General features: G+C 39.4%; 3 protein-coding genes across 3 annotated transcripts; 2 read left to right on the top strand and 1 right to left on the bottom strand.

Moving 5' to 3' along the window:
• Positions 1 to 26,943: 26,943 nt before the first annotated feature.
• On the top strand, positions 26,944 to 30,646 carry LOC104120703 (wax ester synthase/diacylglycerol acyltransferase 11-like). The gene is made up of 7 exons (XM_018766381.1): positions 26,944 to 27,186; positions 28,132 to 28,758; positions 28,878 to 28,944; positions 29,522 to 29,613; positions 29,770 to 29,967; positions 30,109 to 30,246; positions 30,401 to 30,646. Exons 1-7 carry the CDS (start codon positions 26,956 to 26,958, stop codon positions 30,563 to 30,565), a joined length of 1,518 nt encoding a protein of 505 aa, XP_018621897.1. The 5' UTR covers positions 26,944 to 26,955; the 3' UTR covers positions 30,566 to 30,646.
• Positions 30,647 to 30,772: 126 nt separating this feature from the next.
• On the bottom strand, positions 30,773 to 35,186 carry LOC104120705 (wax ester synthase/diacylglycerol acyltransferase 11-like). Its single transcript, XM_009632521.4, has 7 exons — positions 34,872 to 35,186; positions 32,510 to 33,103; positions 32,291 to 32,357; positions 31,827 to 31,936; positions 31,508 to 31,717; positions 31,235 to 31,372; positions 30,773 to 31,043 (listed from the first exon to the last, which is right to left on the bottom strand). Exons 1-7 carry the CDS (start codon positions 35,106 to 35,108, stop codon positions 30,882 to 30,884), a joined length of 1,518 nt encoding a protein of 505 aa, XP_009630816.1. The 5' UTR covers positions 35,109 to 35,186; the 3' UTR covers positions 30,773 to 30,881.
• Positions 35,187 to 53,058: 17,872 nt separating this feature from the next.
• LOC138906375 (uncharacterized) lies at positions 53,059 to 57,001 on the top strand. Its single transcript, XM_070195000.1, has 9 exons — positions 53,059 to 53,189; positions 53,339 to 53,397; positions 54,039 to 54,103; positions 54,283 to 54,447; positions 54,575 to 54,869; positions 55,020 to 55,308; positions 55,443 to 55,683; positions 55,921 to 56,107; positions 56,430 to 57,001. Exons 1-9 carry the CDS (start codon positions 53,059 to 53,061, stop codon positions 56,999 to 57,001), a joined length of 2,004 nt encoding a protein of 667 aa, XP_070051101.1.
• The last annotated feature ends 15,088 nt before the right edge of the window (positions 57,002 to 72,089 follow it).

Below are 72,089 nucleotides of genomic sequence, written 5' to 3'. Positions count from 1 at the left end.
ACGGCATACAACGCCATAATAGGTTGACCTTGGTACACGCCATGAGGGCTATCCCCTCCAGCTTGTACCAAGTTATCAAATTTCTAACCCCATGGGGAGTATTAAGCATACGAAGAAAACAATGCACATCTCGAGAATACTATCGCATCGCCTAGGATTATACATACACCCAACAAATGAAGGGTAAAGTAGAGAATATATAGCAATTAACATTATCGAGCTCGAGCTGTGATGAAAAGGCGGACGTCATCAGAGATCCTGAAACAATAGACGCCACGGGATCAACCATAGAAGACCTCGACCCCACCCAACTTGATGATAACGACCACATCAAGATAGCCTACATCGGCCGCAAGCTTCAAGAACCAGGTAAATTCCATCAATTCTTAACTGCTAACGCGGACTTGTTTTATTTTTCCCATGCAGACATGCCAGGTATCCCGAAGGAGGTCACCACACACAGATTGAACGTCGACCCGTTCCAGCCTCCGGAAAGGCAGGTTAGGCGGAAGTTCAATTCCGCAATAAATGATGTAGTCCGCGAGGAGGTCAAAAAATTGTTAGAAAAATGGCTCCATCAGGGAATCAAAATATCCCCAGTGGGTCGCCAATGTAGTCATGGTAAAAAAGAATAACGGAAAGTGGCAGATGTGCGTAGACTTTATGGATTTAAACAAAGCATGCCCTAAAGATTCATTCCCGCTACCTCACATAAACCAGCTCATTGACGCAACGGTCAGGCATAAACTGTTAAGCTTCTTAGATGCCTACTCGAGCTACAATTAGATCATTATGGAAGAGGAGGACCAGGAGAAGACCACCTTCATCACCTACCAAGGAACGTACTGCTATAGGGTGATGCCCTTCAGACTGAAAAATGCGGGGGTGATACCAGAACACTTAACCAGCAAAAAACAAGTTCAGAAGCTGACCGAATGCATCATCGTCTTGTCGAGATTCATTTCACGATCATCTGATAGATGTCACAAGTTTTTCGGCTTGCTCAAGAAGGATAACGGCCTCCTATGTACATCCGAGTGCATTCAAGCCCTGAAGGAGTTAAAAGCCTACCTATAATCGCCATCGTTGCTTGCCAAAACAGAACCAGGGGAACGTCTGCTCGTCTACCTCGCCGTATCCGAAGTAGCGGTGAGTGCAGTCCTAGTCCGAGAAAATAAAGGTACGCAATCTCATATCTATTACATTAGCAAAACCCTAGTCGAAGTCGAGACGAGGTATCCCCACCTCGAAAAACTAGCCTTGGCCTTGGTCAAAGCTTCACGAAAGCTTAGACCCTACTTCCAATGTGATCCGAAAACATCTTGCATAAGCCCGAGCTATCGGGAAGATTAGCTAAGTGGGCCATAGAATTGAGCGAGCATGATATCACATATCAACTGTGAAGGATGATAAAATCACAAGTCCTCGCCGACTTCAGCGCAAAAATAATGCTCGAAGTCGAAAAAGAAGCCGCCCACGCTTCTCCACAAACACAAGATCTATGGATTTTGTACACTGACATCGCTTCCAATGTGTCAGGGGCCGTATTGGGACTTGTACTCGAAGTCCCGACAGGCGAAGTGGTTCGCCAGTCCATAAAGTGCCCGAACATGACTAACAATGAGGCCGAGTATGAGGCCGTGATTGCAGGGTTAAGGCTAGCACTCAAGTATGGGGCGAGGTGAGTCATCCTACGTTGTGACTCTCAACTCATCGTCAACCAAGTCACAGGGACTTTCCAGATCAAAGAGCAAAGGTTACAAAAATATCAGGTCAAGATCTGCAAACAATTTCCTGAGTTCGACAAGTGCGAGTTCGACTAAATCCCTCGAGCACAAAACATCGAATCATACAGCCTCGCCAAATTAGCGGCAAGAACTAAAAGCATAACCGAAGAAGGAAACGTGGTCACCCTCCTCCACTCATCTATAGATCAAATCGAGGTAAGAACTTTAAATCTAACATGGGACTGGCGCAACCGTATTGTTACATACTTGCAGGACGACGTACTCCCAGATGATAAAAAGGAAACCAAGAAGCTCCGGATGCAAGTGGCCAGGTACATCATCATTCACAACCACCTATACAAAAGGACGTATGGCGACACCCTAACGAAATGCTTAGGCCCGAATCAGACGCGGCGTGTCCTAGAAGAAGTCCACGAAGGTCATTGCAGAGCTCACTCAGGCAATCGAGCTCTGGTCAGATGTCTCATATGGGCAGGTTACTACTGGCCTACCATGAAAAAAAAGGCCGTAGACTTCGTGAAAAAATGCGAACAATGCCAAAAATATGCCCCAATGATCCATCAAGCGTGCGAGCATCTCCACTCGGTCACCTCCCCTTGGCCTATCATCAAATGGGTAATGGACATCGTTGGCCCCATCCCTGCGGGGCGAGGTAACGTACAATTTCTTTTGGTTTTAACTGACTATTCTTCAAAATGGGTAGAAGCAGGAGCATTCTCCCAAATACGTGAACATGAAGTGATCGCCTTCATATGGAAAAATATTATGTGCCGCTTCAGCCTACCCAAAGAGATCAATTGCGACAACGGACCCCAATTTACTAGAAAAAAGGTCGCCGAATTTTTCGAGAAGTGTCATATCAAAAGAATATTCTCCACACCATACCACCCCGCGGGCAACAGGCAAGCGAAATTCTTCAATAAATCAATACTGAACATCATGAAGAAAAAGCTTGAGGACGCCAAGGGATTATGGCCGGAGCTATTACCAGAAATGCTTTGGGCGTATCGCACAACGCCAAAGACGACTATAAGAGAGACACCTTACTCTTTAGTCTTTGGGACTGATGCGGTAATAACAGTCGAAGAGCCCAGTTTGCGATACTCCCATGAGAGCGGGCCGAGGAACGATGAAAGTAGAAGGCAAGAGCTCGATGAAGTCGAAAAATGGAGAGATATGGCCTACATAAGGATGGTCGCCAAAAACAACAGGCAGAACGCTATTATAACAAAAACGCCAAGATCAGACCACTCAAAGTCAGGGACTACGTGCTCAAGAAAAAAACACAAGCAAATAAAGACCCGGGGGAAGGCAAACTAGGGACGAATTGGGACGGCCCATACAAAATCATAGCAGAAACAAATAAAGGGTCATTTCAACTAGAAACAATGGAAGGAAAACTACTGCTAAACAACTGGAACGCCGCCCACCTCAAGTATTTCAACTTTTTAAAAAAAGCATCCTTCAAGTCGCACTATTTTTCCCTCACTTGAGTTTTGTCCCAATTGGGTTTTTTCGAGGAGGTTTTTAACGAGGCGACAAGGGGGGCACTTCCAAGTCGAAATGCGAACGGAAAGAAACACCAAACGGTTAGTTCATTGCCCAACCTCTCAACACGTCTCCAGGTCACCCAATGAAGGGACTAGATAGACTAGGACTGGAATGCCAGCCCAAAAAACATGTAAATTTCTCCAAGAATAAGCAAAACACAAATGTATGAAGTTCGCCCATGTTCTCGCCAGAACAACATCGCCTCAATATCAACCCGTCCCCCGGCCACAATTAAATAAATCACATTTGACCTCGCTCGAATTAACTTATATTCGACCTCGTTCGAATTAAACTACAGTCAACCTCGTTCAAATTAAACTACATTCGACCTCGTTCGAATTAACTCGCATTTGACCTCGTTCGAATTAAACTACATTCGACCTCGCATTCGACTCATTAAAATTACATTAGACCTCGTTCAAATTAACTCACATTCGACCTCGTTCGAATTAACTTACATTCAACCTAGTTCGAATCGACTCACATTCGACCTTGCTCGAACCAACTCAATACAGGTTACGTTCGACCTCGTTCGAATTAACACATGCTAATCCACGACCACGACCAAAACTAAATTTTTATGATTAAAACGATATTTTTTACTCCAAATATATTCCTTACAAAAGCTAAAACAGATGCCAGCAAAAGTATGTACAAGAATTACAAGCAAAAAAATGTAAAACAACTATGTGCTACCTAACTCAACAGCACCATCTCCACCCATTTCTCTACCTTCGCCGCCGGGATACTCATCGTCATACCAGGCATCCTGCTCAATCCCTTCCACGTCTTCCTCAACATCACCATCTTGTGGTGTGGTGGGGTCATAGCCACAAGCAAACTGAGCTTCACGTGCCTTAGCACGTGCATTCGCTAAGTCGTCTTCCGAAACAGCCCTGTCCCCATCATATCCCTGAATATGTCCAGCTGGGCCTCGATGTGAATCCATTTCTCATACAGATGCAGAGGAACATCAGGAAAAGCAGTATGGGATGAGGACAGTTACGGCAATAACTGTGCCTTCTCGGCCTCGAGGGCAACAACTCGATCATTAAGGTCCGCAGTATTTTTTTCTAACTCTCCAATCCGCTCATCAAGCCGCTCCTCTCTGAACCTAGACGTCTCCATGGCGCAATCCCGTTCAAAACGAATAACACGTATCGAGTCCTCTAAAGTTGCAGCTCTACGCGCAGCTGATAACTGGGCCGACTCCACCCTCTCCAAATCCGCTACCTTCTCGGTGACCTCGCCATTTAAAACGGCCGCTCGAAGTTGACACTCCTCCAACTCGGCACGCAGCGAGACCACTTGGGACTGAAGGTCGGCGTACAGGGCCTCAACCACCCTACTCACCTCGAGCTCCTCCTCTTTGTCCTTCAACGCCCCCTCGAGCTCACTACATTTTTCGATGACCTTCACCAATTCATCATCCTTCTCCTTTAGCTCATTTCGGAGGGCCCAAAAGTTACTACTACCACCAAGTCGCCGGCAAAGCTCACGGTGCTTATCATGATATTCGCGATATTTTCGCTCCATCTTTTGGAAGATAGCCTTACGCCTATACTCTCGGCGGGAACTTTCAATCTCCAAGATCACGGTCTGAAAAGAAAGCTAGAGCGAGTAAGAACAAAGTCAAAATCAACATAAAAAAAACGAATAAGTAAACAAAATAACAAACATACCCTAAGAGCAAGGCCGGCTATGCTCTTCGACAAAGTGGAATCCTTCAGCTTCTCGAGGGTCTTACCCTCCACATCAGAACAGAGTGGACCAAGAGAAGGGACCACGTCCTTTGTCTCAACTAATAGGCCCCGGTCCAAAGGGATCGCAATGGTCCGCGTGTTCCTTTCCAACCTCACCTCAAGCAGGGTAAGTCCTTCCCCCATCATCCTAACTTCCTTGGCATCCATATCGGAACCCGTCTCATAATCCTCATCGGCAACACTTTTGTCCTTGTTGCCAACCCGAGAGGAAGGGCCCTCGGTCTGTAAAGAAATCGATGTCTCACCCCCTTGTAAGGCGTCGGGTATTCGCAGCGACGACCCTTCAAAACCCATTTCGGCCTCAAGGAGCAAAGTACATCCCCCGGGCCCCGACTGAAGCGGGATCGTGGACGGCTGCTCGGCACCTACTCTGAGATCTATAGTCGTCGTTTATCTGATGACGAAACTATCCATCACCGAACTTTCCACGCAACACTTCCTTCGCCGATACCGACAGATCGCCTCTTGCGGCGAGCAGATTATCATCAGTCAGTGACGATCCTTCCTCATCGTCCTCGTCAACTAGATGACGTAGAGGAAAAGTTGAGACACTCGTCACAGTAGTCGACGACCGAGCAGGTCTCACCGCAGCAATAGGAACAGAAATGGTCTTCCTCTTACAAAATGCCAGAGCAGGAACTTTTCGCCTCTTCGAAGACCCTCCTCCTACAAAAGTAATTAGAACGACAATTATCAAAGCCTTGACGAACACACGACCACAATGCCAGGACGGCATAAGTAAAATGTCACTATATGTACGGACAAACTCACTGGTCGCTGAAAACTTGGGCCCGAACTTCTGGAAAAAGGCCGGCCACCCATGAATCCCCACTGTGTGGGGAAAGATCTGGCTAACCCATTCATGAATATTTGCGATCGACGGAGGGGGCTCGATCTCAGCTGAAGGAACAAAAGAAAGAACGGTTAGACTACGACCAGAACGAGCAAAATGAGCAGTTAGTGAAAATACTTATGAGCGTAATTCGACGCCTCAAGAAATCCATTTGTGTTCGCCACCACGTCCTCCGTATTGACAAAGAAGTAATTAAACTAGAATCGGCGATTTGCTTTATCGTCCATCTTTACTACCAAACGTTTGCCTCCACGGTAACGAAGGTGCAACATCGTCCCTCTATAAAAACTCAGCGCGAAAAGGTGCATCAGGTGGCGAAGAGAGACCCCGCGGCCAACCAATTCTGCGTACTTTGTCAGCATGAGGATGAGCTTGTAGATATAAGGAGAAAGCTGAACCGGGCAGACGTCGTAGTAGCGGCAGAACTCCTCTGCCAATAGGAGAATGAGAAAAGAATAGCCCATGAAGAATGGATATGCATAGAATGCGCAATATCCAAGGCGATGAATCTGCACCACATCGTGTCTAGATCGATGTGGACTGAAATTTTGAACTTCGCCCTGAAATTAGCAAGGCAGTCGCGTCCATCTCAGACTCTACGGCCTCAGGGTCATTCTCGGATAGCTTTGAGAAGTCAGTTCTAGCCTTATCGCTATGGGGAATTATTTCCTCCACCGTAGGGAAGCTTTCATCTTCTACAGAAAGGGCAGCCACACCGTCCTGGGGAGCCATGTACACTGCCAAAGGAGCAGGATTAGGTATCCCCCCCCCCCAGAACTGGAAGGCACATTAATCATTTTTGTTTATGAATAAAGGGGGTGCAAACGCAGAAGAGTCGAGTAGCAGGAACCACCGAAATCAGTGAAGGAAGGAGTATGAAGTAAAATCAAGAAAGCATAGATTATGAGTAAGGAAGAAGAGGATATGAAGATCCAATTTTTAGAAAGAAAAGAGTGAACCTAAGAATTGAATATCCCCATTTATAAGAGTTAGGGCATCAATATCGAGAAAGCAAACCGCAGTTGCCCAGCTCAAAAATCGAAGCGGCAGAGGCACAGAAAACGATATAGGGTATCGGAAAAACGCGTAATAATGACGCATGATAACATGACGTCACGATGAAACGACGTGACCCTAGGTTGTGGATCACAAAAGGCCACGTTTTCATCCCGTCTGAAGCGTTACTACTCGATCTGCTCGCATAAAACTTCTCAAGCCTAACAGACAGAGTCCGCTCGTTGAGGTCGCATAGGGCCGACATCAATAAGCGGAGGGACTAACTGTATGGGTCAAAATCTGCTTTCATTAAGATTTGACACGAAGCGGTATCGTGGAAAGCGATATGGACGAGGTCGATTAGTAGAAAACAAGGCTTGTAGCCAAAGAGTCAATAACGGCCGAGGTCGACTATGAATGGAAGTACTAACGGCTAGTTTTCGTAGTAGAATATTCTCTTGAATATTCTATGATGTCCGTACTTTTAGGGTTGATTGGGGAATGTCCCATATAAATAGAAAAGGAGATAGGAAAGAAAGAAAAGAAAGACACAACCTTTGTAAGACCGGCACTCTCTCTGAATAAAAGACAACTATTACCTTTCTAAAGAGATTGGATGATCTATTATTCCACATGTTTTCTATAAGATCCGAAAAAAGTCCTAACATTCTAGTACTGGTCTTGCATTCATCATTGTCAAAAAGAAGAATCATCCACTTCATTCAATATTGGGTGAATCATTCTCCTTATTTACTTTAATGTCATTTATTGCTATTTATTACTTAATATTCCCCCATCATCAAGGATCTTGGAACATTGAACGCACACTACATTTATTCTTCTCTGAATATTGCTCTTGCGTTATCTGTGTCAATCAATCATAGATCTGAAGTTATTATCATCAACTAGATTTAGCTCTTCGTTTTATTAAATTAATTAGTTTAATCAAACATCTGTTTTTCTTGATAAAACAATATATATTAAACATCTAAGCTCCATGTAACAAGTGCAAATCCACGACTTTTGGTTATGTACGTACATTTCCTCGCTCATTTATACATATGTTCTTCTTCATGTTAAAATATATATATATATATATATATATATATATATATATATATATATATATATATATATATATATATTTCCTTATTTATTTTCCCACTACATTATTTTGAATATGGACTAACGAAGTTCAGCTCCTCTAGCTGACCACGGGAAACAACCTCCTATGCCCCAAACCAGTGCAATTAGATCCACTTCGCTAAAAAAGTTACCTGCATCGAATGTTTACATCAAACTATATCATGGTTAAGTAATTTAATGATATGAGAATGTAGAACAAGTATTCTTGATTAAGTGATAAAAATGTATGTCAAATAATAGCATATATCTAGCGGTTTAAATTAAATATTTGGTACGGGTAAATTTTTATCATATACTTATGTATCAGCATATTTGTTGGGACATCAAGGTGATAGGAGCATAATAAATAATTTATATAAATCATGTTTGAAAGCAAATCTTGAACAACAATAAATAGAATCGGTAGCTTATACTAGCCAATTTAATTTGGCAGTAACTAACTCCATTCTTTATGTGAGTCAATGACTTCAATTAGATCAAAATCCCCATAACATGAAGGCACCACTAGATGGTGTAGGTAAACTTGCTAAAATAATTGTATATATCTAGCAGTAAAAGATTTCCGTAGAGTTATAGTCCCATATATCATATTCCTTTTCTAATTTTGTCTTTAGAAAATATACTTGAATTTAAGAATATTAGATAACTTTGCTACTGCAGTAAACTCAATTCATTAATTATATAATATGATTAAATTCATTATTCAATTACACAGCAGAAGATATGTTTGTTACACAATATGGAAGCAAATGATTTCTAAAACCCAATGCATCCAGCTTGTTCGTCAAACCTTGAAAACCATCGTGTTACTGTTAGAACTAAATTTTCGAATTTCTCTTTTGTAATTTTCCCCTTTAAGTTCATAATTAAGCTTTTTTTTTTTCAATAAACCACCGACCCAGGCTTTCGTCTCTTGGGGTGATAGGGGGTTTGGCCTTACTCCTACCTTGTTTATTACGTAAAACAAAAAAAGTACAGAGGAGGAGGACATAATACTAAAACCACCCACAAAATAATACCTAACAAAGAAATAAAATTAGACCTAACCCAGTACATATGACAGATCCAAAGGAGTTCCACATGCTTATGATCTCATATGTGCTAAGTCCCAAAAAGATCTATACCATCTTGAAATAACGCCTAATACAATACATAGAAAGTCCTAACAATTTATCAAAGCCTCGCTTCCTACTTTCAAGAATAGTTCGAACCATAGCTATGTGGACGTGTGCTCTCAAAAATTATATATTTTCGAAAAAAGCCGTTTGAACTATTTAGGACCCGTTTTGTCATAGATTTTGCCAAAATAAATTTAGATTTTATTTGGCAAACTCATTTTTGACCATAAATTTTGCTTACATTTTGGCAAAATCCCAAATTCCAAAATCAGCTCAATACCTGGTTTTGGGCCAAAATATCACTATTATATTTTTTAAAAATTGCTCCAAACTTTTGTATTTTATAAAATAGCCCACCATTTATTATTTTGTAACAATGTTGCTTCGTCTTCTCGGTCACCTGATAGTATATCATGTAGTTCATTATAAAAATGATAATTTTGTATCAAATTTATTTATGTTCAGGACTATGGTTTGCGATAATATAATAAATGTTATTGATAATGGTACTGTTGGGTATTTGTGATAGTTTTTAGAACTTATGGGTATAAGTCATGTTTCATGTTTTTTCAAAATAAATTTGGAAAATATGTTTTGAAAACTAATGTCCAAACACATTTTCATCATCAAACCAAACTTCACCCAAATCAGATTTTTCAGAACAAATTTGGGAATCTATGGCCAAACGCTAGCTTAAACTTCCCGAAGGGTCAGGATCTACTCCAGTTATAAAAACTCCATTATTTATCAATACAGGTCTGGATTAGAGCCACGTGCCCATATAAAATTTTAAAGGCCTAGATCCCTTATTCTCTATTTCTCCTAAAACTCTTTCCTCTCTCATCAAACAACGTTGTAGCCTGGCTGCTCTTGCTTTCTTATTTTACAATGGCAACTTTCGTTTTTGTTCTTTTTGGGCTTTTCGAGATGTGTACAGTCAAAACCGATTCTCAGTCATAAAGAATGGGCGAGACAATGACGTTTCAGTCGAAAGGTATCCACATGACAAGCTCGGACGAATTCCGAAGTAGGGGCATCGAGCTTCGAGCTATAAGACCAATCAACGGCAAAACTCGATATCATTATCGAGCCCATATCCGAATCAGACTACGGGGCAACACCGATCGACACAGGCCCCGAATATCGATGCCCCAAGGCAGAACCGAGCTCGAACCAAAACTGAGGGTTAGATCTAACACCAAGCTCGAGCCAGTGCAAAGCTCGCAGACAAGAGCCGTTGCAACCGCACCGAAGGAGAGAATCTTGGCGAGAATCAAGGAAGAGACAAACCATCATGGGTCCTCCACTATATGTATTATTTTATTATGTTGTTATAGATAAAGCAGTGACCCTCTACTATAAAAAGACAGATAGACTATAATAGAGGCAGTTCCTCCAAGATGCATTAAGATTTCATTGTGCTTGTTTTTCTAACTCATTTCAGTCTTCCCGTCCGTCATTCCCATTTTATAGCAAAAATACCTATATTGTCATTTTGTATCAAAGGAATTTGCATACCCTTAGAACCATATCTAAATCTAACGTTATCCGATTTTTCGGGTAAACAGTTTGGCACACACCGTGGGGCTAAGGGTAACAGTGATTGTTTGATATAAATCTACAGTACAGTCCAGCTTACAACTTCAAATCAGCAATGGCTCTACCTATCGACCTCGAAGCCGGCCTTCGAGATGAAACCAATAACTTGGCGCCCGGGGCCGGAAGGCTACCTGACGACGGCAATGAGGCTCGAATCGAAGAACCCGAAATTCGAGCCGAAGTACCATTGGATATCAATTCACAAATAGCTCTAGAAGCGAATTAGCGTTCTCAACCGGAAAGAAGCATTCAGGGCGGTGCTCGACCCATAGCCCGAGACACCTACAGCACGGGGGAAATCGGGGTCAGCTTGCATATGATTTTCGAAATGTTACAAGCCTAACAGGCGGTGATAGCTCAGTTGTAGAGCCGAACTCATATGCAAAGCGGTCCGAACTCCAATCTGCTTCTTCGAGAAGTCACCCCCAGAACGGAGCCCGCCGTAGTAAAATCAAACGAGCAGGAATCGGGGACCGCTCCTGAAATTGCTAAATTGCTCGAGAAACTCACAAAACGAGTCGAAGCCAACAACAAAAAAGTGGAAACGTATAACGCTAAGGTCGATCAAATCCTGGGGGCTCCGCCAATAATAAAAGGGCTCGATTCGAAAAAATTCATACAAAAGTCTTTTCCCTCGAGCGCGATCCCAAAACCAATCCCCAAAAAATTCTGTATGCTCTAGATTCCCAAATATAGCGGTACGACCGATCCTAATGAACACGTCACCTCCTACACATGTGCCATCAAAGGCAACGATTTGGAGAATGATGAGATCGAATCTGTGTTGTTGAAAGAGTTCGGAGAGACCCTCGCAAAGGGAGCAATGATCTGGTATCACAACTTACCACCAAATTTCATTAATTCTTTTGCCATGTTAGCAGATTCGTTCGTTAAAGCACATGCTGGTGCCATAAAGGTTGCACCAAGGAAATCAAACCTCTTCAAAGTAAAACAAAGGGGTAACGAAATGCTAAGGGAATTTGTATCCCGATTTCAAATGGAACGTATGGACTTGCCACCGGTCACAGATGATTGGGCCGTACAAGCTTTCACCCAAGGACTGAACGGACTAAGTTCGAAAGCATCACGTCAGCTGAAACAAAATTTGATCGAGTACCCAGCAATAACTTGGGCAGATGTACACAACCGGTACCAATCAAAAATCAGGGTCGAAGATGATCAGTTGGGAGCTCCGTATGGGCCCGTACGTCAGAACCACAATAAATCAGAGGGAAATCAACAGAGAACAAAGGTCGAACAGAGACCGATACCAACCGTACGACACAGATCGGATGAACAACGGTTCGGCACGTGATACGGTTCAGAACAACCGAAGGACTGATCGGGGGAAAAGTTCTCGGGGACTTATGAGCAAGAGCGGCTTTGATAAATATGCTGATCCTATAGAAGTCTCTCGATTATTGGAGGATAACTTCAACATTGATACATCCGCCATCGTATCGGCCATCAGACGCATCAAAGACACCAGATGGCCTCGACCCATGCAGACCGATCCTGCCCAAAGGAATCCCAATCAAATGTGTGAATATCATGGCACCCATGGCCACAGAACGGAAGATTGCAGGCAATTGAGAGAGGAAGTGGCTTGCTTATTTAACAAAGGACACCTTCGAAAATTTCTGAGTGATAGGGCGAAGAACCATTTTAGGAACAAGGAACTCGGCAAGCAAAACGAGCCAGAAGAACCGCAACACGTCATTCACATGATCATCGGCGGCGTCGATGCCCCTCAGGGACCAATGCTTAAACACACTAAAACATCAATTGTGAGGGAAAAGCGATCTCGAACTCAAGATTATGGACCCATAGGGACTTTGTCCTTCAGTGATGAAGATACAGAGGGAATCATCCAACCCCATAACGATGCACTGGTAATATCCGTACTCATGAATAAAACTAAGATTAAGCGTGTGTTAATTGATCTAGGTAGCTCGGCCAATATCATCAGATCGAGGGTCGTAAAACAGCTCGGCCTGCAAGATCAGGTTGTAGCCGCAACTCTGGTTCTAAACGGATTCAATATGGCATGTGAAACCACTAAAGGCGAGATTACCCTACCGATAAACTTGGCCGGAACCATCCAGGAAACAAAGTTTTACGTGATTGAAGGTGATATGAGATATAACGCCCTTTTTGGAAGGCCGTGGATCCACAACATGAGAGCCGTTCCCTCGACCCTACACCAGGTCCTCAAATTCCCAACATCGGGAGGTGTCAAAATAGTGTACGGAGAACAACTGGCCGCAAAGGAAATGTTCTCCGTCGAAGAAGCAAAATCAATTTCCTCGTCTTCGCCGATAAAAGGATCAAGTTCAGAAGGAGACACAATCGGAGAGCAGAGCGCCAAATAGCAATCACAGAAATCGGCTTTGACCCAGCTAGGTAAGCAGAACATTGAAGAAGATGATGATGATCGATGGATCCCTCGGTCATTCGTAACCCCCGATGATTTCGATGCCACCAAATCAACAATTGAGGAACTGGAGCAAATCATACTGATCGAACACTGGCCCGAACGAAAGGTATACCCGGGAACGGGTTTGAGCCCCGAACTCAGGAAGAAACTAATTCAATTTCTTATCAATAACATCGACTGTTTTGCCTGGTCCCATCTAGATATAACAGGGATCCCGCCGGACATAACGACGCACCAGCTAAGCTTGAACCCTAAGTTCAGACCGGAGAAGCAAAAAAGAAGGCCCCAGTCCGAGGAAAAGCACACATTTATAAAGGACGAGGTAACCAAACTTCTCAAGATAGGGTCCATTCGGGAGGTAAAATACCCTGAATGGTTAGCCAATGTGGTTGTCATACCTAAAAAAGGGAACAAACTTAGAATGTGTGTGGACTATAAGGATTTGAACAAAGCGTGCCTCAAAGATTCCTTTCCACTGCCCAACATCGATCGCATGATCGATGCCATGGTCGGCCACGAGATCCTCACCTTTCTCGACATTTATTCCGAATATAATCAAATTCAGATGAACCCGGACGAGCGGGAAAAGACTTCGTTTGTGACCCGATATGAAACATATTATTATAACGTAATGCCCTTCGGGCTAAAAAATGCGGGAGCTACTTGTCAACGCCTAGTAAACAGAATGTTCGAAGAACAAATAGGTAAAACAATGGAAGTCTATATTGATGACATGCTAGTTAAGTCCATGCGCGCAGAGGACCATTTGGCCCATTTGCAGGAAACGTTCGAGATTCTGAGGAAATACAACATGAAGCTCAACTCCGAAAAATGTGCTTTCAGGGTCGGTTCGGGCAAGTTTCTCGGCTTCGTGGTATCAAATCGAGGAATCGAGATCAACCCCAACAAAATCAAGGCCATCGAAGACACCACCATCGTGGACAGCGTGAAAGTTGTACAAAGGTTAACGGGAAGAATTGCAGCCTTAGGCCGGTTCATTTCAAGATCATCATATCGAAGTCACAAATTTTTTTCCCTACTCAAAAAGAAGATCGACTTTGCCTGGACACCGGAATGCCAACAAGCGTTACAAGAATTGAAACGATATCTATCGAGCCCACCACTGCCTCACACTCCAAAAACCGACGAAAAACTATACTTGTACTTGGCGGTATCGGATGTCGCCGTAAACAGTGTCCTAGTTCGAGAAGAGCAAGGTATGTAATTTCCCGTTTATTACGTAAGTCGGACCTTACGAGAAGCGGAAACTAGGTATCCGCACTTAGAAAAATTGGCACTTGCGCTGGTAAGCGCATCTAAAAAGTTAAGGTCGTACTTTCAATGTCACCCCATAAGCGTATTAACCACCTGCCCACTCTGTAATATTTTACATAGGCCCGAACTATCAGGTCGATTGGCCAAATGGGCCATCAAACTCAGTGGGTACAATATAGAATATCAACCCCGTACAGCCATCAAGTCTCAAATTTTAGCAGACTTCGTGGCCGACTTCATGCCAACCCTCATACCCGAAGTCAAAAAGGAACTCCTTTTGAAATCAGGTATATCATCAGGGGTATGGATCTTTTTTATGGACGGTGCTTCGAATATAAAGGGGTCCGGGTTAGGCATAGTTTTGAAACCTCCCACGGGTAACATTATTAGGCAAGCTATTAAAACTATTAGGTTAACTAATCACGAGGCCGAGTATGAAGCCATGTTTGCAGGTCTCGAACTAGCTAGAAACTTGGGAGCAGAAGTCATTGAGGCGCATTGTGACTCTTTGCTGGTGGTGAGTCAAGTAAACAAAACCTTCGAAGTTTGAGAAGGTAGGATGCAAAGGTATTTGGACAAACTACTTATCACTTTACACCATTTCAAATAATGGACCCTACGGCATGTTCCACGAGAACAGAATAATGAGGTCGATGCTCTTGCAAATTTGGGATCATCGGTCGAGGTAGATAATTTGAGCTCGGGGACTGTCGTTCAACTTTCAAGATCAGTAATCGAAGATGGGCATGCCGAAATAAATTCTACTAGCTTAACCTGGGATTGGAGAAACAAGTATATTGAATAGTTAAAAAATGGAAAGCTCCCTTCAGACCCTAAAGATTCCAGGGCCCTACGGACTAAAGCTGCTCGATTTACGTTGGCTGCGGACGGAACACTATATCGAAGAACATTTGATGGACCGATGGCGGTATACGTGGGTCCGGGAGATACCAATTACATCCTCCGGAAAGTACACGAGGGCACTTGTGGCAATCACTCCGATGCCGATACATTAGTTCGAAAAGTGATCAGAGTGGGGTATTATTGGATCGATATGGGCAAAGATGCGAAAGAATTTGTTCGTAAATGTGATAAATGTCAAAGGTTTGCGCCAATGATCCATCAACCCGGAGAGCAACTTCACTCGGTCCTATCCTCATGGCCATTCATGAAATGGGGAATGGACATTGTCGGCCCTCTGCCATCGACCCCAGGTAAAGCCAAATTTATTTTATTTATGACTGACTATTTTTCTAAATGGGTTGAAGCGCAGGCGTTCGAGAAAATAAGAGAGAAAGAAGTTATAGACTTTATTTGGGATCATATCATATGCCGATTCGGGATACCCACCGAAATAGTATGCGACAATGGGAAGCAATTCGTTGGCAGCAAAATCACAAAATTCTTCGAAGATCACAAAATAAGAAGGATATTATCAACACCATACCACCCAAGTGGGAACGGTCAGGCCGAATCAATGAACAAGACTATTCTTCAAAACCTGAAGAAGAGATTGAACGACGCGAAGTGAAAATGGAGAGAAATCTTGCCTGAAGTCCTTTGGGCATACCGAACAACATCAAAATCCAGTACGGGGGCGACCCCATTCTCCTTAGTATATGGTTCCGAAGCATTGATACCAGTCGAAGTCGGTGAACCTAGTCCCAGATTTCGATTCATGATGGAAGAATCAAATAACGAGGCTACGAACACCAGCCTTGAATTATCGGACGAAGGACGGGAAGCTGCCCTCATCCGATTGGCCGCCCAAAAGCAACGAATCGAAAGGTATTATAATCGAAGAATTAAACTTCGCCATTTCAAGCCCGGGGACTTAGTGTTAAGAAAAGTCACCATTAATACTCGGAATCCAAACGAAGGAAAATTAGGACCAAATTGGGAAGGACCATACCAGGTGCTCGAGAACGTTGGAAAAGGCTCATACAGGCTCGGCATCATAAAGGGCAAACAGCTATCAAGTAGTTGGAATATATCACATCTAAAATAGTACTACTACTGAGGTACGACCTTTCCATATTCATCTAACTGACCCATGCAGAAGTCCGAACAAGAGCTAAAGAAGATCTTTCGCTTAAAAGCACGTGTTGCACTCTTTTTCCCTTAGACCGGTTTTCTCCCAAATGGGTTTTTCGGCAAGGTTTTTTAATGAGGCAACCATTGATCGTGCTGCACTTTTAACAATATCCGAGGCCTCTTTCCAACCGACCTCGAATACCGGGGGGGCATCAGGGCCCCCAAATACATCGAGTTCAGATGCAAGAAAGTCATCTCACAATAATAGGGTTCCAACAGAAAAAATTATAAGAGCCAAATGGTCAAAATGAACCATGCTCATATATATTGGCCCAAACATAAACACATGTGCAATGACTTGAGATTTATTGTGCAACCAGAATTAAGATTCACTCAACTATTAAGCCTACGGGCTACTTTCATTCCGAGTTCGAAATGATCACTCGAATATTAAGCCTACGGGCTACTGTTATCTCGAGTTCGATACACTCACTCGACCATTGCGCCTACGGGCCACGTTATCTCAAGTTTGAAACACTCACTCGACCATTGCACCTACGGGCCACGTTATCTCGAGTTCGAAACATTCACTCGACCATTGCGCCTACGGGCCACATTATCTCGAGTTCTTCACTCGACTATTAAGCCTGCGGGCCACATTATCTCGAGTTCGAAACATTCACTTGACTATTAAGCCTACGGGCTACTATTATTCCGAGTTCGAGCAAGCACTCACTCGACCATTATGCCTACGGGCTACGATATTCCGAGTTCGGAAATGATCACTCGAATATTAAGCCTACGGGCTACCTTTATCTCGAGTTCAAAACATTCACTCGACTACTAAGCCTACGGGCCACATTATCTCGAGTTCGAAACATTCACTTGACTATTAAGCCTATGGGCTACTGTTATTCCGAGTTCGAGCAAGCACTCACTCGACCATTACGCCTACGGGCAACGATATTTCAAGTTTGGAACAATCGTTCGACTATTAAGCCTACGAGCTACCTTTATCTCGAGTTCGAAACACTCACTCGACCATTGTGCCTATGGGCCACATTATCTCGAGTTCGAAACATTCACTCGACTATTAAGCCTACGGGCTACTTTTATTCCGAGTTCGAGCAAGCACTCACTCGACCATTACGCCTACGGGCTATGATATTCTGAGTTTGGAAATGATCACTCGAATATTAAGCCTACGGGCTACCTTTATCTCAAGTTCGAAACACTCCCTCGACCATTGTGCCTATGGGCCACATTATCTCGAGTTTGAAACATTCACTCAACTATTAAGCCTACGGGCTACTGTTATTCCGAGTTCGAGTAAGCACTCACTCGACCATTACGCCTACGGGCTACAATATTTCAAGTTCAAAACATTCACTCAATGGCTAATAAGCTACTTGTACTCTGAGTTTACATTAACTCAACCATTACATTACACCTACGGATTATGTTCCTTCAAAGTTTGAATCATCGACTCAACAAGCAAACCCAGGGGCTACAAATCTGATCAATCAGAGAGACTACAAGGTCAACATTCGATTAAAAGTCTTCACAAAACAAAAATAAGTCGACCTCGTTATACGTACATATACAAAAATTGCCTATGTGATTAATTTACAAACATGAAGAATTAGAAACTAAGCTTCCTGGTTGAGCTCTTCCCCGTCCTCAAATCCGCTTTTGCTACCATCACCACCATCATCATCAGAAGCCAAGGCTTCAGCTTCCGCTTCGAGCTCTTTTACCTTTTTACCTCTTCGGTAAGGTCGAAACCTCGAGCGTGTATCTCCTCGAGGGTCTCCCTCCGAGACCTACACTTAGCGAGTTTGGCAACCCAATGAGCTCGAGTATCGGCAGTCTTCGCCGCTTCCCGGGCCTCCATCTGAGCAGCCTCAGCATCAGCCCGATAAATAGCAATGGACTTATCCGCCAAGACTTTCGACGACTCAACCTCCGCCTTAGCCTCATCAAGTCGTGTTTCAAGCTCCTTGATCTTCTTAGCTTGAACCGACCCCTTTTTCTTGACACTTAGAAGTTGAACGTCGGCCGATAATAATTTTGTTAAGATGGTTTCTTTTTCCGCTGCCAGGCGGTCGAGGGTCTCCTTCCACCGATTGCATTCAGCTCGGATTTGATCGACTTCTTCTTGAAGTAACCTGATCTTTTCGATCTTTTTCTACAACTGAGACAACAAAGGGTTAACTTCCACGGTTGAGTCAGACCCATACTTTAACAGAACGAGGCTCACCTACTTATCGAGCTCGACCCCTTCTTCACGGACCTTAACCAAATCCGCTTGGAGGTCTTTTATAGCCTCGTCCTTTTGGCTGCAAAGAAGCCGCAGGGCATCTCTCTCACCTGAGACCTTCCGGAGCTCGGCCTCACACTGGCTAAGATCGACTCGAAACCTACTAATGGCCTGCACAGTAAGAAACACGAATCAAGTATGGAAAAGAATAAAGAAACCAAGTATGGAAGAATCATTATCCGAGTAATGAAACGTTGAGCCTCCTCTAATAAAAAAGAAGCATCACCGATATCGGAACCATCGTCGACTCCAGTAAAACAATACCTAAAAGGATCCCCTGCACCAGAGCCTGTGCCGATATCGGGAGTCTTCAACTCTCGAGCTTCCTTCAACGCCTCCTCAGAAAAAGATAGAAGAGAAGGAGAATGACCCATTGTCATAGCCCCGAGAAAATCACTCGGAGTACTCCGGTCGAGACTCAGGTCTTCGAAAACAACCCCGGCAGGCACAACCGCCATCGGCTCGGGAGCTCTGGCAACCTCGATGGCCTCCGTAGATTGGACTACCAAAGCCGAGGAGCTATTTTCTTCTTCTTCTTCTTCTCTCAATCGTTGGACCGAGTCAATCAAAAGGGCAATTGTTTTTCTCCTCACCCTTCGAGTTTTGGGCTTGGGGTCCTCTGACTGAGAGGAAGCTCTTCACTTCTTATCTTCCCCCTGTTTAGGGACTAGGGACTTCTTTCCTTCTTCACCGCTCCAAGGCCTCAAAGCGGCATCCCTGCTTACTCCTGCACAAAAGGAAATCGGTAACGAATAAGAATGGAAAGAATACTTCGAAGGAAATAAGAAGCAAACCTCACCATGGTTCTTGGCCTCCCATCTGCCTTTTGCCAAATCACGCCAAGCGCGCTCGGCGTAAGAGGAGGTCGAGGCTAACTTCCGAACTCAGTCCTCGAGGTCAGGCACCACTTGTAGAATCCAAGGGGCAGCTGAACATCAGGGAAGGATATCAGAAAAAATTGAAAAAGGACACGAAAAGTGAACAAAAATCACTTACGGTCAAAATTCCACTCTTCAGGGAACGGCATCTTCTCCTCCAGAATGAGATCACGGGTCCTCACTCGAATATAATGACCCATCCAACCCTGATCCTTGTCTTCATCGATGCTCGACATCAAAGCCTTCAATGCCCGATGATAAAGTCTGATTAGTCCTCAAAAGATCTGAGGCCGATACAGCTGTATGAGGTGGTTCAGTAAAAAAATCCAACCCCCCGGCTTTGATAAAGAAGAAGCGCAATAAGATCACTATACGCCATAAAGAGGGATGAATTTGGCCAAGGGTGACTTGATACCTTTTGCAGAAATCAATAATCACCGGGTCGATGGGTCCCAGTGTGAAGGAATAAGTATAAACACTTAAAAAACCCTCCACGTAAGTGGTAACACTCTCGTCAGAAGACGGAATTTGCAACACCACCTCGAAACCCCAGTTGCAGTCTTTTCTGACGGCCTCGAGGTGATCCTCCGTTATAGAGAACGTATACATCGATACACGTTTACATCGACCCGGAACGGAGGAAGGATTCTCCACCTTAAAATCGATCTTCAAAGTGCACGGGCCAGGAACATAGTCATGAACTGACGGCTCCACCGGTGCCTTATCATCAGACGGCCATGAGGAAGAAGCTTTCTCCTTCTAAGGTACGGTTTTGGAAGATTTCGCCATTGATATAAAAGGAAAGAGTGCAAAGGAAGGTGAAGAAATAGACAGCACTAAAATTCTGGTATGGGCGGCCCCGTAGCAGCGAAATAGAGAGGATAAATAAGAAAGTTTGGAAGAAGAGAAGGCGCAAAAGTGATAAAGGTTGTATGGAAAGACTATTTATAGACTAAGGCATGACAGTTCAGTATTAGCGATGGCCGACCACCGTCTGATACACATTAAATGCTTCGGTAAAATTGAGCCGATGGGACAGCTATCACATACGTCAAGATCAGGTTCGATAGAAACGTCAGCATAAATTTGATCGAGCCACAGGGAAATAATATCGTTCCTCGCCACATCCTTTTCGAGAAACGAGGGGACTATCTGTGTACGGTCAAAACCGATTCTCAGTCATAAAGACCGGTCGAGACAATGACGTTTCAATCGAAGGGTATCCACATGACAAGCTCGGATGAATTCTGAAGTAGGGGCGTCGAGCTTCGAGCTATAAGACCAATCAACGGCAAAACTCGATATCATTATCGAGCCCGTGTTCGAATCGGACAACGGGGCAACACCGATCGACAAAGGCCCCGAATATCGATGCCCCAAGGCAGAACCGAGCTCGAACCAAGACTGAGGGTTCGATCTAACACCGAGCTCGAGCGAGTGCCAAGCTCGCAGACAAGAGCCATTGCAACCGCACCGAGGGAGAGAACCTTGGCGAGAATCAAGGAAGAGACAAACCATCATGGGTCCTCCACTATATGTATTATTTTATTATATTGTTATAGATAAAGCAGTGACCCTCTACTATAAAAAGACGGATAGACTGTAATAGAGGCAGTTCCTCCAAGATACATTAAGATTTCATTGTGCGTGTTTTTCTAGCTCATTTCAGTCTTCCCGTCCATCATTCCCATTTTATAGCAAAAATACTTGTATTGTCATTTTGTATCAAAGGAATTTGCATACCCTTAGAACCATATCTAAATTTAACGTTATCCGATTTTTCGGATAAACACGAGGAGCAGTTTGTTGAATTACACAATTGTATCATTCTCCTCGTTGTACCAATTCTATCATAACGTACGTAGAGATTTTCAATTCCTATATTATTTCCATCAAAAAATCTCATAAATGTCTCATACTGCTATGGAGCAGTCAATTACAGATAGAAGACAAGATGTGTTCCTTTTTGCTACACTACCCATAATTGAAACATCTTTCAATTTTAATTTTAGTTTTGCGTTCCACAAAGCTGGGTTACCCATCTCAAAAACGCAGCCCAAATAAAGTGAATTGTAATTTTCTAATAATTTTGAGATTTGAATTTGGAGTAAAAGAAAAATCTGTGGGAGAAGCTTTTCGTCACTCATTTGAAACATGGGGCTTCACGAGCGCAAAACACACACTTAAATTGTGTTTGCTAGTCAAAGATAGTGTAATATAATATCGTATCCAGGGAGATTGGATTTAAACAGTATTATCGTAGTTTGTAGCTAGATTGTTATTCAGGAGGATCAACAGTTGAGGTTTATATAATTAATAATCTAAAATCTATAGCTATTGACTAATGACAATCGCAACAAAGATAAGAAAGGGGGTTATCAATGGGAGAAAATATGGGTTGATAGGATAGGTGCAAGATAATTGTTCGGGATCTAACTCTAGATAATTCACTTCTAATGTTCAAGTGAGTCTCTCGAATTCACTTAATTATCAGTACAAATGTTTAGTAGAAACTCCTCTCTCGATTAAGTCTCAACCTCACAATATGAACTAATTTAAGCTCGGTGAAGATATGCAAGAATTCGTAATGAATTGGTCATTAGGAGAACCTCTTTCGATTATCCTCCTAACTAGGTTTAATCGAGCATTCAACTAGCCTCTTTCGATTACTTAGAAGAATCTATGAACTCAACCAATAATATAGTGCAAATATATTACAAGTTATGCCTCTTTCGATTACAAGAACAAGTGAACATAGATGCAACAATTAAATCTTTCAAAAACGATTCAAATTCCTAAAAATAGAGTTATAATCTACAAATAACCATCAATACACCGAATCCATCAAAACCCAAAAGGTTCTACTCCATAGACATAGAGAAGTTTTTCACAAATGAAATAAAAGTAGAAGAAAACATAAATATAATCCAAACTTGGATCTTGAGTAAGGAAGGAATAATGAAATCCTTGTGCTTGTGTTCTTCAAACTCCTCCTTAGCCTCCTTGGCCTCCCTAGGTCGAAATCTGTCCAAAAGTCCTTCTAAAACGGTATTTTCGGGTATTTAGTCAGACCCCAAAATAAAAATGGATGAAACTACCCTTTTCTTAGCGAAATATGACTCTTCCCGGATAGGACATGTGTGGTCGTGCACCTGGGGATATGGTCGCGCACTTGGTCGCGCATTTTGCACACCGTTTTGCCTCAAGTGCGCGCCCAATGCGCGATCGCGCACTTGGTCACGCACTTGGTCGCGCACCTGGGTGGTATCAGTTGGGAATTTGGGAAAGTGTAAAACATGAAAGTTGTAGCCCTTTTAAATAGCTTTCCAACGATATATTGTGGAACCCAAACAGATTTATGAGCTACATGTTATATGTATTTTACTGGACAATACGAAGTATGCGTGCTCGATTCTTTGTTGCGTTCTTAAAGTGCATTATCATCCGTTTATCCCCGAATACGATCCCAACTTAATCCTTGGGCTTTTTACTCAGACTTCAAAGCTCCAAAATAGCGTTAATTCATTCCACAACATCTACATAGATCGAAAACACTCCCATAAGGCATAAAACACACAATTAGTGCAAAACACTAGCGATTAAAGCTTCAACTCAATTAAAGTGCAGTAAATTAGAGTGCAATAAACGACTAAAACACAAGATTATAGCCTACCATTAACACCCCACACTTAAACCAGTGCTCGTCCTCGAGCAATCAAACCACACTTTATATAGATACGACCTTTTTAAACATCTCCCCTAACTTATTACACCAAGAATATTTAAAATAAACTAAGCACAATAGTGTAACATTTTCACCTTAAGAATCGACTCACAGTACCATGCATTATTCACAACTTACTCATTTACTCTAACATAGAGGTCCACGACATTACCTTTCCTTCATGAATCAAGTGCCCTCACACAAACAATCGAGAGTAGTTCCACACAGAATAGACATCAAGAACAACTAGGAACTCAAGATAAAAAGAATTCACTCACTCTCGGAAAAACATTCATATGCCACAAAAGATGAACCATAGGCTTGCCCATAGTGTATTAATCAACTAATCGAGCTCATTCAGTCAAGGATTAAGTAGGACTTTAATTGGTTGTAATGTAGAATGCGGGACGGGTATGATATATTTAGATAAGAGTAACTACATCTCCCTAAGCACTTTTAATACATATACTTAACATTTAATTCCCACACTTATGTCAAACTATAACTCCACCTTCACATCTATATATGTCGACTCCCAACTTCTTTAAACACAAATACATCAAGAGTTACCACTATCAATGAATATAAACTATTTGTTTTTATTCATTTTCTTTTTCGATTCTAGTGGCTCATACTTTTTCACAACAGTGCACTTTTCCCCTTATTTCAATAGTTCCACTCAAAAGCCAAACTAACCACCTCATACTTCAACTTTCACAAAGTTCATACAAATTTCAAGTGCTCACGAGAGGTAAATAGTTCAAATAAATGGTCAATTCAAACAAAAAGGGTAAGATTTGTAATGTAGTTACCAAAGAAACAGGATTGCAGGATCAACAGGGTTAACTACAATACATAACAATTTTGGTGGTTAAAATATATAGTTGGCTCAACAAAGAAATGCCTATATCACTTCTAAGACTGAACAAATCTACTATTTCGCTTTACAAACACACGGGGCTAATTCTAGACATCAAATACAATGCACAGATTACACAAAATCTCACACACATATGGCACAAAACTCACTCAGGATCGGACTCATCAAGACACTCTAATCAAAGTAGTTAAGCAAAGATAAGATCATACAATTTAAATTGCTTATACAAGAGTCAAAAACTGAGTCTAAGCGTCACAACTAAAGCACTTATTATTCTCAAGGCATAATAAAGTCAAAAGATATTGCTTTCATTAAAAATCATAGCACAAGATCTCCTACTCCAAAAACAAAATAAAATTAACTACACCCGATTCAACCAAAACCCTTGAAAAAAAATCGCGGCACCAAGAAAAACCAAGGGGAAATTATTATACTACCTAAAGAAAATTATTTTATTTTTTTCGACTTTAAAAATTTCAATCGAATGAAATGAAAATACACACAAGAAACGAAAACAACAGTTAATTACATATTTACATCCCCACCCCACACTTTAAATTGTGGCATGTCCCCATGACACATACAAATAAAAAGCAAGAGGTAAAGAAAAATCCCATGAACTTTTTTCGTTTCAGAAAACTTGTGAACTCCATCCCTAATTTTGAATTTATTTTTCATTTTCGCTCTTTGGGATTCTTTATGGTGCTTATCAGGCTAAAGTCCTTTAGGAATTTTTGAAAGATCCGCTCTTTTCCTTCTTTCTTGGCCTCATTTTGAGCGGCGGATTGTTCTTGTAGGATTATCCTCAACTTGTTTCTGCATTCATTCACAAGATCAAGCCATGCATATTCCTGTAAATCTCCAAAAATAAAATCTACATGATCAAGGTTTGAATAAGAAAACGAAAAAGAAGGGTCATGTGAGTACTCCTCTAGTAAGTCCAAAACCATTTGTTCCTCATTCTCTTCTACTAAAAGTTGTAATTGTGGATAGGTGGATGGGGGTTTGAACTCTTCTTGTATTGCTTCATAATCAACCAAAACCTCATTTTCAATCATTTCAGTTGAAACAGAGTTCTCTTGTAGAGTGGAAAACTCTCTCTGTAGATGTTCATCATCTCGGGTAGGCTCATTTTCACACGGTATCTCTTCCATATATTCACCATCATAATACAACGAGCTAAGTCTATTCACTAATTGATTCATTTACATTGTTAGGTTGTTAGTGGCTTCGTCATCGTGTGTAAATCTCTATTCCACCTTATTTATGAACTTATACATAAGCTCTTCTAAACTAACATTCTCCACTTGAGGTGGTTGTCTCACTTCTCTTTGGTCCAATTATTAATGCTCCAATATTTATCAATACATGTCTCGACTGGAGCCACGTACTCCTATGAAATTTTAAAGGCTTAGATCTCTTAATTTCCTCTACCTGTCTCTTAAAACTTCATTTTTCTTCCTAATGGAAGGTAAATACAGAGCACTGATGGTAGGCTATAATCTTGTATTTTAGTCGCTTATTGCACTCTAATTTAATGCACTTTAATTGAGTTTGAGCTTTAATCGCTAGTGTTTTGCACTAATTGTGTGTTTTATGCCTTGTAGGAGTGATTCCGATCTATGTAGATGTTGTGGAATGAATTCATGCTATTTTGGAGCTTTGAAGTCTGAGTAAAAGCCCAAGGATTAAATTGGGATCGTGTTCGTGGATCAACGGATGATAGTGCACTTTAAGAATGCAATGAAGAATCGAGTAGGCATACTACACATTGTCTAGTAAAATACACATAAATTTTAGCTCATAAATCCGTTTGGGCTCCACAGTATATCGTTGGAAAGCTATTTAAAAGATCTACAACATTCATGTTTTACACTTTCCCAAATTCCCAACTGATACTACCCGGATGTGCGACCAAGTACGCGATCGCGCACTGGGCGCGCACTTGAGGTGATAGATTTTAGCCTATCATCAGGGCTCCTTATTTACCTTCCATTTGGAAGAAAAAATAAATTTTAAGAGACGGGTAGAGGAATTTAAGAGATCTAAGTGGGCATTTGGACATAAGAATTGTAAAATTCCAAAACGTGGTGAAAAAAAATTTTCGAGTGAAAATGGTATTTGAAATTTAGAGTTGTGTTTGGACATGAATATAATTTTGGGTTGTTTTTGAAGTTTTGTGAGTGATTTGAGTGAAAATTTTGAAAAACAGCTTTTTGAAGTTTTTTAAATTTTCAAAAATTTTCAAAATGTATCTTCAAGTGAAAATTGAAAATTTTATAAACAAACGTTAATTTCGAAAAAAAGTGAAAATGTTTTGAAAAAAAAAGAAAATTTTCTTAAGTCGAAACGGGCTCTAAGCCTTTAAAATTTCATAGGAATACATGGTCCAGACATGTATTGATAAATATTGGACCATTTATAATTGGACCAGATCCTAACCCCTTCCCGAAAGCTAAATTAACAAGACAGCTGTGCTTTTAATGAAATGTTCGTTGTACTGTTGAAATCTATCAATTCTGTGTGCACCTAATTAATAAATCTTCCTTTCTTCTTTAAATAATTGGAGCCTTTTATCAGCATTTTCTTTGTAGTTTGATAAGTGATAATAATAATAATATTTGCTCTAAAATATGGAGTGTGGTGGAAACAAGATGGCTCTCAAACCTGTACGAACATCAAAGAAATTAGAAAATGGAAAAGAAGAAGCATTATTGAGTCCATCTTCTAGAGTTTTTCATGAACCAAACTACAATGTTCACATCGTAGCAATCATGGGTTGGAAAGTACCACTTGACGTTGACGCCATGAAAGCTGAAATACAATGCAAGTTGCTTAAACACCCACACTTTTCCAGTTTGCAGGTAAAGAAACATGAAAGTACATTTGTCTAACTAATCACAATAATCTTGCATGGCAGATACAGTTCCCTAGGTTTTCTTTAACCATTTTTCTTAAGATCATGTCGCGCCTCCTTCATTAGCCCGGAGGATCTCTTTTTCCTTTTATAAGTAACTCGTATACATACCCGCCCAATAGGCGGATCGTTTCAATATAAAAATAACGGAAAAAATTAATAAAAATATATGTATATTGCATACTAAATTTAGCGACTACATTTAAAAGAATTAAATCAAAAAATAAATAAATAAATTTCATCGAACTGTCTCTATAGAATTGTTGCGAGAGAAGAAAAACAATTAACCTGAAAAAGTTGAATTTTTTCGTCTAACGAAAAATCAGCAAACTCATTTAGCTTTCTAGTATTTCCAATGGCTTGCCACTTCTTTTATTGTTCTAAAGTTTTTTTGTTGACTTGATCTATTATGATTTTTTGTTGACTTTATCTATTATATAATCCATTGTATGAATCTTCTCATCATAATTCAAAAGATAATTTCTCATCTAAAATTCAAATAAATCTTATCTATATATTTTTATAATAATTTTTTAATGAGTAATTAGGCATAATTTAATGTGAAATGATAAAATTTGCTACACTAATGTACTAAAATACACTACGTTGTTTTAGCCTGCTTACCGCTTGTGGGGGACATATTCCATATATCATGTAGTTTTGGCATGCATTTAATAAATTTAGGGCGAATTAATTTGTGCACATCAAATGTGTAAACAATTTTGACACTATCGATGAATTATAGAAAGTTAACTACATATACTAACAACTCACGTTTCATATAGACAATTACTGGTGATTACATTTCTAAATAACACGATAGTGTAAATCTTTACAAGGTTAATGTATCAGTAACATTTAAATATTTTATTTTGTGTTGAAACGTCAACAGGTTATGGATGAAAGTGATGGCAACGGAAAAATGAGATGGGTTCCTACGTCAGTGAACGTAGATGATCATATTACTGTCCCTGACCTGAAGCCAAACTCCAATAATATGGATACCGACAAGTTGGTAGAAGAGTATATATCAAACCTAAGTACGACCACTATTGACACGTCAAAACCTCTATGGGATCTTCACATCCTTAACGTGAAAACCTCCGATGCCGAGGCTACGTTTATTTTCCGTTTTCACCATTCTGTTGGGGATGGAGTTTCCCTCATTTCGCTTTTACTCTCTTGTTTCCGGAAAACTTCGGATCCTACTTCTTTGCCCACACTCCCGGTTTCTTCTTCTTCTTCTTCTTCCAAGGGCAAATCAAATTTATCAATAAGCAATAGAAAAAATATTTGGTCGTTGATATGGCAATACGTCGCAAAGTTCTGGTTGTTCATCAGTCTTTTGTTCAATACAGTTGCTGATGTTTTGTTGTTTGTAGCGACTGCTCTCTTCTTGAAAGACTCTCAATCACCTTTCGCAGTTGCACAAGGATTTAAGTCGTCCACTCGACAAAGATTTATCTATCGGACTGTTGGCTTGGATGATATTAAATTTATAAAAAATGCGACAAACTGTGTAAGTGTATAATCCTTAAATACAAGGTTGAATAGCATTATAAATCCCTTTTCATGGGTTTAAATTTGTTATTCACGTAGCCTAATCTTTCCCCTTTTTTTTCTTTCTTGCAAATTTAGACGGTTAACGACGTTATACTGGGGATAACACAAGCAGCTTTGTCTCGTTATATCCACCGAAGATACGGTAATTGACCTTCTTAATTAGCTGACTTTAGACTTATTAGAAACGTAATTTAATTTTATGTACAAGGATTTTCTGGAGTTCATCTTTTACCAAGGATGACCACCAATTAAGTAGTGGCCAGCTCAATTGCACTTTTACCTCTTTGACACAATAACATATTGTAAAGGGCATAATAGGTGTGTCACAAACAATATCAACCGACGAATTAAGTATATAAACAGAATTGAAAGTTCGATCATGCCTCAAAACCTACAAATCATGCTAGGTGAGAGTCATAAGGTCACTTGTGCTACATGGAACTATTTTTTTATTTTTTATTTTGGTCTAAGGAATTACGGTTGAAAGTGATATATTTAATTTGTGGTTGTGTCTAACAACGTAAAGTTTGTTTTTTTTTTTTTTTTTTTTTTTTTTTTGGGGGGGGTAGGGGGTATACTAATAATCTAGAAATTTAAGGTGATTATAATCGAGATCCAATTCGGACTCCGATTTCTTTTGGAAAATGAGGGAGGGTTAAAACGCTTTTAATCATGAAAGTCAAACTTTCTATAATTATTGTTTCTTCATAACATGGCAGATGAAGTTGAAGGCAAGAGGAAGTTTTCGCTAGAACGAATGAGATGCAGAGCCACTGTCCTAGTGAATCTGCGACCAACTTTAGGAGTCCAAGTGAGTATTTCTTCATCTACACGCTTAACATTATAATCTTTCAAGATTGTTTTTAGGGTTAAAAAGATTGACGCAGATTGATAATTTTGCTATTGCAATGTAAAATTTCAGACTGTATGTGCCTAATCAATTAAGTTCAACTGACCATTATGACAGACGGTATCTGAAATGATTGAGAAGAATGCAGTAGTGATACAAGGAAACTGTTTTGCCTTTGTCATAATTCCCTTAAATATAGCGCAATTAGAGAATCCTCTCGATTATGTCCGCAAAGCTAAGACAACAATGGATCGAACGAAGCATTCTCTTGTGTCTCAGTGCACCTTTTATGTTTTACAACCTCAAGTTCTTTGGCTTTAAGGTAATCCATTATTTCTCTTTACACATTCAAATTATCAAACAAAATCGTGATGTTTATTTTTTTGTTCCTTTTAGTTGTCGTTATAATCTAGACCTAACTAATGTTTTGCTTAATTATATTGGCATGGCACATAGGGTGTGACAACACTTGCAAAAAGACTTCCATCTCAAACAACACTAGTCTTTTCAAATGTAGCCGGTCCGGTAGAAGAAGCTTCTTGGTCAGGCCATCCATTGGCATTCCTTGCCCCAACATGTTATGGACATCCCACTGTAAGTTTCTTCAATCAATCAAACAACCACGTTTTAAATCACAAGTTGAGATCAGTTATATAGTTATATGAATCTTCTATATATTCATACTATATTATTATAATTTGAAAAAACTACTCAGTTCAAAATCACTAAATCCAAGTGCATATTGTAGGGGCTAATGGTTCATGCGTGTCGTTATGCCAAGCAGTTAACATTTGTAGTAGCAGTTGATGAAGGAATAATTCCAGATTCGGACCAGTTTGGGGATGATTTTGTCGATTCATTCATTCTTATCAAAGAGGCTGCCTTCTCAAAAATCAGAACTAAGGTTGACTAGCTTATTACATATTTAGGAGCTCCTCAATAAAACTTGAAAATTTGGTGTTTATTTCATGATCATACAAGACTATGAGTCTGTCAGCACGATTACATTTATGATATATATATATATATATATATATATATAAGTTTTATTGCTCCAAATATAATATTTGGTTAATATTGTCGTAACGCCGATAAGTTACATTATACTTGTGTACCAATATTATTGTCAACAAGATGCTTCCTAATAAGAACAAAAAATGAACCGTAACATTTGAACCATAAAACTAGAAGAGCAAACTAAAGATATGATATATCTTGTCAAATACATTTTATTTATGGTAAAGGCCTCTCTCTACCACAGCATCCTTGATAAGCTTTAGAGATTGTTCAAGATCGTCTAGCAATTGATATGGATCAGGAATCATGCTTTCGTCTACTGATAGAACTATTGTCATCTTGTTTGTATAGCTTTGGAAATTAATCATCAAAGCCTGAAATTCAAAGTCCGGGTATGATGTAAAGATCTAAACAAAATCACTAATCTATAGAGTATAAAAGAACACCCAGAGAAATAAATTTGGGGGGGGGGGGGGGGGGTGTTATATCAAATATAACTCATCGGTGTTTCCTAAATTAACCAATAAATCATTACAATTCGGTCAAGCAAATTGATGATACTTACATGAGGTTGCCCATAAGAACTAGGTGCAAGGTAAGCCATAGGGTGCCCATAGAAGCCAATTTCTTCTTGGGGACCGACCAAATTGGAGAAACACATTGTTGTATTGGTGATAATTCTGTGCGATATTGAGCTTGATGTCTGAAATTAATTTTTCCCCACAGTATAAAAAGGGGTCAAATCTTGCAATAACGGACATTCTGATAACAAAGATCTTATATGTAGATCAAGAATTAAGAAATGATCGACTATTGGTTGTGAGATGCTATTAATTACCTTTATCCCAAAAAATCTGAGTGCTAATTCTGAAATGGAAAATGTGTAGATAGCTTCAAGAGAGTTTTTCTTACGATCAATGGTTGCCTTAGCTTCTCTGATATAATCTAAGGGGTCATCTCGTAATGCAATTTTAAAGGGTAGAAGAACAAAGCCAATCCAATTCCCCCACTTTGCCTCGGTGTCCTTCTCCATCATATCAGCTAAGGCCTATATACGTATAAGTTAAACACGAAAAGAGTATCAACAACTTGGGTTGAAGTATAAGCTAGGAAAACAAGAAGTGCTAAAATTTTGAAGAAAGAATGGATGCCATCACCTGAATTCCAGTTGACGGTCTTAAGTTTACAAGAAGAGTTGATCTGAGTCTTATGTTCTTAGGAAGATTATTGTTTTTCTCTGTTACTCCCTTGTTTTTCTTGCCCTCACCTGCCAAATTTTGCATAAAAGATTACTTCCATGAACTGTTTCCAGTTCTTTTTGGATTTAACTTATTAACACTGACATTGTAAAGAAGATAGTGTAATTTTACTTGTTATAGGAGGTTGTCTACCAATTATTTTTAAAAACTAATTCAAACTTGTAATGGGAAGTTACTTGTAGTTTAGTTATCTATGAATGACCTTATATTATAAAAATTATTTCAAGTGTATAAAAAGAAAGAAATTCGAATATCCTCTGGTTATGGTTACGGTAGTTATGATTCAATGACTGAACTTAAAAAAAAAAATAAGGGTGAAAAATCATAAAAACAATGTATTATAACACGAGGCAGAAACTTACCAAATCTCCTATTAAGATATACAGATAAACCAGCTTGTGTCACTCCCAGAGCGACATCATTTATTGTCTGTGTAAGAAATAAAAAAGTTCAAAAACATCAAACAACTATATTAACATCTACATTTCGTTCCTAATGCAAAATTGAAAAGAAGGGGGAAAAAGAAGGAAGTTGCCAAAACATATATAGCATATTTTTGGACCAAGTATATACTTACGTACCATATTCAATGCATTTTTCACCAACTTCAAATCGTCAAGACTTACTGTCCTGTACACAAATCGCCTAGGATTAAACTCAGAACCGGGCTTACCCTTAATTGGCGTACTTGTGTCCTTCAAAAACATAGTCGTGGCCATAAACATCAACACATCCACTATTGTGTTCCAAAACAATCTCATAAATGACCAAACTTTAGCAAAATATTGCCATAATCCTTTAGTCGTATACTCTGAAGAATTGATAGGCATTTTCTTATTTCCAGGAATAGTTGGAATTTTATCTGGATGAGCAGTTTGGCGAGTACAAGCGAGCAAAAGGGAAATAAGAGAGGTGCCATCTCCGAGTGAATGATGGATTCGAAATACGGCAACAGCCTCAGCATCTGATGTTTTGACGTTGAGAAGATGGAGATCCCAGAGAGGTTTCGACTTGTCAAGTGTGGTTTTGCTAAGGTTCTGAATATAATTCTCCACGAATTTGTCTGGTGATCCCTGCAGGTTCTGTTCATCTACTTGTGGTACCACAATGTGCTTATCTAAATCCACCATTGTCCGGACCCATTTCATCTCTCCATTTTTTTTCTCATCCACCACCTTAAAAAGAATGAAACATGTCATTTAAGAAGGCATGCTAAGTCAAAAAGGCATATGAAGATTTTTTGGTTTTTGAAAATCCTCCTTTTTTCTGTTAACAGTGTTTTTGTACCATATTTGTTAGGAACAAAGTACACTATAGACTTGTTCCTAAGTACTTGTAATTTCATTATTGGATAAGAGATTTTTTTTTTTTTTAATTTTGGCTAACAGATCAAGTGTAATACAGTATATATTATGTTCTTATATCTAATATTTAGTCAATCTTTAAGGGGAAAGGCCCATCAGGAAGGTTTGCTGTTCAGGCCTTTATGCAGTGTCTAGGTTGTGCACTACAACCCGGGCTAGGTGCACCCAAATAAAAGGAAAAGAAAAGGTTAAAACAGTAACAAATTTGTTTCCGAGAAATTCTCAGATTAATTCTTTGCATTTTATTATTCTTCAATATTCAAAAAATATATATAAATTCGAATAAAATATGGTTTGCATTTCCTCGTTTGATGAGGTATGTTAAATAGTACATTTCCTCGTTTTATGGTGGAAACCACACCCGCTAGTCACTTGGGGGTCGTTTGGTTGTCGGATAGAGTTATGCAGGTATTAATTATACATGTATTAGTTATGCAGGTATTAGTTATGTATGTATTAGTTATGCAGGAATAAGTAATCCAGGAATTAATTATGCATTTATTAGTTATGCAGGTTTAAGTTATGCAAAGTTGAGTTACGATGGGATTAATTATGCATGGATTAGTTATGCGGTAGTTATATAAGGATTAGTAATATAAATGTAATGTGAGTGTTATTTATTATTAGCTTACTTTATTTTATTAAAATTGTTAGTATAGTTTAAATATATATTTTTAAACAAAAAAATATAAGTTTCAACAAAGGGTATTCTTGTTATTTTGTGTTTTAATACAAGTATTACTAATACATGTATAAGTTATTCCACCTTCTACCCTGCATAAATAATACATAGATTCCCTCATAACTTATACATGTATTAGTTTTGCGGAAAAGAAAAACATGAATCAAACGTTGTATTAGCAATACTACATTTTATGTGGAAAAGAGGCAAAAATAACCAAACATTGTATAACTTATGCTAGCTTCTATGCGGAGATTATTTTTTCCCCTTCTTTTAACCAAACAATGTATAAAGTTATCCTAATTTTAATATATGGATAACTCCTCTCTAACCGGCTACCAAACGACCCCTTCATGCACCGTTTAAAACATAACCGGATTTTAAACTACTTAAAGTCTAGACCACTTAGTAGAATATGTAGAATTTTGACTGGGGAGCAGCTATCTTCTTTAAGGATCAGATATGGCAATGCTAACATCAAAGTTAGTTGATTGTACATTTTAGTAGAAGTAGTAATGGGTAATGTAACAAAGAGGTCGACCCTACATTTTTTAACTTCATGCAAAAAAATATAAGACTTGAATTTTTACAGATCAAATTATAAAAACGTTTCTATCTTGTTCATCTTAGATAGATTTTGTTGAACAGTATCGAATCTGTTTTCGATTTTAAAGATTACAATTACCTTATAGAACTACAGAAATTTTTCTATCATGATAATAGATGTGAACTTAAAATGAATATATTTCCTGAATTTTTTAACTTGTATATATATTACTTGTTTAAGCTAAAAATGTTAGTACATCTTCTTCTGCTGTCAAAGAGGCAGATTAGTCGTACTTGCATAAATATATCATTGGCAAATAAGACTAATATTTTGGCCATTTTGCATGGTACCTGCAGGCTGGAGAAACGAGGATGCTTAAGCAAAGTATGGACCAATTTCTCTTTAATAACTTGAGGATTGATTCTTGATTTGCTGCCCATTATAGCTATAACATGAACATTGAAGTTGGGCTCGTGAAATAACCTTGCTGATGGACTCAATAGCTCTTCTTCAGCTGCTTCCATGGCTAATTTTGGCTTAGTTTGAATCGGTTTCAGACTCGGTTTTCTCCATCTTATGGACTCCATTAATGTAGAGAACTTGTTCTCAATAACGTTTAGCTAGTAGTAATAACTTTTCTGTTGTTCTGGAAAATGGGTTTTTGTTCCACATGCTTTCGTATTATATAAGTTTGAAAACCGAAGTAGTAGCTAGCTTTTAATTTTGTCTTACGTTGGATACTTCTGTCTCATATGAATATGGCTAGTATTGGGATATAGGCATATAGCTGAAGGTTGAAGGTTGTGCAATTAATGAACAGTTGCGTCAGGTATTCAAAAGCAATTAATTATCCTACAGCTTTTGTTTAGCTTACAGTTAAAAAAGCAAACTCAAAGACGCCCAAAAATTTCAAAGGGACAATTATCTTGGGAAACCAGCCTTTGGCTTTTCTTTAGAAACAGTTTCGGTTTTAATTAAAAGTTGTTTCCCGCCAAATGAAACTAAACAAACACCTAAGTTAGCATTTAATTTATATACACAAACAGCCAATAAGAAAGCTATGGTTCCATTGAATCTCTTTTATCGAAAATATATAGTGTGCAAATAGAACAAAAACTAAATTTATTTGTACATATATACATTTCTGAATCCATCTAATTAGATTAGTTGTTAGTATAATGAAAGAAGTGGTTCAAAAATTGTTTTCTTCAAATCTTACACACGACATTGTGATATTTTTCTGAATTCCTTGTGAAAATTTCTGTCTCTACCATTGCTGACATTAATATTGAGATTTTCTACAATAATGTCTTTCAACTTTCAACCTAGTAAATAATTAATCTACATTAATTAGTTTCTAGATTATGAATCTCACTCGATCACACCTTCCCGTTTCACAATCTTGTGTTAGTCATCAATGACGACGACGAAGAAGACAGATTTCAAACTGTGGCCAGAAGTAAGAGGTGTCGCAGAAAGATCAGTAACAAAAGTATACTTCAGAGCGTTTGCTGAAAGACTTAGACAGGTGGCGTAAATGGTGATGCATGCAACTTCAAAACTACTACCCTATCTTATTTTTTTTATTTTTTATTTTTGGTAATAAATGTGAATATTACCATAACAACCAAAGTAATTTTACATCTTAAAGAGCCTCTAGTGTCTTTACCACCTTCTAGGAAGGGTGCTCCGGACTCTAGATCTCCAAACAATAACAACACATCTAATTACATAACTTCTGAATCAATAGACTTTTTCTAGCTCTTTTATTCCTATCCGATGTACCCAATCAATCTATAATCTCTCTTTTTATCTGTGCAAACACACACTCTCTGTCTACATTTACTTTTCTAAAGATTTTTCAGTTCCTTGCTTGCCAAGTGTAATACAACATGGCTCTCCATACTGCAGCAACTATTTCCTTTTGGAATTGGCTCCATCGTCTCCGTTTGATCCACTTGATCACCTGGCTTGCTTCACTGTTCTGAATCTTTATGCCCAGCCAGCTGCTCAGCTTTCCTCTTAGGTCTGTAATACATATGCATTGACCAAAGAGATGTGCTTGATTCTCCATCTGTGCCTGATCACATAGACAGCATTGTTGATCATCCACACGAGTCAGTATCCTCTGCAATCTCTCCTTGGTTAGCAATTTATTTTTACATGTCAAGCACACTAGGAACCTATGTTGAGGAAGCATAATTGCGCTCCACAGTAGCTTAACCTCCCTTACTTTAGGTAGAGGCCCTACCATATGATGATAGCTTCTCGACATGGAATATTCTCATGATGTGGTCAATAGATATTTGTCTTCTTGATACCATCCTGCCATTTGAACTTTGAGGGAGTTCAATTTCTTTCAATACCAGCTATAATCTCTGTTGGAGTGTGATCTTATATGCTATCTTTATCCTTTATGTAGATACTATTGACCCATTTTACCCATAAAATGTCTTTCTTTCTAGTTAGTTGCCATAGTAGCTTACCAACAGCAGCAATGTTCTATTTGCAGTAACCTTTGATATTTAAACCTCCATTTTCCTTTGGAATACATACCATGTCCCATGCAACAAGGTTAATTTTCCTTTTGTTCTCTGTAGCACCCCATAGGAAGTCCTTGCATTTCTTATCAACTTGTTTTACTACACTTTGAGGCAGTATGAACACTGCACTCCAGAAGTGATATATAGAAAACAAAACTGCCATGATAATTTGCAATCTCCCAGCATATGATAATTGCCTTGTGTAAGCAATGATTTTGTTTGTGATCTTATCAACTAATTGCTTGCAATCTATCTTGTTCCACTTTCTTGCAGTAAGTGGAAGGCCTAAGTACCTTATAGGCAAGGTTTCTAAAGTGAAACATGTTATTTTGAGCATATTCTGCTTTGTAATATCATCCGTACCTGCTATAAACATATTAGATTTATCCAAGTTAGCCTCCAACCCTGTTACATCACTGAAATACTGCAATGCCTCTATAACTCTAGCAACTGATTTCAAATTTGCTTTGCAGAATATCATGAGATCATCTGCAAATACCAGATGTGTTAGTCTTATATTCTTGCACATGGGGTGATATATGAAGTCAGGAAGATTACTCATCTTGCTTAGCACCCTTGAGATATATTCCATAACTAGGACAAATAGAAGGGGTGATATAAGATTCCCTTGCCTGAGTCCCTTCCTCCCTTCAAAATAGCCATGACTCTCCCCATTAACTCTGATGGAAAATTGTGTGGTAGTAACACAAGTCATTACTAGACTAGTGAAGGAATCTGAAAATCCAAAACCTTTCAAAGCTTCCTCTATAAATTCTCAATTGATCATATCATATGCTTTTCTAAGGTCAATTTTCATGAGGCATCTAGGAGAGGTCTTCCTATTATAATATCTCAATAAGTCATGACATATTAAAACGTTATGAATCAATGATCGACCTTCTACAAAAGCTGCCTGGTTTTCTGCTACTAGCATTGATACTACTTTCTTTAAGTATGATATTGGCCGGAACTGACTTGCATACTCTGGCACTGGCACTGGTACTTTAGGAATTAGTGATATTACTGTTGAATTGATTTGTCTTAGCAATATACCATTCTCCATGAATTCCAATATAGCTGCAGTAATATATTTACTAATTATACTCCAAGCTTCTCTATAGAATCCACTGCCATACCCATCTGGCCCTGGACTCTTGTTCACATCAATGCTGAACATAGCTTGTTTCACCTCCTTAGTTGTGAAATGTTGGATCAGTTCTACCCGTTGTTCAGTAGAAAGTATATGTTCATTCTTCAAGAAGCTCTGAAAAGTTTTTGCTCTTCTTCTTTCTCTCTTTCCTAGCATTGTTTCATAATAGTCTACAAGAACATTTGCTATGCTTGCACTGTTTGTTTGTACTGCCCCAGTTTGATCCTTGATCAGAGTAATGGCTTGTTGTAATCTCTTGTGTTTGATAACTGAATAGAAGTATCTAGTGTTGTCATCTTCTAGCTTGATCCAGCTTGCCTTACTTCTCTGTTGTAAAAATATTTCTGCTAGATAAGAAGATTTTCTAAATTTTGGGTACATGGCCTTCTCCTGTTCTTGTAATATCACACTTGAAGGATTTGCATGCAGCCTATTTTGAGCTTGACTTAAAGCTGCCCTGCCATCCTCAGCCTCTGCTAGAATATTCCTAAAGTGTTGCTGGTTGAGCTTCTTAAGAGCCTTCTTTAGAATTTTTAGCTTCTTAACTATTTGGAACATACTATAGCCTTCTATTTGTTGTTGCCACACCTGTGTTACAATCCCCTTAAACTGGGGGTGTAAAGCCCATACATTGCAGAATTTAAAGACTCTATTTACCTTCAAAGTAACACTAGCCATTTTTAGTTTAAGTGGGCAATGATCACTGATCCCCTCTACAAGAAAATTAGCCTGAACTACTGGCATATTATCCAACTATTCTCTATTGACAAATGCCCAATCAATTTTGGAGAACACTCTATTATCTCCATATTTGTCATTCCATGTGTACCTACACCCTCCACATGGTAACTCTATGAGTTCACAAGCATCAATACAAGCTTGAAAATCCACCACTTCTCTCATACTAACTAGAAGCCCTCCTATTCTGTCATCAGCTTGCAATACTGAGTTAAAATCCCCAGTAATCAGCCATGGTATATTAATACCTCCACTAGTACTTTTTAGATGTTGCCACAAACTCTTCCTATCCTCCTTAGTATTAAAAACATACACAACCGTCATATAGAACTCCTTTTGAAGAATAACATCAGTAACTAAACATGTAATGCTTTGGGCAGTTCCACTTATATACTTGATTTGATAGTAGTCAGGCCTTCATACTATAACCACTCGACCATTATAGTGTTGATCTAGATTCGTGAGGTACTGTCATCCTCCAAACATATTATTTATTACTTTCTCCATATTGCCTGCCTTAACCTTAGTCTCTAGCAAGCTTACTATACCAATATTTTCCTTGGTACAAAAGAATTTGACCTCCTTTTGTTTGTTAGGAGCATTTAAGCCCCTAACATTCCAGCTTAGCATGCTATCCATCTCTACTTGGAGACAGAACAGTGCCTCTCCCATGTGATACCTGGCTATTCTGTGGTTATGTACTAGTGCTGGCCTCTCTTAGAACACTGAAAGTGTTGTGCCCTGTTGATGCCTCTTGTACTTGCTCCTTAGATGACTTCCTTGTATTGTGTGGAGTTACCCAGCCTTCTGAGTTCATCTTTCTTCTTTCAGTTATACTTTGTGGTGTCACATTTTCGACTCCAGACCTTGCATTCGCAATTACTGGTGCTGTTAAATTTTGATTGCTGATTGCCTGACCTTTGTTTGTATCAGTTGTTTTTACTTATTGCACAACATTCTGTTACTTTAGGGGGGTTGGTTGCTTCTTCCTCCTACATTCTTCCTCTGAATGACCATATTTGTGGCAATGCTTGCATAGTATAGGTTTCCAGTCAGACTGAATTCTCTGTTCTACAAGTGAACCTTTTTCATTCCTAAAATATACCTTGTCTGGTAAGGGAGAATCAACATCAACCTCAATAAGGAGTCTAGCAAAATTAAGCCCAATCTTGTTTTCAGTATTCCTGTCAGCCATTAGAGGCTTACCTATCATGCTCCCAATCTTGCTAAGCCATTTAGGACCCCAATACTTGAAATCCAAACGAGGTAGTTTCACCCAAATGGGAACAATATAGAGTTCTTCCCTAGTAAATTCCATATCCTTGTGCCATTCCTTAACAAAGAAAGGTTTATTGTCAAAATGATATATCCCTCCCTGCAATACCTCATATTTTCCAACTGCTGTGTCAAACCTCACCAACACAATTTCATTTTTCAACATTGAGACCTTGTTGATGCCGTGTTTCCCCCACTGTCTTTGTATGTAACTGTTTATCACATTGAAAGGTGGATGTGCTCCCAGCACAAACAGACTATGGCATTCTGCCAGTAATCGATCTCAGATGTGATGTCCTCCAATTCAATTTCACAAATTGTTGTTTCCCCTTGCTTACTTAGATTCACATACTCCAATTTGAATCTAGCATTAGCAACTTTAGTAATGTCAAAATTTTCCCAAATCGAAGGCTTAACCCTAATTTCTAATTCTTCTTCTACCTCGCCAGCCCATGATTTCATACCAATGGATTTTCGTAATTGATTACTTACAGAATGTTGTACATGTATCCCTTCCTCCCATTCATGTATGGTAGTTTTTGATTTTGTCACTTTTTGCACTGTTTCATTACTTCCCGCCATTACTGTTCCATTGATGTCTTCTACAATTGCTTCATTAATTTCCAGTTGTGATGGTAATTCGACTTTGCATGGTGTTGAACCTCAATTCTCCGCCTTTTCCTTACCTTGATTTTGCTCAATTTCAACTTCACTAGTCGCCATTTTTAGGTTTTGATTTATGCCATTAACTTCCACTATTGCATGATTTCCTTGATTTTCCCCCTTCTTCGTCTGTGCTGAGATTTGTTTACTGGTTTCCCTTGCTTCGATCACCTTCTGAGTAGGAATCTGAGTCCTCTTCCCCATGGATGCGCACGTTAGGTTAACATGCGCCGAGAGAGAAACAAAATCCTATTTTCAGAGTCTTTTTGCTGTACAATTTACTCTAGATTCGACATATTACCCTATCTTATTCTGCACGGTTTTCTTGACCTTTTTTTTAATTAAAAAAAAAAATTACCCAAATAGTCATCCATCTAGTTTCTTAAACTAAAAATAACTGGTGGATGTATAATATATGTATAATTTATGTTCAAGATGTGTATAAATGTGTATAATAATCAATGTATATAATCTATATATACCGGCTAAAAAAGTAAACATTAAATCTGGCCTACTATTTGTGTAACAATCCCGTTTTAATATCTGTTATTCCATCTACAAGAGAGTCTTTATTTTTTACTTTTCATCTCATTTTATACGATATTATTTATTTATTCATTTATTTAAACAAGACTAATATATATATATATATATATATATATATATATATATATATATATAATTGAAATAATTTAACTTTAATTTATTTTATTTTACCCTAAATAATATATTTTTATAACTATAAAATTTTATGACATATTTAAGAACTATAAATTATAAAAATATTTTGTTTTACTTAAACATTTACGTCAATTGAAACTGATAGAGTAACAAACAATCAAAAAAGACTTTTGTGATTTATTAAGTAAAGAGTCAACCCTTTAAGTTATCAAAGAAATTGGTCCATACGTTGCTTAAGCATCCTCTTTTCTCTAGCCTGCAAGACTATGAAATTGGCAGAATTTAATCTCCGGCTACTGATGATCATTTCATGCAAGTAGAGCATATAAACCCTTTCGGCAGGAGCGAAGACGTCCTAATATTTTTAACTTAAACAACTAAGTAGTGATTTTACTATATCCTAATAATAGAAAAAGAATTGTATAATTAGGTCAACTAAAAGATAATTATTGCTAGTAAAAGATGAGATTTGTAACCGAAAAGAGGAAAAGACCAAAACAATATATAATCTAGAATCAAAGTCATAAATATTCTTTCACATGGAGCACTAATAGTATATTTACTTTAATAAAGTGGTGCACTTTTAATCATAACACTGAAAAAAGCTCAAAAACATATATTATCTTTGGCTTTAGAGTCAAAGTCATACATATTCTTGCACATGGAGTACTAATAATCCATTTACTTGAACAAAGTGGTGCACTTTTAGTCATAACACTAAACACATTTTATTTTTTAACAAAAATCCAAGATCTGACAAAATATCTGTTCCCTTTATTTTTTTGTTTACCGAAAAAAATAAAAATGACAGATTTATCTAGATAGCAAATAGTAAATATACATAGAATCTAAAGCCAAAGATAATTTTGGATTTTTCCTCTGACCGAAAATATAAGATAGATTACTTAATACAACAGTTCAAATTAAATTAAATTACACAATAATAAAAATTCTTAGCTCTAAGGTTTTCCCAAAGCCATTAAGCCAGCAATTACACATTCTTTACTCATGGATAAAGAAAAACTAACTAGATCTGTTGTAGTTGGTAGCATGATCGACGATCGACGGGAGTTTAATTTGTACGAAAATACATTCAATAGCATTTCGCACTATCATATGCATCAGTAAACTCCCATCTACCGTATAACCGTATAAAAACTCACACAAAGAAAATTTACAGGTTTAGCAGAAAGTTTGAGAGCAACTCGAAGGACATGAATGAAAGATAAGTGAGCTTCGCAGCTGGTTGAGCAGTCGTGGTGTTTTGGGTTTCATTATTCTGAGAGTTGGAAGATGGAAAGAGAGAGGCATATATATGAAAGGGAAGCAGTAGAGGCGTCGCCGGAGAAAATTAAAGCGCTGGAGGGGGTTGTACTTTCACCAAAAATGGAGAAACAAACTTGTACCATGAAAATGGAGGTAGGTGGCGTGTAATGTAAATCTGCTAAGTGTGAGAGGGAGAGAGAGAGACGTCTGAGAGGGAGTAATGGCAAAGAGTGATTTGTTTTTCATGGAATAAGCAAAAGCGTCTCTGAAAAGGGACGAAGTTTTTTACTTTTTGACCAACTTTGAAAAGACAAACTATTAATGAGGGGTCCTTTTTTTCCTTGGAACTGGATTGGAAGAAAGTGTTTGGAACATAAATGTGGTCTTTTTGGACTCAAATGATCAAAATAAGTAAAAAAAAAAATATCGTGACCAAACTATATATCTTAACGTTCGTTTTGGATATTAAGGTATAGCGTCCTTTAACCTTAACGTCTGTTTTGGACGTTAAGGTATAGCGCTCTTTAAAAGGGCGCAATATATGAAATTAATTAGACGTTCAGGTATATTGCTGTTTATTAAGGCGTTATATGTGTAGCACCTTAATAAACGGCACTACACCCCTTCAAATACAGTCCCTTCCCTTTCCCCCATTATAGAACAGCAAACACCCCCCTCCCTCCCCATTTTTAAATCAAAGCAGCGGTCCCCCTCCCTTCCCCCCTTCCCAACGACCCAAAAAAACTTGAGTGGACCTCACCCGTCCCATAAAAAGTAAAGATTATTGGTCTCACATCCTAGCTTAGCCTTCTCTCGTTGTGGGTTGCTCGTTTCGGATTCAAATTTTTAATTTTTAAAAAAATATAAATCGAGGTATTCCGATTTAGTATTTATCGAAACTCGTATAAAAAATGCATATTAGTTGTTTTAAATGTGTTATATGTTGTTTTGTATTTTTTTGCGATTAAACTGTATGTTATTTTTATCCGGACTAAGATATTAGTTTGCTAAAAAAATATGTAAAAATTGAGAAATCATTATTATTTGTTAAAAAAATGTTAATAAGTTACTTTTTACTGTTGTATATGTATTTTCGTGAATGTTTTGTGATTAAATATATTTGTTGTTTTTATCTGATTTAGATTATTTATTTGCTTAAAGACTAGTAATATAGTGTCCTTTTAGCGTAGTAAAATATAATGCATTTTAGTGTAGTATCCCTGTAGTTATTGAAATTAATCACTTAAGTATCTCTTATACCCAAAAATACGTCAAAATAGCTGATAGATCAAACACAAACTCTGTCCAATTCTAGTCAACGATCGTAAGAAAATAACATGAGAAAACAATAATATTTTTCGGATATCTTGGTGCTACTGAGCCTCAAAAATCGAGCCCGAAACCCATTTGTGAATACTTAATAATTAAATCCTGTATAATTATAAAAATTAATTAATTAATTTTATTATAGTCAAAAATAAGTGAGTAACAAACAAACGTATAAAATAAAACATGTAAAATAATAAAACTATATATAAATTAATAAAACTAACACATACAAGATTTCAGGATATCTTGGTGCTACTGGGCCTCAAATATCGAGCCCGGAACCCATTTATGAATATTTAATAATAAAATCTTGTATAATTATAAAAATTAATTATTTAATTTTATTATAGTAAAAAATAAGTGAGTAACAAACAAACGTATAAAATAAAACATGTAAAATAATAAAACTATATATACATTAATAAACTAACACATACAAGAATTCAGGATATCTTGGTGCTACTGGGCCTCAAATATCGAGCCTGGAACCCGTATGTGAATACTTAATAATTAAATATTTTATAATTATAAAAATTAAGTATTTAATTTACAAGCAAACATATAAAATAATAAAACTAACATGTAAAATAATAAAACTAATACATATAAGAATTCAGGATATCTTGATGCTACTGGGCCTCAAATATCGAGCCTGAAACCCATATGTGAATACTTAATAATTAAATCTTGTATAATTATAAAAATTATTTATTTAATTTACAAACAAACATGCAATTAATGTTGTTTAATTTACAGTAGACGACATGGAGGTTCCGCCTATGCATCCCAGACCTTCCAGCGATGAGTTACTGTCGTTACAGGGCGATCATATGTCCTCCCACATATGGGAGAGAGAGTTACTGGCCCAGACTCTCCGCGTCAGGAGAGTGGACGATATATGGAACTTTATGAAGGGCAAAGTTCTCTATCCCCGTGTAGTCAGATGCTTGTAGGATACGGGTTTCTATAGGATTTTGGAGATCGGGCGGCTGCAGCTTGATTGGTCTTTGATCACGGCCCTGATAGAGCGGTGGCAACCGGAGACGCACACATTTCACTTGCCCATTGGCGAGGCTACCATCACACTGCACGACGTGGAGGTTATATATGGGCTGCCCGTTGATGGACACCTCGTTGCTCTACCGCTGGCCATGAGAGAGCTGACAGGTGGGCAGTACCTGGACATGCTGCAGCAGCTCACTGGTTTCCAGCCACAGGATGAGACTGCACTGGCTGGGGCCAGTCGTCTGCAGTTGACGACTATCCGAGACCATTTAGAGGTATTGCACCCTGACATCACATGCGATACACCGGAGCTGCATATTCACCGGTACACGAGGTTGATGTTGCTCCTTATGTTTGGAGGGGTCTTGTTCCCGAACACTTAGGGGAACCTAGTCAGCTTGAGATTTCTTCATCATCTTGAGCGGCAAGATGATTTACCCCAGTACAGCTGGGGTGCTGCTGTTCTCGCCTACTTGTACAGAAAGATGTACAGAGTGACCATGGGCACCCAGCGTGACGTTGTTGGATTTTTACTGCTGCTACAGGTGTAAACATATTCGAATACTCTATTCATTATAACATACCCAATAAAAATATATCTTAAATTTTATGTCCACTTTGTATATTAGGTTTGGGCCTGGGAGCGATTCATGCAGTTGCAGCCACCTCTACCACCATTAGCTCCGGGTGTACCACCTCTGTTTCTCCCTCTAGCTAGGAGGTGGGTTCTCCGGCGGGGATATGGATGAGAGTACGAGGCTCGACATAATCTCCCCTTGTGCAGGGATTTGTTAGATTTGCTGGAGGGCGCATAGGTAAATGTATACCTAAGTTTACTTGGCCTAGCTTCACATGTGTTGCGTATACTCACGTTTTCTGTTGTTACTTAATAGTTCATCCGGACGCCATACAATGACGCGCTGATAGCTGGCTTGCATGATTATTGCTCGGTCGACTGACTTATTTGGAGCTCTTCCGTCCCGTTGATGTGCCTTGATATTGTGGAGCATCATGCCATCGAGTAGGTACTTCACCAGAGTTCAATAACCCGTTGAAAGACTCTGACATATTTGTAGTCAGAATTTCCCATCTTCTGCCACCATCCGCATGCAAAGTCCACTTTTCAGGCTTATGTCGCATCAACCAATGATAGGCTGCCTCGTCTTCCTTCCTGATAGATTCCATGTGCCTCCGGAATTTATGCTCTTGATGATCTTTTGCAGCCATCCACATTAAATCATGCAAATCCTTGTTGGGATATGCCTTCTGGTAATTGGCCTTCAGGTGCCTCACACAGTAACGGTGGTAGGCATGCGGTTCTTGCCATGCAGGAAAATTCTCTACAGAACTTATAATACTACCATGTCGATCAGATATTAGATAAATACTTGAACGCTATTTGACAACGTGCTCTTTCAAGTGGTTCAAAAACAGTGTCCACGTCTCTTGTCTTTCATTGGCACAAATAGCAAAAGCTAAAGGAAATATACTTCCATTAGCATCTACTGTAACGACGATTAACAGCTTAATATCATACTTTCCATAGACATGAGTGCCGTCTATGGATATTACTGGCCGGCAATGCAGAAAATCATCAATTGTTGGTTTAAATGCCCAGAACACGTATTTGAATATATATTCTGGTATTCCCGGACTCCGCTCAAGTTTTCATTCAACAATGGTCCCGAGGTTAAAGTCTTGCAATGCGTCCATGTACTTGGGTAGAGCTGCAAATGACTTATCCCAGTTATCATAAACAATTTCAAACGCATGTTTGCGCCCAAGAAATGCCTTTCTTTTGGTAATGGTATAGCCATATTCCTGGTGGACGGATATAATGAACTCTTTGATCTTGTACCTTATGGACACTTCAATGTGTGGAATCAAGACAAGAGAAATCAAGTCAACATCCAAGTTGAAGTGATTCCCACTGAATGTGTCCATTTCACAAGTGTGGGTGCCAATGTATTTACCCAATTTTCACATACCTATTTTCTTCTTGCTCGCATGCAACATCCAATGACAACCCGTAAACCATCTATGACAAAAAACCTTGTATAAATCAGGAGTTGACTCCCATACCGTCATCTCACAACACTCTTTTACACTGTACATTTTTGCCGCCTTGCTTAGGCGCGTTTTATCAGGAAAAAGCAAGCCATTTGCCAGCACCGTTGGTCTAGACTCATCCCATATTGCTGTCTGAATTTTGTCAATATCCCTTGTGAGGGCATCCACATCCGGAATACTTGGGAAATGATCAAGGTAGGGAATCTCCCTTGAATGAAACGACACTTGGGACTCGTACACTCTTGGTATAACGAGGGGTGGAGTATCAGGTCCAGCATTCTCTTCCTCCTCATCACCACCCTTATCAGGGAAGGGTGTGTCATCTCCGAACTCATCGGTATTGTTGTCATAATCATTGTTCTCTTCCTGACTCTGTGCATCTGCCAGATCCCGATTAAATATGTCGTCTTTGGGCAATTGAGTCAGGTAAGGTGGGTTCATAACTTGTAAAATTCATATCTGGTCGGTACCCCCTGTGGAATATATGAGTGTTAATACAAATTCAATACAACAAAAATAAATATCGTAACACAAAGGAAAATTAAAGTTTACCACTCGTCTTGTGGATTATGTAAAGTAGAAGAGAAATTATTTCCTCGCTCCTCATTCACCGGTGGAGATAAGTTTAAATCAGGCCAAACTCTTTCAGACGGAACTTGTTCGGCAAAACCTGCTCCAGAATAACCACTCGATAACTGAGGATTATCCCTGCTTTGCGCAACCTCATTATTGCGAACGTCTCCAACCTTCACGTACATTTCCAATATTTTTATCAAAAGAAATTTCCTGATTCATCCGGAGTCCTCAAAAGATAACTCAAAGTTTCATCATCCTCGATGTTAAACTCAGCGTAACAAGCAACCCTTTGCGGAGTGACAGAATACAGATATCTTCTGGTTACTTTAAGGTTCACCGAACGTTTGCTCACACTCATTTTGTTACACAGCAACGATATCAGTCTATCGTACTCCATTGTAAGTGGCAACTTAATATGATACTATGGAGATAAACTATAGCTCACTGAGTTATTCTCCACCACAACCTCATCCCCCTCCCCCCTCCCCCCAATATAATGAAACCCTTACTTTTCGCTCTTCAGACATTATGACAAAATGCTTGAGAATTTAACAAGAAGAAAAATTAATAGGAGTTGAAAATATTTCTGAATGGATTTTTGTAAAATTCTTAACGCCTTTAAATAAGGCAATTTTCAATCCGGGGGGTCGAATATTTTGAGGTATATCGCCCTTTTAAAGGCCGCTATACCCATTTAAATTATTATTATTTTCAGTAAAGCACATAAGAGTTATTGATGTGCCCACAAAATATGTATAGCACCATTTATAAAGGCGCTATACCTGGCAGTCTTATTAAAGTCAGATCATAGCGCCTTTGTGAAAGGCGTTATACATATAGCGCCCTTTTAAAGGACGCTATATATTGGTCACAATATTTATTTTTCACTCATTTCGGTTATTTGAGTCCAAAAAGACCATATTTAGGTTTCGGACTCTTGGAAGAAAGAGATGAGTAATTGGTAAGGGTGGATATAATTTGAGCAAATTCAAAATTCAAATCGAAATTTTAAATTTTTTAACTTTTAGTTTGAATATTCAGATTAAAAGTTAGCTAGGAGTCCCATAGACTTCCAAGAAATGCAGATGTTGACCATTAACAACAACGCATTTGCTTAATTATAAGGGTCGATTCATTCGTCGTATGATTTTAGTAGGAACTCCCTCCGTCTCAAATTATCTTAATTATAAGGGTCGATTCATTCGCCGTATGATTTTAGTAGGAACTTCCTCCGTCTCAAATTATCTGTCATGTCTCTTTTTTACATGCCTATTAAAAAATATTAAACATGAGAGTTTTTTTGAATTTTTTATCCTTATTTATGTCTTAAAATATTATCTCTTCATTTAATATTTACTCATAATTGAGGTATTTGTAGTTTTCAAAAATAATTAATATTAAGGGTAGAATAGAAAAAAAAATAATTAATCTTGGTCTTGAACTTCTAAAATAACAAATAATTTAAAATAATTATTTTTATAAACCACGACAGATAATTTGAGACGAAAGAAATAATTAATATAACCGAGTAAATTAACAGCGAGAGAATTAGAAATAGAATTAGGATGCTATAGTATTACATGATTTTAACTTTTCTACGACAAACATAATTTAGATACTCCCTCCGTTTCAAAAGGATTAACATTTTTTCCTTATTAGTTTGTTTAAAAAAGATTGGTTGCTTTCAATATCTTCTTAATAAGAAGTATTTATAACCACACAAATGTTATGACAGATTTCAGACCACAAGTTTCAAAAGTTTTACAGTCGCACAAATGTTATGGCTTATTTAAGATTCTCTTCTTTATTAAATTTTATGATAAATCAAACTAAGATAATCTTTTTAAAACAAAGAGAGTATATAAAATAAGCCTTAATATTAAATACCAAGTTCATTACCTCAAAAACGTATCAAGTATAAGATGCACCCTTTTGTGCTAAAGCTATCATTAGTTCTCCCAACAATAATCCCGTTCCAGGGTTCCAAATTACAGAACAATCAAAATACTTAATTATATGCCTACAAGATACAATAGTAGAAATGAATTGTATAGGGTAAATTCAGTAAAATATGCTATGTTAAGTGATTGCAAGAGAGTGACACGTGAAGCCGAAGGGATAGATAAAATCGAAGACAACTATTCCATTTGTTACCGGAAAGAATGGTGCTCATAAAGATGAAATAAATGCTTACCACCCGGTAGTATTTAATGGAAAATATTCTACAACATTTAGTACACTGCCCGTTATAAAGAATTTGTCATTCATGCTCGCCATTACACATTCTTTAATGGCTCTCATAATTGACATTAAAGAAGGGCATGATCTTAGGACTTTATTCCCTAAGTGCAACTATAAATAGTGAGCTCTGTTATCATTGTAAAAGAGACGAATTTTCTGGCAAACTTACGCTATAATCTATTAAAGCTTTATACAATTCTATCCTCTTGCTTTTTGATTGCAATATTGTTGTCCCCGGAAGCCCTGCTCCCGGAACTACTGTTTCTGCTATTTCATCTTCATCTCAAGGCTAAGTATTGCATATTTATTCAATCATTCTATTATTTCAGGATCAAATTAATTCACTTGTCTAGAAACCACATATAAATTTAACTGTACCATTTTACGGGTAAATAGTTTGGCGCTCACCGTGAGGCCTAAACAGTCGTATAATTAAGTTGGTCCTTGCCTCTTTTACTAACGTATTTTGATTATTTGTTCTTAGCATAAAATCTTAGAAAATGGCTGATAATGGTGTTAACAACACACACAATCTTGAGGCTCAAGGAGACCAGCCTCAGCACAAGGATTCAATTAGTGATACCCGCAATGAGGAAAACGATGTCACGCCGGTCCACGGCAGGCGGTACCCGCGACATGTTCGGGAGGCGACTCCTGATGATGCTGAAGAGGAGCATGTTGTTAAAGGGATAAGGGTCCTGGAGGAGCAACAAGAGGTCATTTTAGGCCATCTCACACGGAAGGATAAGGTTATGACATAACTAAAGCAGGCATTATCGGGTGCTTTCAATAATGCGAATGGACGAGGTCCAGTTCCTCCCGGTGCTCCCACAAATCAAACAACATAGAGGGTCGACAACAACACCCTGAGGGGCGAGGTAGGCTTCGATGGGGCTGGGGGGAGCAGATCCGGTCACAACAAGGAGAGTGATCACTTCAAAAGCGAACTCATACGGTTTATGAGGGAAGTGAACGCCCGCATGGACCAAATCCCAGGTGCACCACTGGTGCTGAAACGGCCAGACTCAAAAAGGTATACTCATTTTCCATACAAACTAAGCGCAGCACCAGAATTGATCCTGAAGCAGTTTAAAATGCCCGATGTGCAGAAATATAATGGAACTTCGGACCCTTGTGAGCATATTACCACATATACAACGGTGGTAAAGGGGAACAATTTAGCTCCCCACGTGATCGAATCTGTTTTGCTGGAAAAATTCGGAGAGACTCTCACGAGGGGGCCTTGACATGGTATTCGCTGTTACCCGAGCATTCCATAGATTCCTTTGAGATGCTCGTGGATTCTTTCATTAAGGCTCATGTCGGGGCCAAAAAGGTGCAGGTCCGGAAGGCCGACATATTAGGAATTGCACAAAGAGAGTCTGAGTTGCTGCGGGAATTCGTAACTCGGTTCCATAAGGAAAGGATGTTGCTGCTGGCTGTTCCGGATGAATGGGCGGCTGAACCATTTACCAAGGTTTAGAATCTGAGAAGTTTTGATGCTTCCCGGAAGTTGAAGGAAAGCTTACTCGCGGATGTTCACAACCAGTACGAGTCAAAGATAAGGATTGAGGATGATCAGCTCGACTTCCCGATGTCGGCTAAAGGTCGGGAGAAGAATAAAAAAAAATCAAAAGACGATTTCGACACAGACAGACGATCTTCGAGGGGCCGATTTTTGCCCTACGAATGGGTAGAAGGACACGACAGAGGTTTTCGGTTGGCAGACAGGTTCGTTACCGACAGAAGAACTGATCGCGGCCGAAACAACAGATCGCAACAAGACAACGAAGCATCAGGTTCTCAAGATCCTTCCTATCCCTGACTTTCAGAATACAACTTTGACGTCAGTGTAGTAGAGTTGATATTGGCTATGAGGAACATTAAAGAAGCACGATTCCCGAAGCCGGTGAGGTCTGATCCCAGCCAAAGGGATCCTAATTTGTGGTGTGAATTCCACGGGATGAACGGCCACCGAACTAGGGACTGTAGACATCTGCGTGAAGAGGTGGCGACACTACTAAAAAATGGCCATCTCAGGGAATTCTTAAGTGACTAGGCCAAAAACAATTATGACCGCAATCGTGATAACACGAAGCCCTCAAAATTAGGAGAAGGCCCCCCGCGCCAGACGATCAATATGATTGTCGGGGGAATGAGATTAATGGGGTTAACTTCTCGGTAGCAAAAAAGATGAAGGTAACAGTAACCCACGGCAAGAGGCTCCAGGAAGTCGCTGAGGACGACGTCACTTTGACGGAGGAAGACGCAAACGGATTATTGCTACCTCACAACGACGCATTGGTAATTTCTTTAAATGTATTAGATTTTAAAATCAAACGTGTTCTGGTGGATCCAGGAAGTTCGACCAATATCATACAATGGAGGGTATTGGAGCAAGCCAAACTTACCGGAAGCATCATTCCGGCCACAAAACTCCTTGCCGGGTTCAATACTCGCCAGCGTGACAACCAGAGGAGAGATCTTGCTGCCCACAAATGCCGAGTGGGTGATGAAGATGACCCTTTTCGAGGTTGTGGATGGTGATATGGGTTACGACATTATTCTGGGAAGACCGTAGTTGCACGAGATGAAAGCCCATCGACACCTTTTTATTAAATTTGTGAAAAACAAAATATTTTCTATTGCTCTATTCGTGCATTTTTAGTTAGTTAATTCACAATCTCTGTGGGTTCGACATCTTTCTATACTATTATTTGACAGAGTACGAGTTAGAATTTTATATACGCTAGACACTCGTCAAATTTTTGGCGTCGTTGTCGGGGATTGGCTAGAGTCTACTACATATTAATTGTTTTACTACTAATTTGAGATTTTTTTATTGTCTAATTATTTTAACTTTTTTGCAGAAATTTCAAAAAGTGTATGACTCATTCCTCTTCTAAAGAACTAGTCGAATACGATCCGAAAATTAAAAAATCCTTACGGTTGTTGCAAAAAGAACAAACTTCACTATCTCAAATTTTCACATCAGAGGAAATGGAGAACGAAGAACTCAATAACCAACTTCCACCACATCAAGTAAAAGAACAGTTTGATGAGGTGGAACCACGACGTGATAGAATACTTTGTGATTATGCAATGCCAGATATTTTGAAGGAGAATCAAGTGTAAGGAGACCACCAATTGCAGCAAACAACTTTGAAATCTATACAAGCTTGATTCAAACCATTCAATAATCATGTCAGTTTGTTGGTGATGCAAGTGAAGATCCCCACACCCATCTAATTAATTTTCTTGAATTAGTTGAAACTTGCAGGTACAATGGAGTTACAACAGATGCTATCAGGTTGCGGCCTTTTTCTTTTTCATTAAAAGGTGAAGCCAAAACACGGTTACGAAGCTTGCCTAGAAGTTCCATTACAACATGGGACCAAATGACCCAAAAAATTCTTAATAAATATTTTTCACCTGCATAAACAATTAAAATGAAGCAAGAAATCAATAATTTTATGCAGACAGATACTGAATCTGTATGCCGGGCATTGGAAAGATTAGCAACAATGTTAAGAAAATGCCCATATCATGATATCCAAGACCCTAAAATTTTATGCATTTTCTATCACGGTCTTAAATCCTCTGCTAGAAATGTAATTGATGCAGTATCAGGAGGATCAATAATGGGAAAAATTACTGCAGAAGCAGTGCAATTGCTTAATGAGATTTCAAAAAATGATGTTCAATGTCCCTTAGACAGAATGATTATCAAGAAAACAACATGAATAAATCAAGTTGAAGCTTTGAATTCATTGACACAACAAATTGCGAACTTAACACAAAAAGTTGAGGCCTTTCAGATAGGTGCTCACTCATCATACCAACTTGAGAATTATGATGTTTGTCAAGGTAATCATCTGAATCATGAATGTCAAGCTTTAATACAAAATGAGGAACAGGTAAATATGATTGGTTATAGAAATAATTACTCATTCGGTGGTCCCATGGCACAAAACATCCAGGATTTCAATGGAGTAATCCTAGTGGTGCTGAAAATCCTCAAAGATTTTTTAATCAAAAGCAGCAGGTACAGGGGCCACCTGGTATTCAAAATCAAAATGGAGGGCAACAAAATTTTCAACAATATCAGCAGCAACCTCAAAGAGCTCATCAATAAAGCCTTGAAGACCCGATGTACAAATTCATTAAGGCTACTACGAGAAAGTTGAAAGTCAACATTCAACTATCAAAAATTTGGAAATTCAGGTAAACCAATTAGAAACCCTCATGTTTGGACAAATTCAAGGTGCTCTACCAAGCAACACTGAGAAAAATCCAAAAGAACACTTCAAAGCCATCTCTCTATGGCCAGGTAAATCTCTTAATGATCCATATGCAGATAGAGAAGGAAAGCCACAAGAAGTGAAAAAGGTAAATGAATGTAAGAATAAAATGGAATCTTGGTTTCCAAAATAACAAAAGAATAAAGGAAAAAATGTACTAGAAAATAAATTGATAACAAATCCCCACTCTGTACCTCTCCCTTTTTTCCCAAAAGATGAAAAGAGAAAAGCTTGACAAACAGTTTTCAAAGTTTCTCGATATTTTGAAGCAACTTTACATTAACATACCTTTCACAAATGCTTTGATGCAAATGCCCTCCTATGCTAAATTTCTCAAAGAAATTTTGTCAAGTAAAAGAAAATTGGAAGAAGTTTCAGTGGTTAAGCTTACAGAAAAATATAATGCTATACTTCAAAATAAGCTCCCACAGAAACTGGGTGATTCGGGAAGTTTTACAATTCCTTGTACCGTGGGAGTTGTTCATTTCGAAAAGGCGTTATGTGATTCAGGTGCTTCAAAAAATCTAATGCCTTTTTCAATTTTCAGGAAATTAGAACTTGGTGAAATGAAAGATACTGGCGTGTCTCTTCAATTTGTATTCCCGGTAGATTTTATAGTGCTTGAAATGGAGTAAAATACTGAGGTACCATTAATTTTAGGTAGACCATTTCTCGCAACAGGAAGAGCAATTATTGATGTTCATCAAGGACAATTAATATTACGAGTTGATGAGGAAAGAGTAATTTTTGACATGCAGAAAATGATGAAATTTCCTAGGGATGAGTCATCATCATCTTGTTTTCAAATTGACTTGTTAGATGACCTTGTTGACGAATACAAAGATAATCAGTTAATTACTTATTCATTGGAAAGATATTTGGCTAGGTCAGGTACCATAAGTGATGATAACCCCATAATTAGAGAAGAAGCTGAAATACTGGAAAAAGAGTTAGAAAATGAGAAAGTCTCACAAGAAGGAATTCAATTAAAAATCAAACACAAAGAACTCCCTTCTCATTTAAAATATGTATTTCTTGAACCTGAATTATTTCCATTAATTATTTCATCTTCTTTGACTATAGAACAGGAAAGCAAACTGATTGGAGTCCTGAGAAAATACAAAAGATCTTAGGGTGGACTATAGCTGACATCAAAAGAATCAGTCCAGCTATTTGTATGCACAAGATTCTTATGGAGAATGATTATAAGCCAATTGTTCAACCCCAAAGGAGACTAAACCCAGCAATGCAGGAAGTCGTCAAGAAAGAAGTGGTGAAACTTCTAGCAGCAGGTATCATTTATCTGATATCTGTCAGTCTTTGGGTAAGTCCTGTACAGGTAGTACCAAAAATAGGAGGTATGACAGTAATAAAAAATGAAAACAATGAACTCATACCTACTAGAACAGTCACAGGATGGAGAGTTTGTATTGATTGCAGACGACTTAATGAAGCCACAAGGAAAGACCATTTTTCTTTGCCTTTTATTGACCAAATGCTTGAAAGAGTTGCAGGTCATGGTTTTTACTATTTTTTTTATGGATATTATGAGTATAATCAGATACCAATTGCTCCGGAAGATCAGGAGAAAACCGCATTCACATGCCCCCAAGGTACGTATGCTTATCAAAGAATGCCATTTGGACTATGTAATGCTCCTGCTACATTTCAGCATTGCATGTCAGCAATTTTCTCAGATATGACTAAAAAGTTTCTTGAAATCTTTATGGATGATTTCATACTTTTTGGTAAGACATTTGAAGATTGTCTCTATCATTTGACTTTGGTGCTTAAAAAATGTGAAGAGACAAATTTGGTTCTTAATTGGGAAAAATATCACTTCATGGTAACAGAGAAAATTGTCTTAGGACATAAAATTTCTGCTAAATGGATAGAAGTTGATAAAGCTAAAATTAATCTTATAGCAGGACTACCCCTCCTACCACTATTAAAGGCATTAGAAGTTTCTTAGGGCATGCATGTTTTTATAGAAGATTTATAAAAGATTTTTCAAAAATTTCAAAACCTCTGACTAACCTACTGATGAAAGATGTGAAGTTTGAATTTCAGATAATTGCAGAAAAGCATTTGAGATTCTCAAGAAACAATTGACTAATGCTCCAATTGTTGTTTCTCCTGACTGGAGCCAGCCCTTTGAAATAATGAGTGATGCAAGTAATGCAACAGTAGGAGCGATATTGGGACAAAAGAGAGACAAGATCTTCAGACTTATCTACTACGCCAGTAGAACACTTAATGAAGCTCAAAAGAATTATGCTGCAACTGAGAAGGAACTACTAGCAATAGTATTTACGTTTGACAAATTTCGTTCCTATTTGATAGGAACAAAGGTTACAATTTATACTGATCATGCAACTTTAAAGTACCTCTTAGCAAAGAAAGATGCTAGACCTATATTACTAAGACGGATACTACTTTTGCAAGAATTCGATCATAAAATAAAAGACCGAAAAGGTTCTGAGAATCAGGTAGCTGATCATTTTTCCCATTTGAAAAATCCTCCTACTGAGATAGAAGATATCAAAGAGGAATTTCTTGATGAACATATATTTTCAGTCACAACTATTATAAATCGACCGCCTTGGTTTGTTAATATTGCCAACTACTTGGCTGGAGGATGAATTCCAAAAGATTTTTCCTATGAACAAAAGAAAAAATTAAAAAAGAAGCAAGGCAATATTACTGGGAAGATCCTTACTTGTTTAAATTTTGTACAGATAACATAATCAGGAGATGTGTACCTGAGACAGAAATGAACAACATCTTAAGTCACTGCCATGATGGAGTTGTAGGAGGACACTATGGAGGAAAAAGGACAGCAGCTAAAATACTTGAAGTTGGCTTTTTCTGGCCTATTCTATTCAAAGATGCAAGAAATTATGTCGCCACTTGCGATAAATGCCAGAGAATCGGTAACATTTCAAAAAGGGACGAAATGCGTTTTGACTCTATATTTCTGTGTGAAACCTTTAATGTTTGGAGCATTGATTTTATGGGTCCTTTTCCTCCTTCAAATGGCTATGAATATATTTTGATAGTTGTTAACTATATTTCAAAATGGGTAGAAGCAATTGCTACTAGAAAAAATGATGCTCATATTGTTTGTGCTTTTCTCAAGAAAAATATTTTTTCTAGATTTGGAACTTCACGAGTTATAATAAGTGATCAAGGAACTCATTTTATAAATATACAATTTGCTAGTTTGTTGTTAAAATATGGAGTAACTCATAAAACAAGAACTCCATATCATGCTCAAACAAGCGGGCAAGTAGAAGTTTCCAATAGAGAATTAAAAAGAATTTTAGAAACAACTGTTGGTTCTTTTCGAAAAGATTGGTCTTTAAAATTGGATGATGTTTTATGGGCATACAGAACTGCTTATAAAACTCCCATAGGCACATCTCCTTATAGACTAGTTTTAGAAAAAGCTTGTCAATTACCTGTGGAATTAGAACATAAAGCATAATGGGCTATAAAATTATTGAATCTAAACTTACCAGATGTAGGTAAAAATCGTCTATTGCAGGTAGATGAGTTAGAAGAGTTCAAACTTACAGCATACGAAAATGCTAAATTGTACAAGGAAAAGACAAAAAAATAGCATCACAAGCTCATGTGCCATAAAGATTTTAAAGTTTGTAGATCATGTTCTGTTGTACAATAGTCGATTAAGATTATTCCCAGAAAAGTTTAAGTCACGCTGGACAGGACCATACACAGTAACAGAGATTACCCCATATGGTACCATTGAAATACAACATATAAATGGGGGAGAAAAACTTAAGGTAAATGGTCACCGACTGAAGCCTTATGTCACCAGAATATTTGACAAACATGCTTCAACAATCCTTTTTGCCTAATTTTTAAAATAAGTCGAGCTGGCGACATTAAACTTATAACTATTTCCTTCCCCTCTCTTTAATATTTTAAGCAAAATTAGTAGTAACATATAATATTTATTTATATGCTAAAATTAATTATTATTATTTTTAAAAAAATGGGTTAAAAAAATATATTTGCATATTTTTACTATATACTTATAAGAATAGGTGTAAAGTATGTATTAATAAATTATCATGAAAAGAAATAGAGGCGTTCTCATGGTATGAGAAATAAAACTTTCTCTGTCATGGCAGAGAAGTAGTTTCTTAACCACAATCGTGTCGTTGTTATAACAGAAATATTTCGTGACATTCGGGAAAAGAAAATGAGGCCAGAATCGAAAAAATTCAGGGAAGCTCCTTTATCTACTTTTACTTTTAGTTTCCTTGTCATGAGGACATGACATTATTTAAGCTTGGAGGTAGAGGAATTTGTTTGTTATATATGTGTTTCTTTTAAGTCTTTTTTTTTCTCTGTAGAAAAAAGTGTAACGACCCGACCAGTCGTTTCGAGAGTTATAGCCCCTTTTTCTCTATTTATACTTCTTTTGTGTTATTCAGCTATATTATGTTATATCGGGTTAGTTGGTTCGGGATCGGAGTGGGTTCAGAGTGAATTGAGACACTTAGTCTCTAAAATAGAAACTTAAGTTGGAAAAGTCAATCAGATGTTGACTTATGGGTAAATGATCTCAGATTTGAATTCTGATGGTTCTGTTAGCCCCGTTAGGTTATTTTGGACTTATGGGTGCATTCGTAATGTGATTTGGAGGTTCATGGTAGAATTAGGCTTGAATTGGCGAAATTGGAAATTTGGCGATTTCGGTCGACAGTGGAAAAATTTGATATCAGGGTTCGAATGGAATTCCGGAAGTTGGAGTAGGTTCGTAGTGTTATTTGTAATGTGTGTGTAAAATTTGAGGTCATTCGGATGTGGTTTCGTTGATTTCGGCATCGGTTGCCGGATTTGGAAATTTAAAAGCTCTTAGGCTTGAATCCAAGGGTAATTTGATGATTTGATGTTATTTTGAGTGATTCGAAGGTTCGACTAAGTTGGTATGTTGATATATAACTTTTTGGTATTTTTGGTTGAGGTCCCGAGGGGCTCGGGATGATTTCGGATGGGTATGGGGGAGTTTGGAAGTTGGAAAATGCAACTGGAGCTGCTGTTCTGGTGTGTCCGCACCTGCGGATTGGGAACCGCAGGTGCGGATGGCATGTCGTAGATGCGAGAAATAGAGGCCTGGCATTGAGCGCAGGTGCGGAAGAGAGGATCGTACCTGCGAGCCCGCAGGTGCGAAGAAGCAGCCGCAGGTGCGAAGCTTGGCGTCTAAGTGACTTTCGTATATGCGCACCTGGGACCGCAGATGCGAGTCTACAGGTGCGAGAAAGGTGTCTGCAGGTGCGAAAGCTGGAGAATTAAGTGAGTTGCGCAGGTGCGACTCCTTGGACCGCAGGTGCGGTCGCGCGGGTGTGAGAAAATGGACGCAGGTGCGAGAAGCCTGGGCAGAGGGTACATATTGCACACTTCGCGAATTTTGGTGCATTCTTCACCATTTCTATTTGGCTTTGGAGCTTTTAGGAGAGATTTGAAGAGGGACTCAAGGGGGTTTCGTTGAAGTAAGTTACTTGAGCCCTAATACTTGTATATATGGTGATTCTCCATTGTTTAATCATTGTAATTAGTGAAAATGAGGGGTTAGGGCTTGGAATTTTTAAGAGTTTAATTTAAGGATTTGAGGGACCAAACGATGTCGGATTTTGATGAATTTAATATGGTTAGACTCATGAGTGAATGAGCTTTCTAGTTTTGTAAATTTTGTCGGATTTCGACATGTGGGCCCGGGGGCCGGGTTTGAACCAATTTCGGATTTTGGTCTAATTTGATAGTTTTTCTTGTGGAATTCATTCCATTAGAGTATATTGATGGTATTGTACTGATTGTGAATAGATTCAGAGCATTTGGAGACCGAGTCCAGAGATGAGGGCATCCCGGAGTAGGATTTTACGTAAGGTAAGTAACAGTTTTAACTCTGGCTTTGAGGGTATAAACCCGGAGATTTGACATCACCTGATTGTTTGGAAGTGATACCCACGCTAGGTGATGGGCGTGTGAGTGTGCACTGCGAGGGATTGAGACTTGGTCCATCCCGTAAGGCTCTGAGGCCTAATGGCTATTATCTGTGGTTATGTGTTTATTTGTTGTTGAAATTGTTTGCCGTCATGTTAGAAATCATGCTTAGGCTTTATTTATACTCACATTAATTGTACTCAGTCATAGAAATTATTGTACATATTTACCTCAATCTCTATTATTTGCTAATATGCGGTAATACTTGATGTGGGATGTGTTCCCTTATTGTTGATGATGGTGAGGCTAGTGAGGTACATGATTGAGTGAGGCCTAGGACCTGGTTGTGAGGATATTAGTACCATAGCGCGTGAGTTGTTCGCGTAGTACGTGAGTTGATCGTGCGGGTCCAAGTATTGATACCATAGCGCGTGAGTTGTCCGCGTAGCACGTGAGTTAACCGTGCGGATCCAGGTATTGATATGATGGCACGTGAGTTGTCCGTGCTTAGCGCTTGGGCTTTGGGAGCCCCTCCAGAGTCTGTACACACCCCCAGTGAGCGTAGAGTGTTGAGTGTTTTGAATATTGAGTGCTGAGTGCGAGTGATGAGTGATGAGTGATGGAGTGACACTGTTGTGAGGTTGTATTTATTTGTATTGTTGCTGCATTTATCTGTTAAACTTCCTTGTGGCATTTACTGAATATGGAATTACCTGTTTATTTCTGTTTATTTTTAAATTGTGAAAATAAATAATTGGACTATTTTACTTAGCTCGTCACTATTGCTCAGTTCCTTAGTTATTTCTGTTACTTATTGAGGTGGTTGTACTCATGTTACACCCTGCACTTTATGTGCAGATCCAGGTGAGTTACAGCGCGGCGATCGTTGAGTTCAGGCCGGCTATCTGTGGAGATTGCAAGGTAGCTGCTAGCGTCCGCAGGACCTTGTCACTCCTTTTATCATTTCTTCTTTTGGATTGTATTGACAGTTAGACAGTTTCACTTCTTAGTTTATAGATTTAGATCTTCATGACTTAGTGATACCCCGATGTTTGGGGCTCGTTTTCGTATTTTTCTATATTATATTTAGAGTTGATTTAGTTTATGAAAAATTGAAATGTTGAAATGTTTTATTAAATTATTATAATTGGTTCAGTAGTAATATTTGGGGAAGTAGGCTTGCCTTGTAACACGATAGGCGTCATCACGACCATGGTTAGATTTTGGGCCGTGATAAGTTGGTATCAGAGCCAAGGTTACATAGGTCTCACGAGTCATGAGCGGGTTTAGTAGAGTCTTGTGAATCGGTACGGAGACGTTTGTACTTATCTTTGGGAGGCTACAGAACCTTTAGGAAAATTTCACATTCTTGGATTCTTAACGTGCGTTCTGTGTATTCTAGTAACTAAACATCTGTATTTCATTCTCTCATAGATGGTGAGGACTCGTGCTACTGGTCAAGAGGGTCAGCCACCAGTTCGGGCCGCGAGAGGCTGAGGCCGTGGTAGGGGCAGAGGTACAGCCCGTACAGCAGCTGGGGCAGTACCTACAGATCCACCGATTGTCCCAGATCAGGACCAGGTTCCAGTTGTTGATGCACCAGCTCAGGCACCGCCTGTGCCTATTGTGATTCCAGGCCTTCAGGAGGCCCTAACTTAGATTCTGACACCATGTACCGTCCTTGCTCAGGCTGGGGGAGGCACTCAGACTCCCGTCACTCTCACACCCGAGCAGGTTATTCAGGGACTTCAGATATCGGAGGCACCACCAGCCCAGCCGGTTGCAGCTGCATAGGATTATATGGTTCCTACTATGCCTGAGGATGATCGGCGTAGGTTGGAGAGGTTTGGGAGACTCCAGCTGCCACCTTTCAGTGGCACAGAGAGAGAGGACGCTCAGGACTTTTTGGACCGGTGTCAGAGGATACTCCGTACTGCTGGTATTTTAGAGACTTGTGGGGTCTCATTCACTACCTTTCAGTTTTCTGGGGCTGCACTCAGATGGTGGGAGACTTACGAAAGGCGTAGGCCTGTTGGCGAAACACCCCTTACTTGGCAGCAGTTCTCTGTTCTCTTTCTGGGGAAGTTTGTGCCTGAGTCCCACAGAGAGGAGCTGTGCAGGTAGTTTGAGCAGCTTTGCCAGGGTGAGATATCTGTTACACAGTATGAGATGCGGTTCTTCGAGTTAGCTCGTCATGCGGTCTGGTTGGTTCCCACAGACCGAGAGAGGATCAGGAGGTTTATAGATGGCCTCGATTTTCAGCTTTGATTACTTATGACCAAGGAGAGAGTATCTGGGGTTACCTTTGATGAGGTTGTCGACATTGCTCGACAGATTGAGTTGGTTCGAGGTCAGGAGAGGACTGAGAGGGAGGCTAAGAGGCCTCGTGGTCAAGGTGGTTTCAGTGGTGCTCCTCAGGGAGGTCAGTTTCAGCAGGACCAGTTTCAGCAGAGTCAGTCATCATTCAGTGCATTGCCAGCACAGGGTTCTCATTATGCCTCGCCCACTCAGGTATCATCGGGTAATTCATTTGGGCATCAGGAGTAGCAGTTTCGTCAGAGGAGGGGTTGTTTCGAGTGTGGGGATTTTGGTCACATTGCAAGATATTGCCCTAGGCTGTTGGGTGGGACTCCACAGCGGAGTACTCGACCAATAGCACCAGCACCAGTTCCTCCACCACCCGCCCAGCCAGCTAGGGGTGGAGTTCAGCCAGCTAGGGGCGGAGCCCAGTCAGCTATGGATCGCCCGAGAGGGGGAGGCAGATCAGGGGGTGGTCAAGGACATTTCTATGCCCTCCCAGCCAGGCTAGACGCTATTTCTTAATATACTGTGATTTCAGGTATGTTCTCCTGTTAGACTCGTTCGAGGACGAACATATGTTTAAGAGAGGGAGGATGTAATGACCCGGCCGGTCGTTTCGAGAATTATAGTTCTATTTTCTCCATTTCTACTTCTTTTGTGTTATTCAGATATATTATATTATATCGGGTTAGTTGGTTCGGGACCGAAGTGGGTTCAGAGTGAATTGGGATACTTAATCTCTTAACTAGAAACTTAAGTTGGAAAAGTCAACTGGATGTTGACCTATGTGTAAATGATCTCGGATTTGAATTCTGATGATTCTGTTAGCTCCGTTAGGTAATTTTGGACTTAGGAGTGCATCCGGAATGTGATTTGGAGGTCCGTGGTAGAATTAGGCTTGAATTGGCGAAATTGGAAATTTGGCGATTTCGATCGGCAATGGAAAAATTTGATATCGGGGTCCAAATGGAATTATGGAAGTTGGAGTAGGTTCGTAGTGTCATTTGTAATGTGTGTTCAAAATTTGAGGTCATTCGGACATGGTTTGGTTGGTTTCGGCATCGGTTGCCGAATTTGGAAATTTAAAAGTTCTTAGGCTTAAATCCGAGGGTAATTTGATGATTTGATATTTTTTTGAGTGATTCGAAGGAACGACTAAGTTTGTATATTGATATATGACTTGTTGGTATTTTTGGTTGAGGTCCCGAGGGGCTCGAGATGATTTCGGATGGGTATCAGGGAGTTTGGAAGTTGGAAAATGCAGCTGGAGCTGCTGTTCTAGTGTGTCCGCACCTGCGGATTGGGAACCGCAGGTGCGGTGATCACAAGTGCGGATGGAATGTCGCAGATGCGAGAAATAGAGGCCTGGCATTGAGCGCAGGTGCGGAAGAGAGGATCGCACCTGCGAGCCCGCAGGTGCGAAGCTTGGCGTCTAAGTGACTTTCGCAGATGCGCACCTGGGACCGCAGATGCGAGTCCGCATGTGCGAGAAAGGTGTCTGCAGGTGTGGAAGCTGGGGAATTAAGTGAGTTGCGCAGGTGCAGCTCCTTGGACCGCAGGTGCGGTCGCGCGGGTGCAAGAAAATGGCCGCATGTGCGAGAATCCTGGGCAGAGGGTACATATTGCACACTTCGCGAATTTTGGTGCATTCTTCACCATTTCTATTCGGTTTTGGAACTTTTAGGAGAGATTTGAAGAGGGACTCAAGGGGGTTTCGTTGAAGTAAGTTACTTGAGCCCTAATACTTGTATATATGGTGATTCTCCGTTGTTTAATCATTGTAATTAGTGAAAATAAGGGGTTAGGGCTTGGAATTTTTAAGAGTTTAATTTAAGGATTTGAGGGACCAAACGATGTCGGATTTTGATGAATTTGGTATGGTTAGACTCATGAGTTAATGAGTTTTCTAGTTTTGTAAATTTTGTTGGATTTCGAGACGTGGGCCCGGGGACCGGGTTTAAGCCAATTTCGGGTTTTGGTCTAATTTGATAGTTTTCTTGAGGAATTCATTCCATTAGCATATATTGATGGTATTGTACTGATTGTGAATAGATTCAGAGCATTTGGAGACCGAGTCTAGAGACGAAGGCATCCCAGAGTAGGATTTTACGCTGTTAAGATAAGTAACAGTTTTAACTCTGGCTTTGAGGGTATAAACCTGGAGATTTGACATCACGTGATTGTTTGGAAGTGATACCCACGCTAGGTGACGAGCGTGTGGGTGTGCACTATGAGGGATTGAGATTTGGTTCATCCCGTGAGGCTGTGAGGCCTAATGGCTATTATCTGTGGTTATGTGTTTATTTGTTGTTGAACTTGTTTGCCTTCATGTTAGAGATCATGCTTAGGCTTTATTTATGCTCACATTAATTGTACTCAGTCATAGAAATTATTGTACATGTTTACCTCAGTCTATATTAATTGCTAATATGCGGTGATACTTGATGTGGGCTGTGTTCCTTTATTGTTGATGATGGTGAGGCTAGTGAGGTACATGATTGAGTGAGGCCTAGGACCTGGTTATGAGGATATTAAAACCATAGCGCGTGAGTTGTTCGCATAGCACGTGAGTTGACCGTACGGGTCCAGGTATTGATACCATAGCGCGTGAGTTATCCGCGTAGCACGTGAGTTGACCATGCGGATCCAGGTATTGATATGATGGCACATGAGTTGTCCGTGCTTAGCGCTTTGGCTTTGGGAGCTCCTCCGGAGTCTGTACACACTCCCAGTGAGCGCAAAGTGTTAAAGGTTTTAGTATTAAGTGCTGAGTGCGAGTGATGAGTGATGGAGTGACACTGCTGTGAGGTTGTACTTATTTGTGTTTTTGCTGCATTTATCTGTTAAACTTCCTTGTGGCATTTACTGAGTTATGGAATTACCTATTTATTTTTGTTTATTTTTAAATTGTGAAAATAAATAATTGGACTGTTTTACTTAGCTCGTCACTATTGCTCAGTTCCTTAGTTATTTATGTTACTTGCTGAGGTGCTTGTACTCATGCTACACCCTGCACTTTATGTGCAGATCCAGGTTTGAGACAGACAATGTGATAGACCTTTCGCTGGCTTTGAGTGAAGATCTATTAAATACGAAATACAAAGATAGGTTGCTTTCGGGTTACAAGGTAATTAGTTTATTGCGTCTACCGTCATTTGGATTCACATCGACTATGAAAATAGAAATGCAAGTTCATTATATTTGCTTTTTGTTGCTTAAAGTTATGGAATGTGTTTAGTGTTATTAAGATTATTAAGACTTAATTATTGTATGGTTCCCACTTTGTACAGTGCTGAGTCAGCACTATTAGTTATAGTAGTTAGTTTAGTAGTATTTTTGTACAACATTTTGTACAACTGTCATACGTGTACATATACACATTCTACACTAATGAAAAGTAGTAGAGTTTCATTTTACAAATCACTCTTTACCTTTTCTCTCTCTTCTCTCTCAGAATATTCGAGAACCTCCATTGGAGCTTCTGTCTCAGCTTGATTTCTTCATTACTGTGTTAATCTCGATATGGTATCAGAGCACGGTTGAACACATCTGCCCAAAGTCTACCGGAATTCCTTTTTCAGTATCTCAAAATCTCTTTTCCTCTGTCATATGCTAGGGTTTCAGATTCGTCACTTCGATCTGAAATGTTTCATGCGGATTGAAGAATTTTCAGTGAAATCGATCTATCTACTCACAAACTCGGTTGATATATTAGTCAGTTTCTTCGATTAGAGCTTTTCAAATGGCTATCGATCAAAGCGAAGAAACAACGCCCCGTATGAGCAGAAATGACCAGCCAGTCATCGATGCGAGCAGTCCTTTGTACATTCACCCTTCGGATAGTCCTGGAGTAATGCTAGTGCCGGTTCCATTTGATGGAATTGGGTATAGGTCTTGGAGAAGGAGTGTATTACGAGCCCTATCAGTCAAAAATAAATTAGGGTTCATAAATGGGGAATGTAGGAAACCTAGCCCTAATTCACCTCAGTTTCATCAATGGAAGAGATGCGACGATATGGTGACCTCCTGGATTCTTAATTACCTCGCGAAAGAGATTTATGATAGTGTCGAGTATGTAAATGACTCAGTCGAGCTATGGAGGGAGCTGGAAGATCGATATGATCAAACAAATGGGGCGAAGCTATATCAAATCCAAAAGGAGATCAACGAATGCAGGAACGCAGAAATAGAACAAACCAAAGCTTGACGCTAATCCACTAAAGACTAAACCCATCAAGCAAACAAGTCGCTAAGGCTTCCATAGACCGAGGCTTATAGCAAAAGGAAAGATGATTCTATCCAATCACAACCTCGTCAAGTCTCTAATCAGGGGCTCCATCATGTTAGCCGATAGGAATAGTGGCTGTTTTGTTAATAGAGTATATCACAACTAATGCACTCCATGATTTCGAATACACCTATAAGCTCGCCTAAATCTTAGATTTTTCCTTTATATGCTTTAGTAGATAGAAAGACTCTTTGACGGGCTACTCCCCAAGCAGAACAACCTCACTGTCTCCCGAAGCAGCCTAGTCACACAATGCAGTTGGAGCTAGAGACGAGGATGGCACCGTGAATGCTTAGCCAGAATAGACCAAGCTAAGCAAAGAGGAATCTATCCCAAGCGTAGCATCAACTATTATATCTTCCCTACTGCTATAAAGGAATAAGGAGAGAGACAATGCAGAGAAGCACTTTTCGAAGAGATAAAGAAACCTGCCTAACTCAGAAAGGCCCAGACTACACTGAGGAAAGAATGGAACTTTACAAACAAGAAGAGGGCCAACAAGAGTAGAGAAATAAAGCTAACCTAAAGGTAATTATTTCTCTAAAAGGCGATGCAAACGTGAAGGTCATTTTCCTTACTGGCACTAAAAACCTTCAAGGACAGGCGTAAAGCCCTCCTCACTGGTTGGCAGAGATCCTATTCGATCATATGGACCTATTCCCATTTATGGCACAATATCCCAAGTAGTAAGGCTCTGTAGAGCTAGTCTCCTTTGAGACCTGCTGCCGCAAAAGCTCTTTCTGCGGCTCCTTCACTTGCGGATTAAGTACTAGAAGCCAAGCAAGCAAACCTTGGCAACTGGAAATTACAAGGATCAGGGGAGGTATGAAATGGTTATCTCGGCTGGAAATCAAGCCCCAACACAAAGAGGTGTGGGACAAGTTGCTTTGCTTTATCGAATCAATCAGTGTGCAGCGGGCAAGCTCTTTCCCAAGTCGCTGAGGTGTTTAATAGAGGGAAGGTCAAAGAGCTGTGGGGCTAGGAGTGTTCTCAATCCTAACATTCTGAGACAAAGCCTGGGTCATCGAACTAAAGAATCTCAGCATTTGCCATAAAAACGTGTTTAAACGCCTATTTGTGAGACTGATAGGGAGGGGTCTAAAACTTGAATTTCTGTTATATAAACCTTCCAAACCAAAAAGGGGATTCCGCTCCTACCTCTAAAGCATTTTTTCAGCCCCTGCTTCTAGAAGAGTTGGTGCAAAAGTCATTGTAGTCCAAATAGTGTATTTCCGGTTAGGGGCCTAAGACTCACTAAAGCAATTTTAGCTATTCACTCTTTCTAGTTCTAGTGAATTTCTCTCCAAATAGCATAAAAAGAAGCTTGAGTTCAATTAGGGGGGAAACCCTTTGTAGTCAACCTGCTCCCAATGAAGAGGTAAGGGGCATAGCGATGAAGTCAAACAGGGTTGGTAAATTCACCGAGTGACTCGAAAGTAGGCTCTTAAAGACCACTCCTAGCGCGTCAGTAATTTCGCTCCAAAGAGCTCCCTAAAAACGTTGCCAATATCGACAACAGCTCCTGTTCAAGCTCTTGTTTCTGTTCCCGCAAAAGAATTTGTTGCAGTCTCAACTGGATAAATGAACAGCTTTGCATCTATTTCCTATTATAATAACAAAGGGTTTTCTACTGATCCATTGTCAGATAATTGAGATGTCGCTTTCAGATTTTAATCTTGTTTGGGATATATGGAAAAATGCAAGGCTCGAGAGACCTAGCGCAAAAGTAATTGTAGAGGCCTTTGCTCTCTCTGCTTCTTTCTCTTCCCAGGAATGAACAATTGGATAAAAAAAGGATTTTCTTCTTTGTTTATATATATATATATATATATATATATATATATTATTGATATATATTATTATTATAATAATATTAAGATTAGGCAAGCAAGAAAACGAATGCACGAGGCTAACATTATAGGCTTGATCACGTTAGCGCTTAATCAATCCGTTGCTTGTTTCTTTTGTGACTCAAACAGCCGGTATACTTTCCCTCTCGTAATGACTCAAAGGGGCGGGGGCTTTATATTTGCTTGCAAAGCAGTCTGTTCGCCATACGGAAAGGGTGAGCCTATTTGATTCAAAAGGCGCTACTAAACTACTCTAGTACAGCTAGTGTTAGTAGTACAACAGAAATGTCGTTCACCCCGCAAGCCCTACGTATGCAAGCACTACTGAAGTACTAAAGGAGAACGACATTAGTACAGCTGTTAAGAATACCCTCTGATGTAGACTTTGTAAACTAATAGGCCAGTAGGTTACTTTTGAATCAAAGTAGCGACGAAGGGGGGAAATAGCCCACTCGGTTAGAGTGCTGTTCTGTCACGCTAGAAGTTACGGGTTCAAACTCTATACAAAGGGCCTCACCTTTCAATGACAGCTGCCTCTTCCTGCTGCGAGGGCCTTGAAACCAAACCGCCCCCCGCCCGAAAATGCCCATTCATTTCTCGTTGGGTGTCAAAATGCTCGTTGTCCTATTACAGCCAGCTCCCAATGAGAAAAGATTCATTTTTAAGAAGTTCATTTGATGACTTAACAAGTCTCACCACCTTCTTTTGAACTATATCTATTTCTTTTAGCACTCTAGACACAATGACGGGAGCAAAAAAATATAGAAGTCCCGTGGAGCTGATGACCGCGGGTGGAGAATTACTAGATAAATAGAAGACCATGCTACCGTTTTGGGCCAACAAGGTCAAAATCGTCGTCAACGCAAGGAAAGGACATGACCATCAGTCCGAATCCAAGCAACACCCTTGGAACCCACCGAGCGTAAGAAAAAATATGGAACCAACGGATATGGCCATACCCAGAAAAGAAAGTTGGCCTAACTCCAATTTGTTTGATGAAGTTGAATAGTAAAAAATCTTTGGGCGAAAGGCAAACAGGGTTCATCCTTGATTTCGTGAAATGCTTCCTTCGCTTCCATGCCAAGTTAAAACTCATCTTTCTTCCTCAACATGAGGCTTGTAGACTCGTGATGCAACACGACTGAACGACTTAATGTTTCATGTTCACAGGAAGATTCTGGATAGAAGTATTTAAACTCTTGGTGTCAAATCAAAGCTGACCTTCTCAACGAGTCTTCATCCCCATTTCAGTTATGGTAGATGGCCCAAAGGATCAATGCGTTATTGGAGGAGTACCGCTCCGTGTGGCACTTTGTGAGTGCCAACCGGGTACTGCTGCTGGACGTAGCACAATTCTGCTAAACTTGCAAAAAAACCTCTACATCTATCGGTTCGATTTAGCAAAAGGCCAGCAACCTTTGGCTCCCCACACAGTTGTGGCCGGCTACACAGGAAGGAGCCCCTCTACTTACAAGTTTGCTAAGGATTCGCAGCAACAAACTGAGATTACTAAGGCTTAAACCTTGGAAAGGGCAGCTAATTTTCGAAAGGCCCAACGGATCACCATAGGATAGAACCCTTGCGACCTGCTCCCCTCTGATTTAGGACTCACTACCTGCTTGAAAGCCCTACTTTTGTCTTGGTTAAGACTAGAACTCAGACTGCATTCACTCTTTCTCTTTCTTCTCTACTTGGTAGCTGCTTCTTCACTGTTCAAGTAGTTGTGCTGTATCAATATGGCAAGTCGGTTGCATCATGGAAAGTACACTAAAAAATCTTCCAACATCTCAATATTCTCCTTTTTTCAACACCTCCAATCTCTGCACCATGTTCATTTTGTGACTCTCTATATTTTCCAAATTTCAAACCACTATGCCCCAGCAAGAAAATGGATGCGCTAATGCCCTTATTAGAATAGGCTTGAGAGCAAGCGTGCCCCAATCTTGTCAGCCGTTGCTTGTTCGGTCGAGCACTTTGTTCCTTACATTCCAATCTTTTTTTCTAAAGTTCCTTATAGATTACTGTCATATAGGTTCTTCTGCCGCTTCATTGGTTGATCGGCATATGAAGGTGTCAGCACTAAGAAAGCAAATCGGACGATAAAGATCAGTACTAAGTTAGAAGGAAACTAAGCATCAGGCCCTAAGCCAAAAAAATGGGATAGTACCGTCAGTGTCATCACTGAATCGGGTACATCTATGTTGGTGGAAACTAGGTCCATGTGTCAAAGAAGATCTCAGTTATTGAGTCCTTACTAAGCAGGTTCAGGATTTGGGCAGCACATATGACAGATGATCAGGGAATTTTCTTCTTAATAGAGTACCGGACTTCTCACATGACTATATGACCAAAGATCAGGTCTCCGACCAAACTTCCCTTAGCTACTTTGAAACAATACATTTCACACTTAATTAAAAGGGCTTAACGATGCCATAGTCTGTGCACGCCTGACTTATCCCTTATTCAGGATTGGTTATTTTCTCATACCGAAACGAACTTAGTTTCTCTAATTCCAACCGGAACGATGTTGGGAACTTCCACTCCTGATAACAAACAAAAGCTAGATTCTATCTGTTCCTTCTGTGAAGCGTATCTATTTCTTGGTTGATTAGCTTGTGGTGCTGCTTTAACCATGCTGTGGAGTTGAACTACAGTTCTTACTTACCTTTCGTGGTGAAATTTCAGTTCCCTTTTCATAGCTATTATGGAGGTACCGCTGCCCTTACTCAATTCTAATCTCGAAATCATTACCCGATCAGGAAATGCTTATCTTATATGGCACGATAGGTCTGAATTTCGTTTCCTATATGCACTTTCATTCCATCCGACTTCAAGAACTTGTAGGGGGTCACCCACCCTTTCCCCTTTACCCTCTCACTCCCTAAGGAATGAAAGGCCACATCTAAGTCTAAACCACTGGAATACGAATGAGATCTAGAATTACACCATATAATAGTACATGGCTTTTCTTATCGAACCCATCTACTCCAAATAAATTGCACCTCCATAATTCAATTCAAGAAAGATAGAAGGGAGAATGCCGCTGAAAAAGATGAGCTATACCAGTCTCTCATTTTTTTTATTCCATCAAAGGCCAGTTCTAATTTCTCCTTAGAAATTTCATCCATAAGCCTTTTATAAGGCAGGCTCTGGCGGGTCCCCTGGTTCTATATTTTCTTATGGTGGTCCAAGTACATATCCAATGTGAATGCCCTACCTTTAGGATAGAAGAGCACCCCCTTAATCTGGTGCCTTTTCTCCAAAATATAATCTTCTTGAATCCTGTCCGAACGAAGGGCTTCCTCTATCTTAGGCTCC

This window comes from Nicotiana tomentosiformis, chromosome 1 (genome assembly GCF_000390325.3).
Source record: "Nicotiana tomentosiformis chromosome 1, ASM39032v3, whole genome shotgun sequence".
NCBI lineage: Eukaryota > Viridiplantae > Streptophyta > Magnoliopsida > Solanales > Solanaceae > Nicotiana > Nicotiana tomentosiformis.
Note: the sequence above shows the minus strand (reverse complement) of the source record. Positions and strands in the feature narration are given on the sequence as shown.

Bases quoted from the DNA above. Each gene is read 5' to 3' on its own strand.
- LOC104120703 (XM_018766381.1), top strand. From the start codon at position 26,956: ATGGAGTGTGGTGGAAACAAGATGGCTCTCAAACCTGTACGAACATCA. The intron at 29,614-29,769 runs GTGAGTATTTCT...CCATTATGACAG, and splicing joins GACCAACTTTAGGAGTCCAA to ACGGTATCTGAAATGATTGA. The intron at 30,247-30,400 runs GTAAGTTTCTTC...TGCATATTGTAG, and splicing joins CATGTTATGGACATCCCACT to GGGCTAATGGTTCATGCGTG.
- LOC104120705 (XM_009632521.4), bottom strand. From the start codon at position 35,108: ATGGAGTCCATAAGATGGAGAAAACCGAGTCTGAAACCGATTCAAACT. The intron at 33,104-34,871 runs GTACCATGCAAA...ATTCTTTTTAAG, and splicing joins CTCGTTTCTCCAGCCTGCAG to GTGGTGGATGAGAAAAAAAA. The intron at 31,718-31,826 runs GTGATGGCATCC...ATACGTATATAG, and splicing joins GACCGTCAACTGGAATTCAG to GCCTTAGCTGATATGATGGA.
- LOC138906375 (XM_070195000.1), top strand. From the start codon at position 53,059: ATGGAGAACGAAGAACTCAATAACCAACTTCCACCACATCAAGTAAAA. The intron at 54,104-54,282 runs GTACAGGGGCCA...TTGGAAATTCAG, and splicing joins TTTTTAATCAAAAGCAGCAG to GTAAACCAATTAGAAACCCT. The intron at 55,684-55,920 runs GTAAGTCCTGTA...GAGTATAATCAG, and splicing joins TGATATCTGTCAGTCTTTGG to ATACCAATTGCTCCGGAAGA.